At 34.5% G+C, this 61,868-nt stretch overlaps 2 protein-coding genes across 2 annotated transcripts; both read right to left on the bottom strand.

The window, feature by feature from the left end:
* Positions 1 to 7,080: 7,080 nt before the first annotated feature.
* On the bottom strand, positions 7,081 to 7,584 carry LOC150037265 (uncharacterized). Its single transcript, XM_090311945.1, has one exon. The coding sequence runs from the start codon at positions 7,582 to 7,584 to the stop codon at positions 7,081 to 7,083; it is 504 nt and encodes a 167-aa protein (XP_090168071.1).
* Positions 7,585 to 17,226: 9,642 nt separating this feature from the next.
* Positions 17,227 to 44,117, bottom strand: LOC120073241 (DNA polymerase delta subunit 1). Its single transcript, XM_039025966.2, has 30 exons — positions 43,742 to 44,117; positions 43,529 to 43,639; positions 42,661 to 42,767; positions 42,414 to 42,573; positions 41,685 to 41,880; positions 41,433 to 41,568; positions 41,108 to 41,245; positions 40,230 to 40,307; positions 39,965 to 40,056; positions 37,905 to 37,971; positions 30,368 to 30,439; positions 29,135 to 29,221; positions 26,190 to 26,309; positions 26,008 to 26,106; positions 25,269 to 25,376; positions 25,061 to 25,156; positions 24,853 to 24,918; positions 24,668 to 24,724; positions 24,446 to 24,533; positions 24,077 to 24,156; positions 23,100 to 23,213; positions 22,641 to 22,755; positions 22,386 to 22,558; positions 22,186 to 22,257; positions 20,145 to 20,219; positions 19,985 to 20,074; positions 19,735 to 19,895; positions 18,227 to 18,300; positions 18,048 to 18,135; positions 17,227 to 17,461 (listed from the first exon to the last, which is right to left on the bottom strand). Exons 1-30 carry the CDS (start codon positions 43,992 to 43,994, stop codon positions 17,374 to 17,376), a joined length of 3,261 nt encoding a protein of 1,086 aa, XP_038881894.1. The 5' UTR covers positions 43,995 to 44,117; the 3' UTR covers positions 17,227 to 17,373.
* Between the last annotated feature and the right edge of the window lie 17,751 nt (positions 44,118 to 61,868).

Below are 61,868 nucleotides of genomic sequence, written 5' to 3'. Positions count from 1 at the left end.
TACATCTAACTCCTTAAGTACCACTGATCCTTCTAATGAACAATTAGTCATAGTCCAACTATGACCAAACCCTTATCTGGCCAGGAGATGGTGAGGCGTCTCATTGTTCAACCCCCAAAATCAGCCTTTAAGGAACAATTTATCTTCTTACCCTAACTATAGGGAATGACTGAATTTCTTCTTGTGTAGCTGTGTTCCTGGCGCCCCAATCAGACAAATCCCCAAAATTGTAGGCTTATTGATTCAGTGAATCTAGCACTCTCACCTATACAATTCAAAGGATCGCCCTCATAGGCAGAAGTTCACATTCCATTCAAGATTAAGGTCAAGTCAACTATGGTCATCCTGATGAAATATAAGTCTCTTATAGCAAGGACGTTATTGATGGAACTCGTATTGAAGAAGATCCTTGAGCGGAAGCGGACCGTCCAAATTCCACAAGAATGATCCCCAATCAGTTTATCATATGCCAACAATTGTACTAGTGAACTCGTCATTCTGAAAAGTATTAGACAATTTTTATGAGTGAATTGCTTTTTAAACTCAATCAAGTTTTAGCAAAGTAATAATATACCCAAGATTATTTTTGCAATGATACTACAGCAAGATATTCTTGACTAAATACTATCTCTAGAATAACTCATATTATGATAGTTATTTAGCTACTATTTTTTGTCAGAAATTACTAACTCTTTAGTAATTTTGTAAGTGTAACCCTCTGTTTTTAGACCTCAGAAGTTGACCCCAACGATGCTCCCGAAGTTGGAAAGTCAAAGTTGAAACCGACTTTAGAAATCTTGTCCATTTCTGGAGTATGAGTTGTTCTGAATCTTATGTTAAAACCTCCGAGGGGATAGCCATCGTTAAATGACTAGCGAGGCTGACTTAAAGACGACAAGCAGATGCAACATAGGAATCTCATGGTTCAAACCAACAGAAGAGACTGTAGGATATGTTGACATATATCCTTCACCCACTTACTATGAACTACTTCCCCATTCGTTTGGTCTTGATCTCATGCCGAACACTTTCTGAATGGAGGTCTCTCCCAGGGTGACACGAAGTGTTGCACAGATCTCACGGTGGGAATTGTCTAGGGACATGAGAATTGAAATCAATATATCGTATATTTGATTTTCCATTGAACAGCTTCTCCTCATTCACCATGATCAATTTACAAAAACACTTTCTGAATGGAGGTCACTCCCAGGGTGACACGAAGTGTCGCATGAACCTTTCGGTGTGAACATCTTGAGAACATGAAAATTAAAATCAAAACATCACATTTGATTTTAAGGTGAACAATTTCCCCCATTTACCAAAATCTCAACTCATGTAAACACTTTTCCGAATGGAGGTCACTCCCAGGGTGACACGAAGTGCCACATAAATTTTGACCGTGAACTCTTAGGGACGTGAGAGCTAAAAATAATCATATCATATATATTTATTAATCTCCCACTGAAGCGTTCTAACATATATACGTTATTTATTTTCACTGAGGTGTTCTAATAGCATATCATATATGTTATTGAACTCCCACTGAAGTGTTCTAACGTTTAACGGGGTATACATTTTCTTAGGCTTGTTCCGGCTAATTAAACAACCTAAGTCTAGGTATTTATCTAAGTATAACGTTTATATTTGGATTTAACCTGCGATGTCTAGGTGATAAACCAGTTTTAAAATCTCACATCGCTCACGTATTGCTCATAAAACTGGTTAACAACGCTCAATAATTCGGCCATAATCCCCAAATAGGAGGTGTTCCATAGACTGTCAACTTAAATACCTTCAGCCTTTGATAGGATTATATATCAATTGAGTTTGTAACCTGAGTTTTAGAAGTTCAACGGCCTATTTTAAATATTAAAACGAGTGGTTAACCTACGGGAGCATGCAACTGTTCTTTGTTATGGATTTTAAATGTCTAGCCCAATTTTATAACAACTTACAAAATTTTAGACATGCTAAACATGCACAACATACATCAAAGGCATTCAATATTTAATATAACATTTATATTAAATAAAAGAAACCCTAAACATGCATACTATATATTATAACATTTATAACATACTTTCAATGCATGTAACATGCTTCCTATGGTGGGATTTTAAATCTACATGGCATACTGTATGCACATACAAGATTTATTTAATTATAACATACATCACATGTATAAATATTAAACACATACTGATATGGTTTTAGTTTTGGTATTTTCAAGCAAACAAAGCCTAATTATTACAAAAAAAAAATAAAAGAAATAAAAGAAAAAGCAAGAAACAGCTCCAAAACTCTTTCGGACCACTTGAACCACTCCAAACCAGACCCGAATAGCTTGAACCGAATGTGAATCATCTGAACCAGACCAGCCAAAACTCTTTTGAAGTTGAATCAGACTGGACAAGAAGAAAACCAATCGAACCGGCTCAAAACTCGCTCACTCGAACGTCAAACTGGTTTAAGAAAAACGTTGCTCGCTCGTTAGTTACATTGAAACTCGATCCTCGATGGTTGGTTGAAGATTGAAAACTCGATCCTCACTCCTCGATGATACTCGATCCTCGCTCGAATATGAGCAGCATTACAATGCTCAAGGGTAGCGTTGCAATGCTGCCTGGACAAAAGCTCACGATCAGTTTTCTGCAACTCGGCCTTCTTCACTTCTTTCTTTAATTACAACTTAATTTCAACTCTAATGACTCCAAATAAATTACAAACTCTTGAGCACACATATAAGCTCATTAAACAAGAGCCAATTATAAATTTAACTAAGGAATCAAAGAGAATTTAAATGTCAAATCTCAGAAAAACCATACCAGTGCACCATTTTCATATATCACATGAAAACACACCCACCACACTAAAATTAAATCAAATTGAATGCTTAAATGATGCTCTGATACCAATAGTAAGATTATATCAGCATACAGCGAAATCAACAAGGATCAATATGCATTCTAATTCATTAATTTTTGCTATAAAAAAAGCATGCTCATACAATAATAAGAGGGTTTCAAGACATACCTTTGCAGAACCTCTTGAAACTCGAATTCAGCTGTAAATCTTCTCCAAATCTTCTTATGAGTCACCTCAAGGCCTATTCTACTATCCTCTTGGAGCCTTGGATTGAGTCGTGAGACTCAAAATAAGCTTGAATGAAGCAAATTTGGAGAAGAAGCTCATTGATGCAACTTTAAGAACACCTTCTTCAACCTCTCAAGTTTTCAGTAAAACTCAACAAGTATATCATATTTACATGCCCAATTCTCAATTCAATCTTCCCTATTTATTGAAACACCATCATGCAAAGAAGATAGCTACATGAAGAGTATCTCATGCTTAGAAGATTGAATCAAGAATTTGGTGGGAATTGAATGAGCTACTTAAATAAGAAAGTGGATTTCTCCCACTTTTTTCATTTTCAACTTTTCCAATTTTCTAATTTTCAAATTGATTTCAAAATTGAAAAAACTTTATTAAGTTTACAAAATTAATTTCATAAATTAATTTTCTAATAAAATTAATAACAAATAATTAATTAAACAATTTAATTAATTTTATCAAATATTAAATTAATTTTAACAAAAATTCCACCATCATGAATCCCTATTCATGAATTTAATATTTAAATCATATTTAAATATTAATTGATTCTCCAATTCCATTTAATTCCAAAATTAAACGCGTAATTATCACACATATAATTACTAATTCCCTTAATTCTAATTTGAACGTTTCAAATTAACTTATCACGCTACTCTTAGGCTAATCTATTTACAAGCTAGTAGGGGGACCTCGTGGACCTACAGATCATGGGCTCTCACGATCCGAGATTAATTGGCTAAACTCTTTATACCAAATTAACCTCCATTCGTTAACTAATAGATCACTCCACTAAAGCCCATAGTTGCACTCTCCTCACTGTAGATATATTATGTCCGCTCAATATAATCATGATTAATAAGTTAACCCTTCACAGGTTGTTCATAATAACGATTGGATCAAATGTCTATTTTACCCTCGAGATTACCTCTTGTTCCTTAAGTCTCACTGATCCTCTAATGAAAAATTGGTTTGTGATCCGATCAACAAACCGAGTCCCACTCAAGCCAATGAAAGGGTGGGTCCCCATGACACTAAGTTTAGTCCTTATACACACAAAATATGTGGTACTAATATTTACAAAACAAACATCTAGTCTTCCTTTAGCTTTGAGTTTTTAAGTGGCAAAGCAGCAACAGAATTATCTTTTGCGGAGTTGATCGTTACTTGGGAGGGAAAAACATTTAAAAACAAGGTGAGCTACTAGCCCAGTGAGTGACTAAATAAAAACATAAATCTCATGCTTAAACTGAAAGCTAGAAAACTGAATATTGAAACTAAAAATTTGCCAAGCTAACGTGTACATAAAACTTCTAAAACCATCGTATCTGAAAACATAGCTAAAGTGATTCCCGATTGAAAGAGAACCCTTTTGCTCGATCTCTCAACGTTGTATATCCTTGTTTAAGAGAGAACTCTTTTGCTCAATTTCTCAAACATAAGTTTGGGCTGGGGTGAGAACCCTTTTGTTCAACACCTTTCAACCAATGCTAGGAAAGAACCCTCGTGGTTCAATCCTACTGAACTGATTAACTGTCATACGTGCACGTAAAGCAAACTGGATCATGACGTCAAGGATCATAACTGAAGCAAGATACCACCACTTATTACTGAACTGAGTGAATTATTATGATATCTTCTCTAAGTACTTCAGTATCAGAATCATAACATAACTGAAACCAGGTAGTACAGCTCAGATACCTTCTCCTTGTACTTCAGTATTGAGCTGAAAATACCTTATAGAAAAACATTTTCATAAACCAAGCTTACTGAAAACTTGATCTCATAAAACATAGTTTTCATAAGAATATCATTTGTTAACGCATGCTCAACATCATTAAAAGCACATATGCTTTAAAACATAATAAAAATACTTGTAACTTAAACATGACATAGAATCTTCTTTTGAGAACTACCATGATTCAACCATTGTACCAAAGCATACTTCATAAACTTTGTAACTAGCATGTGTTTATAAAATTTAGGAAAATATGTTGCTTGGAACCTCTTGTAAAATAACTAACATAAAAGTATTTGTCAATAAAGCATGGATTATTAAAACATTTATAAATCATTTATAGTCACTCACTCCTTGTATGGGCTCCTAATGGTTTGTAGGCTTTTCCTAGCTCCTCTTGGCCTGAAACAACATAATTCCTAGTTAGATTCCTTAGAATTCCCATCAAGATGCTTCAAATAGTTTGTTTACAAGCAAGACCTTCATCAACAGGATCATCACTAGCAATATTACTACTAGCAAGATCATCACTGGAGATCAACACTAGCGAGACCACACTAACGAGACCATCACCAGAGAAACCATCCTCATGAGTGAGACTACCCTCCTAAGCGAGACTATCCCTGAAAGTAGGTAGGACTGAGTTCCATCTTGCACTCTATGTCCCGAGGTATCTACCCATTCTTACCCTTGAAATGGAGGTTTATTGAGTCGCCACTGTTGAGCCACCCTCACGTATGCAAATCTAAGGATAATCCCGAATAAACAAGAGTTCATAGTTAGCTCAGGATTAAGGTCAAATTACCTAGGTCATCGCTTTGAAATAGTCAGTCTTAAACAGTAAACAGTGTTATAAAGTAAAAGTGACTAATTTCGTGGTCCGATCTTGTACAAACCCATTGCACAGGACACCTTCACTCCTCATGTCATAACATGTACAAATTTAGAGCACATAGTCTGTAGCACTTTACAACTCTTTGTAACAACTACGGAGTGGGTCGTATCCGATAGTGTTACCAGAATAAGACACTCAACCTTATTCATATACTATAGATCATTTTGACTATTTACTCGAACTTGATCCACTTTTATGTCACCATATAAAGTTCAAGTACTCATGTAATAGTCATAGATCTTTTATTTTATTGGATTTATTTCTAAAATGAAATAAGCAATTCATATATTTAATAACAACTTAGTGAATTTTCAGAATAAGTTTAGGACATAAAACCCAACACTTCAGGTGTTATTTCTTCTCGATCTTCAAATGCCTTTGTGTGCGTTGTGTGCTCATCTGTTGAAGGATTATTATTTTTTGGGTTCATCTTCTTCTCCTAGTGGTCTACCACTTTTCAATGTCATCACATGACAATGCTCCTTCCCATTATTACATCCAAGGGTTTCCATATTGCTAGGCAGCACTTCTTGCAGTCGATTCTTCAGCTCACTAGCAATCTGTCCTACTTGCATTTCCAAGTTCCTGATAGATGATGCCCGACTCTTCAACAATGCGTCATTCTGGGCCATGTACTCCTTCAAAAGATTTTCAAGCGGAGAAGTTGAACTCGACGCCTGACCACCTCTATTGAAGGATTGATGCTGAGGTTGCTGTGATGACTAGAATCCAGGCGGCGGTCCCTGCCTTTGCAATTGGTTTTCCCTCGAATGATGTTATTCCTGCTGGTAACCTCCCCAAGAAAAATTTGGATGGTTTCTCCATCTTGGGTTGTAAGTGTTCGAGAATGGGTTGTTCTTGATAGAACAAACTGATTGCGGATTCTGCGGGTAGTCATTATAGGAGTGAGGTTCTCTACAGCCCGCACAGCTAACCATGGGTTGTGTGAATGTGTCCATTTGATTCACCTTATGAGTTCGAGCTGCATTTGTCAATGATAAAGTTTGCAAAAGGTTTGTCATACCAGCCACATATGTAGAGAGTGTGGCTATTGCGTTTGAATCAATATTGTTTGCATTTTGAGAACGCCTCCTAGTGTTTGTTCTGGCATCATAAGTATCGGCTACTCATTCCATGTTTTGTTTGGCGATGTGATCTAGTATTTCCTTAGCTTCATTATAGGACATATCCATTATGCTGCCAGCTACGGCTACGTCAATTGCCATTTGAGAAGCTCGGTTCAACCCTCCATAAAAGGTTTCCATTTGAATAGTTAAAGGTAGTTTGTGGTTGAGACAGTTCTTGATTAATCCTTTGAAGTGTTCCCATGCGGCACTCAATTTTCAAAATCTCCTTGTTCAAAGTTCATAATTTCTCTTCGCCTCCTTGCGTTAGTAGTTATAGGGAAGTACTTCTGCATGAACTTCTCCACTGATTTCTCCCATGTTGTTATCTTGCCAGATTCCAAGGAACTTGTCCATTTGTTTACGTCATCGCAGAGAGAATAGGGAAATAAAGAGAGTCTGATGGCTTCCGAAGTGATTCCAGGAATCACAAATGAGTTGCACGTTTCTAGGAAGTGTTTCATGTGGGCATGAGAATCTTCACCACAAGCACCTCCAAACTGACCTGCGCTTTGAAATATCTGGAGCATTACGGACTTCATCTCAAATCTCGTTCCATCTGGCGTCGGGTATATGATCCCTGGCGAGCAGTCATACAGCACAGGTGACGCAAACTCCCGCATTGGACGCGTACTATTTTTTGCCATCAGGATTGGATTTACGGCAGCGTTGGCTAATTGTTGAGCTAAGTTCTGGTTTAGTTGATCATCCACCATTTGTTGTTGTCTTTTTTGTTGTTGTCTTAGTTGTTATTGCCTTAACCTTCGACGACGATCAATCAGTTTCTTCATCTAAAGGTCGTTTCCACTTCAGGGTCATATAAGAGCTTGGGAGTGTTTTCTTGCTCATAAAATGTTTACAAGCTTCGGCTTAACTTGTAATACTCCCCTAGCTGTAAGTTTTCTACAAATATACAAGCAAAATTCTGGTTAACCTTGTTGCTAAATCCTCGACAACAGCGCCAAAAACTTGTTCGTGGTTTCGTGATGTGTGCTAGGAGTGTATAATAAGCGAAAATGGAAGATAAGACTGGTGTGAATGAAGATGAATGGTGAATGACTTCTCTAGGTGAAAAGAATGGATGATGCACTACACTCACTGGATGATGCGTACAAGCTTACCTGAGTTAGATCCAAGTATAAATCTAATTCAGGTTTCTAGTAAGTCTAGGGTCAAACACAAGGATTTAGGTTAGATTAACGCAAGCCTTGCATTGCATTGATGTAGAGGGGTTCTAAACAAATGTTGAACAAGGTTATCTATACTACTTTAACTGCATGCGTACAAGAAGAAACAGGAGTTCAAGTGAAATATAGGGTTCAATGAAGGAATGGTGCTAAGTGATAAGTGAAAGCGTTGATCCAAGTAAAATGGACAAGACAGAGTGGGTAAGAATGAAGATGAAGGATGTATGTTTACAAGCAAGTGTATGTCAATGCGTTGAGTTTTTGTCTATCTAATCATTTAACATTTCTTAATGCAAATATCACATGTTCCTAGCTCTAGAGTGCACGCGTTGGATACAGAAAACAGTGAACCACAAGTATCTTTATCTCTAAAGTTACTGTGCATTCTGACTTGATGCGTTTCTAGCCATCCTATTCTTTCGAATAGTTTAGCTAAGATAACTTAACCCAAATGATCATAATGATAAAAGCTTTTAGAATTTTAGTAGACACAAAGTCACAAACGCATTTAACACGGTGGATTGTAAGTAGAGGCAAGTGAATGGATTAAATGCACGATTTTATAAAGATTGAAATTGTCTTTATAATAACACACTTAATCACATGAATGATGAATGGAAATAAAGTAAAAAGAAAAGAGTCAAGCCGCAGAATTCAATTTCTTATTCTCTTTGGCTTGATCTTAATGTGTGTACAACCAACTTGTTAAAGAAATGAAGAAAAGTTCTCTCTCGAGCTTGGTTCTCTTCAATTCTCCTTGATCAACAATGGTGATCTTCTTGCAGCAACAGCACTACTCTATTCTAAGCTCTCTATGTTATGCTATGCTATGCTCTTTATGCTATGTGTTTTATATACTTCATTTTCCGGTTTCAAGTCTTCTATTTATAGGCATTTTTCCTCATCAACTTGTGATATGATAGCATTAATTTCCATACCCTGGTCAGTCGCCTGCCATTTCAGTTGTTTTTCAAACGCCGACATTCAATACCCATACTTGCAAGTGGTGATTTGCCATTCGAATTAATGTACCTGCTATGCATTGAAGTTCTTCTAACGCATGCCTTTGAGTTAGTTGCGCCTACGACACTTAGTAAAATTTACTGAAATCCTGCGATAAAATGCGTTAGTGACGCAATTTTATCAAAAATAGTGTTTTTGTAAAGGTTAGTTATACCTGAAGGATTCCATGTGTTTTCCTTTAAGAAAGATGAAATTTTATCATTAAGAATCCTGATTGTTCCAACTTTCGAGGGACAATAACTTGTATTTCTACAAGTTATCAAAAATTTAGGTCAATTTTGAAATCATCCAATATGTAAAAACCCATACATTCACAATGCATCATGCACCCACCAAAACTCTCAACTAAAGTTCCAAAAATGAAATTTAGAGATTTGAGATGGCTCTGAAATCAATTGAAGGGATTGGAATTCCCCGCAACAAAAGTAATTGGACGCATTAATCTCTAAATTTTGTTTTACAGAACGCAGAAAATTCAAAGTGATAGAAACCATGAAAAAATACAAACCTAAGCATGTTTTCTACAGTGCAAATTAGAGAGGATCTTTGAAGACCAGTTCTTCACGTTCATTTCCAATTTCAGTCGTCTTCTCCAGATCTCACAAACTCAACGAACGGGAGTGAACACCACTAAGGGGTCTTCCCCGTTATTCTCAAGGACGAGAACTGTGCAAAGGTATGGGCTTGCACTCAATCTTGACATGAGAGAAGGGGAAGAGAATTGAGAGGGAAAAAAATCTTCTTTGTAAACAACATAGTGAGAAGGAGAAGAACCAGAGAGAGTAAGAGGGAGATAACTTTCTCTCTCCTCATTTGTTACGTGAAAGAATGAGAGATTAAGAGGTAAGGGAGTTGTAACTCCCAACCCTTTATTAAATTTGAAATAATTAAATTCAAATTCTTTAATATATTAACCACTTTAATATATATTTAAACTAGATGTTATATTACTTTTAACATATAATCTATAGTTAACATTATATCACATATAATATAAACTATCGTTTATTGTTCTCTCAAATAACCTACGGTATTAATATGAATCAAATTCATTTTAATTTTGACCTACAGTTTTTATATGAATCACATTCATATAAATAGTAATTGAATCATATTAAAATTATAACACCTTTCAATAAAATATATAAATTTAATATAAATCATATTCATATTAATTTTAACATATAATTCCTATATGAATCATATTCATATAATTAATATTTAAATCATATTCAAACATTTATTTCTCTCATAAAACTATATAAATTTAATATGAATCATTAAATTATAACATATTGTTTTTATATGAATCATTTTCATATAATTAATATTTGAATCATATTCAAATATTTATTTTTCTTATAAAATTAAATTTAAATTTAATATGAATCATTTTCACATTAAATTTTAACATATAGTTTTTATATGAATCATATTCATATAATTAATATTTGAATCATATTCAAATATTTATTTCTCTCATAAAAATGTATGAACATACATTACATTATATAATGTATCAATATACACCATTTAACTGTATCTTATGCAATTAATTTTCTTTAATTAATTTGAATAATTCAAATCACACCAAAATTAATTTGCTTCCCATCAGTCCTCATTGAGCTAATGAGGGTATTGGGTTTTTGCCCTAAAACTCGTAGATAGCGAATGTAATTAAATGACCATATTAATAAATAGTTATTAATATTTTTATCAATAAGTGTTATTGATGTTTTATTTAATTTTGTCTTATTAATCCTAAAGTCCAATAAACTAATATCCTAGACTGTCTTACGAGTCTTAAACTGCATGTAGAGATATATAGAGATCAATGTTCAAGATACAGCCTAAAGGGTCTATAGAATAGGGATAAGGTTGGGTACCTTATCCTATTAATACTATAGATACGGTTCACTTTGTATTTAATACAAACACAGTGATCCAATGCATTCATGTAGGAGATACGCGAGTGGGGGTATCTTGTGTAATGAGTTTGCACAAGACCGACCGTGAAATAGTAACCACTAGATATAACTCCATTGACAAGTTAGGTTTCTATTTCAATAGGATGAGCTAGGCAACTTAGTCTTACTCCTGGTATATTATGAACTCCTATTCACGAGGGATTGTCCTTTGATTTGTATGGGTAAGAGTGGTCAGTTCGCGGACTCAATAAGTCTACCATTTTGGGGATAAAATCGAGTGGATAGCTGGGAACATAATCATACAATATGGATATCACTCTTTCCCGATTTTAGGGTAAGTAGATGAGTGTTTCTTAAGTGGTGTTTCCAGGACTTGAACAAAAGGTCCTACCTCTCACTGGCCAGAAAGGGATTTTTGTTTAATGGTTGGACCATAAACAGGTTGTTCATTAGAAGAGCACGGGTACTTAAGGATGCAGAGGTAACCCATGGGTGAAATGGTAATTTGACCCAACTGGGTTACAAACACTCGTGAAGGACTAACTTGCTGCTATTGGTTAGAAACATATCTGCAATGAGAATAGTGCAATTGTGGGTATTTAGTGGAGTATACCCACAATTAACGAATATTGATTAATTTGGTTAATGAGTTTAGCTAGTTAATCTCACATCGTTGGAGCTCCTACTTTGCAGGTCTATTAGATCCCCTTCCTAGCTTGTAAAGGGTATTGAAGTAATTTGTCATTAAATTGAATTTGAAATGTTCAGATTCAGAATTGACTTTTTTAATATATGCTGATACATTTTAATATAAAGTTTAATTTTAGACTTTATTATTAATTTGGATATGATTCAAAATTAATACATGAGAGAACGAAATATTTGAAATGACTCCAAATATTAATTTAATATGAATAAGATTTATATTGAAAACTATAGGTTAAAAATAATGTGCATTGGATGCGCATTAAAACTATAAGTTAAATGAGAGAAATGTTTTTTAATATGATTCAAATAGGAATTTAAATTAAATATGTGATACTTAATTGGATGATTAATTAATTATTTAACTTAATTTAATTTAATTTAATTTTGAATTTAATTACATTGGTTAAATCAAAACTATATGTTAAATTTAATATACATTAGATGCACATTTAAACTATAAGTTATGTGAGAGAAAATCATTTAAATGATCATTTAATTAAATATGATTTAATTAATAATTTTAGTTTATTTAATTTAAATAAATTAACTCCCCATTCTCTCCCTCTCTCTCACCATCCTCTGTCTAACAAAAGAGTTTTGTTTTGCAGAGGGAGGAGAAGACTCAAGCATGTTTTTCTGCTTCTTAAAAAAAGAAAGAAAAATCATTCTGTGATATTTCCAAATCCCAAAAAAGAGAATTTCACACTTCTCCAGAGAAATTTTACAGAATTGTCAGAAAGTTTGCAAGGTAGGGTTTCTTCCCCTGTATAATTAGTCTTTTTGGGAATTGCATGCTTAATCGATGTTACCTTTTATTCCAATGCAAAATTATTTTGATTTTAAATGCCAATTTGAAAAACGAAATGGTTCTGTGTTTTGGCTTCCGTCGTGCCATAGGGTTTTTGACCTATACATTGAAGCTCAAATATTACAAGATTAATTGATTAAATTCTTTTAATCAAATTAATCAACAATCCTTAACTGCCGGTCACTTCACTAAAGACCGATAGCTAAACTCTTCGCTCTATAGATATATTTTTGTGTCCATTGAATGTAACAAATCAATAGCGCGTTGATCTTTCACAAATCGCTCATAAGTACAACTTGGTCAAATTATTGTTTTACCCCTATAGTTACACCTAACTCCTTAAGTATCACTGATCCCTCTAATGAACAATTAGTCATATTCAACTATGACCAAACCCCTTTCAAGCCAGGAGAGGGTGAGGCATCTCATTGTTCAAACCTCGAAGTCAACCCTTAATAGAGCATTTTATCTTCTTACCCTAACTATAGGAAAGGAGTGAATTCTTTCTTGTGTAGCTATGTTCCCAGCTCCCCAATCAGACGAATCTCCAAAATGGTAGACTTATTGAGTTAGCGAATCTGGTCTCTCTCACCCATACAAATCAAAGGATCGCTCTTGTAGGCAAGAATTCATAACTCACTTAGGATTAAAGTCAAGTCCCCTATGGTCATCTTGGTGAAATGTGAGTCTCTTCTAACAACGGTGTTATAAAGAGAGACTTAATATTTCGTGGTTTAGTCTTTATACAAACTCTTTTATATAAGATACCCCGCTCACATGTCTCCACAAGAATGATCAGAATCAGATTATTTATAGTACTTTACAACAAGTGTAATAACTACAAAGCGGACCGTATCAGTAGTGTTACCAAAATAAGACACCCAATCTTATCCATATACTACAGATCATTTAAGTTATCACTTAAACATGATCCACATGTATATCTCCACATACATATTTAAGTTACATCAGATAACATTGGATCTTGGGTTAATAGATTATTGCACATTTGAGGATTTCAAATATTAAATTAATATAAATTGGATTCATATTAAAACTAGAGTTAAAATTAATGCGTATTAAATGGACATTAAAACTACAGGTTATAAGAGAAATACAATTGAATATGATTTGCATGTAGGTAAGTAATATAAAATTAGTCAAACCATGGATTCAACTAACATAAAACCATGAGGCTTTAGGGCATACACCCCAACACAAACCCCTTGAGATTTGATAGTTTCATAAGTAGATCACATGGTTTGATAAAATCCTCATAAATAGTTCTTATCCCATCTATGAGCTATTTATGAAGATTTTATCAAAGCATAAAATAATTATATATAAAAAAAACTACGGACTTAGATTAACGACGACACAAAATTATGAAGAAGCTAGAATAACTCAAAAAAAAAAAAGTAGTGCATAGCAATTGAGAGCGTATATTGCCTTTGTAGAGAAACAGTACCATCTTGGACAAGCCCCCTATGCATAACCTAAAAAGTTGTGTCTATTTTTAATTGATAAAAAGTCATATAGTACTTCCTCATTTTCTTTCAATGATTATTTATGATGTTTTTATCAAATCATGGGACTAAATTCTGATTATAAATCACAATGACTAAGTTCTAATTTTCTCCGAATCGTAGGGACCAAAGTTACATTTAAATCATTAGTAAATAAAATTGTAATAATGTTATAAAGTATTGTCATTAGTTTATGCATATTAACCAAAAGGAAAATTGAATATTGTATGTAAACTAAGTGGTATCGAAGATTCAAAAGAATAAGGTTGCATAAAAAGACAAAACTAACCAAAAAATAATAATAATAAGAGAAATGGTCACGTGATAAGGGAGTTGACCTCAAGGCTCATGCCTCTAGGATGGTCGTGTTGTGCAATTCGGTCTCCCAATTATTGAGGACATCCAGTCTAATAATTTACATAGTTGCTTTTTCATTGAAAGAGAGCAGGTTACTTGTTCAGAATTGTTCTTTGCTTTTATTCTACTTTTAAAGATGGTTACAAAACATACTTTAAATTTTGTTGTTTTTAAATAGTAAACATTCTTTATAGATGAATTTACAAGTTTACTCTTTTTTTTTCTTCAACTTCTCCAACAATTGTGTAGGTTGAAGTATCGACCAAGTAATTGGTATCTTACGCACTTAGCTTTGCTCGAATGGACTTATAAATTTTGTTTGAAAACTTTTAAATTTGTCTAAAAAGTCACAAATAGAGTGTTTAGAACGTTTAATTAAGTTCTTAAATCTGGAATTAGAAAGACTTTAGGGTGCAAAATTGCTTTGTGTAGAGTTAGAAATATTAAAGAGAGCAAGAAAAAAAAATGACATTTTTTTTATAAATGTACAATAATGAAGATTGTTGAAGTTAATGAAGTTTGAATTATTCAACAACTTTATGAGGTCAATGGACCAAACACCACTCTACATGTTTAATTTCATGTCTAATAAATTTCTAATCTATTTGAAAGTTATAAAAATTATTTAATCTATTAGATATATTAAATTTACACATCTATTGTCAAATATATATATATATATAACACTCAAATTTCAAAATTATTTAGTAGGTCCATGATTTTTTTTAAAAAAAAAAATGTTAAATAAGAGCATGTTCGGATTGACTAAAGAAGAAAATGTCTTTTCAAAAGTCATTTTTATTTAAACTCTTTTGTTAAAAGCGGTTTATAATAAAAATTGTTTTAAAAACTATTTTGAGTAGTTGTCAAATATGTTTCCAAAATTAAACACTTGAAGAGTTAAACCAAACACACTCATAAATCAATAAATTAGTCACAATTTTAAATTCAATAATTTATTGAATGCAAAATTGAAACTTCAATTGCCTACACTTTTTCAAATGAACTATTCAATGATTTAATTAGACAAAGTTTGTGGACCAAATAAACACAAAATTGAAAGTTCATGGACTAAACTTGTAAATTAAACAACAAATAAACACAAAATTGAAAGTTCATGGACTAAACTTGTAAATTAAACAACAAATAAACACAAAATTGAAAATTCATGAACTAAACTTATAAATTAAACATCTTTTTTTTTTATGGAAAAATATCAAAACCTTAAACTAGGCAAAGGTATATCTACTTTTATATATTTTGTGTGCATGCGTGTGACTTTGTAGAGGTACGGATCCGAACATTTCATAAAAGGGGGAAAAAACCCAAAATCAACAAAAAATTAACTTTGTTTATACATACATACATATATATATCTATATAAACATTTTATAAAAAAAAGGTTGCTTTACGGGGGGAAAAAGACTTTAATTCAAAATTTAAAATTTTAAAAAATAAAACAAATAAAAACAGTAGTCAAAGACATGTATTTCCATTAGAACAAAAAAGAAGGAATAAGAAACCCAAGGACCATGCCTGAAAAATTGCAACGATAATACCTGATTGATAGGAATGAGTCTTTGTCTTGATGTAGAATGAAGCATCAATCTACACCTCTGTTTTTGACTCTTGGATTGAATTCAAAGATTTTGATTGACATTTTGCTTCCCAATTCTGCACTGAAAAAACCTAGTGCGAAGATGATAGCCAATAAATTAATTAGTGCTCTCTTATTGTTATCATTATTAGTGAGGAATCTGAATTTATTCTATTTTTCTGTTCATCTATTGACCTTCATCAATCATCCACATTTTCCTTGCAAGGATCCATTCTGTCACTATCACTACTATACCATCAACAAGGTAGGTATGTTCCACTCAAACTTTAGGGAAAATGAAAACTCTTCCAATTTTATCTGGCCTATCAACTCCATACAACAGTTTCAACTATCGACACGATGCAACAATTCTAAGTTGAATCAACAGTTATCGACACGGTACAACAGTTCAAAGTTGAACCAACATTTTGAATGACATCATAATTCCTAACAAAGGACAATTAGCAACCACTTTGAAAGGATGTTGTCATAGCTCAATCATATTGATTTAAGATTCTTCGACTCGGAAAATTACAACACATTGTTGCTTCTCATTAGCTACCTCAACTCCATCCACACATCGTAGCATTCACCAATATATCATGGACAATCACCGTCTCAAATCAAGCCACTTTGCTCAATTTTGATTCACACAATAAACTCTCTTGGCTCTTAACATATGACTGTCTTTAATAGTGTTACTCCTTCAAAAGAGTTTCAACTCCATCACTCTTACAATGACACAGGACCACTCAAACACTTGCTCTATAAATGGAAGCTTTCTTTTGAGGTTAGACTTCTTCACTAGACTGTCACTACCTTTTTGCCACTAACATCTAGCTTGACCGTTTGAATAATTATGTTAGTTGAACATTTCAAACGATCTTTTCATCCAGTAGATCACTGGGCTTTTTTTTTTTTTTTAATTGTCTGCTCTTTAATCATTTTCTTTGGATGATTTCTTAAAAGAATCAATGACACACAAGATTCATAGCAAAGCCAAAAACCTCATTCCTTCAATGGTAATTTACTAATTTTCTATTAACTCCTAGGTGGTAAGAAGAAACCTCCCCACTCTCCCAACAATTGGGGTTCTACTCGGGCTCTCTATGGCCGAGTAGAACTTAGAAACTACGCCTGAGGATGGGCACTATGGCGCAAGAGAACCACGAGCTCTGAAGAACGAATGACTAGCAAAATCACAACAGTGACAAGAACCAGGAGTTCATACACAAATTATGTAACAATAAATTGCCTTAAAATGTATAATAACTATAATTTACAGGAGGGAGGCTTCTAGAAACAACAAATTTCTAGTCGATATCTAAGTCATGAACTTGATGAAAAACAAAACAAAACCTTTCAACGATATTAGAAATTCCAACGTTCCAAATGCTGTTTAGCTTCAGCCATGTCTTTTTGTGCCTTCTTCCTTCGATAAAATATCGGACAGTCTCGACTGTAAACCAAAATATTGCACTCGTGAAACTATGAAACAGAGGTACAAAAACAACCAGGTAAAAAAAGGGTATGAAAACAAAATTTGAATTAAGAAAATATAAAATCTGCATGCATGCTAATAATACTATCAAAAAGTAATTCGCATTTATTATTTATAAAAATATATATCATTTTTATCCCAAAATAAAATTCAAAGTAAATGAGTTGATACATTGATATGCTTAAAAAAAAAAATTGATGTATTTCACACTAAAAATTCATTATTTTGTCGTACATGTGTATTTTTAGTCTATTTAACACGTGTTCTATGCATGTCTAACACATTTGTTGCACTAACAAGAGTACAATACATGTCCAACTAGTGTCGGAATGTCCACATGTCAGACGTGGTCATACTTCCAAACTAAAATGTCTTCACTTCTTAGTCTATCCCTTACAAGTAAATAAAACAATTAACTAATTAATTCTAAAATGTTAATTAATCTAAGTCAACAAACTAAACAAATATTAAACTTAAATATACTAACTATCTAACAATTCTCCAATCAAATAAGAATCATGTCAAGAAGATAAAACAATAATACCTCGTACAGAGGACATCTTGGTGAAGAGACCCTTGGCATTCTTGGCACTGTGTCCAAAGCCTCCCAAAAACCATCTCCAAATCAGACACTGGAATGATTGTCGAACATAAATCAAATTTTATACAGGTGAGAATTCAATAGCTTAGACATTTCGAGTAAATGCTTAGAAAGAAGATTACCATTTGCAATTGCTTTGCAGTAAAGTTCCGCTTCTCTTCCTTTGCAGTGTGAGCAGAGAGTTTTGTCTGCCTTGCTGGAGTACAGTCAAGAACAGTACGGAATTTATTGAAAAAATATTGTTAAGCTGACTTTCAGATATAACATTTCAGGTAATATTCACCAAACGTGAATTGTATTCCTAGGTAAAACGATGCAACAAACCAGTCCTAGTCTGAAACAATTTGTTTCATTTTTCTGAAACGTAGCGCAAAATGGAAACAAAAATCAGTCTATCAAATTCAGCTTTATTGCTTCAGTGGTTTTTATTTCACGTTGCTGGGACTCTTCTATTTTTTTATATTTCTGATTTATATTGGTTTTTATTTTGTTCTTGTTCTTGGCAATTCTTTGAAGTTTGGTGTTTGGTGTTTGCTGTTTGGCATGTGACCTTTTTGTTCTTTTGTTTCTTTCAGCTTGTCCTCTCCTTGTATTTTGAGTATTAGTCTCTTCTCTTTTTTCATTTACAAAATTCAGTATCCTTATCAATTAACAATTATTATTCTTATTTAATATATATAATATATCCAGTGATCCAAACCTGTACGGAGAATTTTGGGCATTTAACTGACCCTAGAAAAGTTTCTTATTTTCCCATAATTCACCATTATCATATAAGCTTTGCATAGATAAACAGCGTAACCCTCTAGTATCACTAGTTGGAGGTATAAGTCAGCTCGTTGCAGCACATTCTAATTAGGTATTCTGGTCAGGCATAAAAGTAAGAAACAAAATATCCTTGTCAGATTGAATGCCTAAACCAAACTTAGGTCTATGATTCAAGGGTACCCAAACTTTAATGCATCAAACTAAAATAGAAGTACTCTAGTCATCTGGCATTTTTGAAGATTACTAAAACTAGACAAAAGCTTCAAGCTCCATAGATCAACCTAATTTGGCAATTTAACATGCCAAAGAAGATAAAAGTTTTTCTTTAGAGTCTTGCTCACAAAAGTTTGAACACTCGTGATAGATTGCAAAGGAAAATGCAAAATTGGAACCTCCCCCTCGGTGTGTCTTTTGTGCTTAAGAGGAGAGGAGAATCTGGAGCACCTCTTTCTAAGATGCCCCTTTGCTCAGAGAGGTTGGAATCAAAGTTTTATGGCTTTTGGTCTTCGTTCGTGTATGTCACTGGGTGCTGAGGATTGGCTGTTAAAAGTATTAATTTGTTAAATGGGTGGAGCCTTAGCAGAAAGGCTAGTGCTTTGTGGAGAACTTCTGGGAGCTTTGGAAGGAAAGGATTAGGAGAACCTTCGAAGATAAGTCCTATTCTTTTGATTGTACAAATTACTCACTTGTTCTGGAGAAAATTCACACCCACACACAATGAGCAATTTAGGTCTACAAATACTATAGGTACACAATCCACTTTAGCAAGATACTGAGCTTGCTACAGCGAACATTAGAAGAAAAGGAAAATATGCCTTCAAACTAGCAAAACTAAGATGGATAACAAAGCTGTTAAAATTACCTTAGCAGAGCCTTGCAGCCAATGCAGGTAAGCTGTTTCTTAGCAAATTTCATTATGCCACCATTTGACGGAGTAGAAATAAAAATTGATCTCGTGTGACTTCCATGTAGAAGTTCCTTGCTAGCGTTTTTCAAGATGGGCTCAAAAATTCGTAGAAGAGGCTGCAACTTAGACATACTCTTTTATTGGCTATGTAACTCAAGAAAACAGAAAACAAGAAATTACAGTGTAAATCATAAAGAAATCCAACCTTGCTAATCTGATTCTCGAGATAGTACTGAGGGTCTATAGGTATGCTATTCTCTAGAACATAAATGGGATCCTCTGACCTCTCATATGCCTGATAGTCATACAATATTAATCTTCATACAAGTTGAGCATTGGAGGGGATGAAATATCAAATAGATTACCTTGGCACCTTTTGCTGCTTTAATGATCACATAAGGGACACGATCGCCAACATTTGGAGCAGTGGCAGCATCTCGCTATTAAGGATAAAAAGAAGTAAGATAATCTTGTTTTAAGAACAGTCACCCATTGCAGCAACTACATAAATCACAAACATTTTTTCTTACTGACAGCGGTCATGCAATCAAGTCACGAAATAAGAAAACATACCACAAAAAGCAAGATAAAATGTTTAGAAAGGAGACGTATTTCTTTCATTTTATAAATGCTTCTTGTGCGACTTAATGGTATATTTCCAGAATTCTTGGAAACACATGGATGGATGTGTGGAAATACTAAGCTAAGGAGCACTAACAGGAGTCTTGAATCTATTAGAATAACAATGCTATTTATTGATTAGGATGCCAAAATGAAATAGGGATGGTCTAGCAGCCTTGTTTCAAAATTTGAAAATCTTCTCCATGGTCTCGACAAAGGCCTAAGCGAAATAGGGATTTCCCCATCTTCAAAGAAAATTTCCTCAATCATTGCCAATGAGCTCCACTCTTTGGAAGCTTCAAAGGTCTTTCCAGTTATTATTAAGAACAGTTCTTGTAGCAGATTTTTCGACTGATTATGGGTTTCATTTTCAATATTTCTTTGTGGTGTTCAGCAGCTTTGAAGATTGTGGGTGGTCTCTCTTGTTGGAATCTTCATTGTTCTCTCTTCCATTCTTTTTATCCCTCCGATAATGAATTTGGTGCTGTTTTTTGGCAGATAGCTTACCCTATTATTTTGGCATTCTCATTTGCAGCAAATCTACTAATGGATGAATTTCTCTTTGAGACCAAGTTCTTGTAGGTAAACATACAAACCCCTGCAATAGGGGGGAAGTAAGGTCATCGGTCAGGTATTTGTGGAGTGTGGAAGTGTTAGAAATGTCTAAGCAACCACAGGTTAAAAATAGGGATAAGTCGGAAAAAATTGCTTGAGTTTAATCAAGATGAATGCATCCAAGTTATTTGAATTACTTTGAAGTATATTCATTGTGCTACATTTTTCCTATTCTATGAACATTAGGATTGGGAGTGGCAAGAGGTATAAATTCTTACTAACTTTAGCCTTAAGTGACATGCTATTAAAGATGAGTTCAAGAACATTTGTATGGGAAAATGATGAGGGTACTATGGATGTGTCAACCTAGTTGAGATATCCAAGTGCACCTACTGATCTAAAGATACTAAGCTTTCACGTATCCTTTGCTTATACGAGGGATAGCCTCTTTTCATTTCATCAAAAAAAAAACAGAGAGTACGTTACACGCATGACATAAATGAGGGAATCACAAATGAGAATTCCTTGAAAGGTCCAATTATCTTTCAAAACAATTGCAGGGGAGAGATCCTCCAACTCCTCCAAAGAGACCTTCACGACCTCGGGACCATCTCCGAAGTACCTTTTTATCCTCGATTTTTGTTCACGTGACTCTTAGGTTCAAGGCCGCCAATACCGTGGGATTAGATATAGACTCTCATTCAACTAAATGCAAACCACTCATCCTCGAAAGAAAATCTCAGCAACCTTAATCCTCTTGACAAATAGAACGGCAACTAAAGAATAGATCAATAATAGAAAAATAATTACTAGTAAAAATAGGAGTGATGTATGTCTTAAGCCAAGTGCCACAATAATAGAATCAGAAAACTGAGAATCTCTCACTGTAAACCCAATGGATCGCTACATGGGCGAACGAATTGTAAAAAGTTCTCTTCATTATTACCCATGCCAAGATGGAACCAATATTGTTGGAAATGGGAAAATTTCCATTATTGTATTTATTATATTTTTTTCCTTTGTTCTAATTCCCTTCTTTGTATTTGCTCCCTTTTTTTTCTCTCCCCAATTGTTACTGTTAGTTTATTGCCTTTTTTTAGTATTCCTCTCTTCAAATTAAGAGTTTTGCCTTTGGACAGAAAATAAGAAGATAAACTGAAGTGTGGGAATTTGATACCAAATATAGAGTCAAGAAGCTAGGGAAAATAAACTACAATGAAACGCCACAACCTTACGCATGCGCTCAGCAAGTTCAACATGAGCTGCCTTCACTTCATAATCATCTCCAGTTTTTGTTAGTCCCTGTGGATCAAATAATTTAGTGCACTACAAAGCCTTCCGATTTATATCCTAGAAGCAAAAGCATGCAATAAGCGTACTCCCTGACAGCTAGTGGAATGAAATAAAAATATTTGACATATATCTCCAACCTTAGTGATGACCAAGAGTGACAAATCCACACGGTTCATAAGCAGATCTGAAATCGTGTTCTTCACATATTGAACTGCCCCTGGGACATCTCTATCGATAAGAATTTTGTGCAAGCACTCATTTACAAGGTTTTTCACCAATAAGCAATTATCTCTTCGAACTGTCTCAATGCCTGTAGATGTCAAATGGAATATTTGAAATGGAGAAAATAAATTGAATCATGGACAAAGACGTTTTAGGTTCTCCATCATTACCTTTGGTATCCATCTTGTCAAACTTGTTTGGATTAGTCCAAAATAGACCAGCGTATCTCTTCTTACTAATCAACAGATATGGATAATATACCTTCTCAAACTCTAACTTGATAGGCTACAATCCATGGACAAACACATCAAGAAAATTGAGAATGCCATGGAGGAAACATCAGCTAAGAACGCACACGAAAATTTATAAGAAAAGATTACATATCTTATACTTTTAAATATTGCAACTTCCTAGAAAAGTATTAAAAATAAACTGACAACTAGCTACACATTCAATAAACTGTTGACTTCAGATTTGAAAGCAAAACTATACAGTTAATTTATTCATATATTATACCCAAATAAAGATATATAAATGAATAGAAAAGCTCCTGCAGAGCATTTAGCAGCGTACCAACAAAAAAATAAAAGAGAGGAAAAAAAAATTCATAATAACGCCAGTTAACTTACTTTTATGAAAGTACCACTGATATAGTCAGCTGCTTCCCTTCCCAAGATCATTGCTGCTTCTACACTGGGCACACCGAATTGTACCATAACGGAATCTGTATCACCATAGATTACCTAAAACCATAAAATACTGACTTCCGTAAGATCATCAATGAGATATGGATTGATGCAACAAAAGAATCAAATTATCAATGATTTAACAATTCAAGTCTGTCCCCTTAACCATCCGGACATATCGACATTTTTTTAGATCAATGATCGAACGATAAGCAAGAAACCAAAGGAACTTCAAAATCTTAAGTTAAGAGATTAATCAGGAAAAAGGGTAGCTAGTCGTACCCCTGATTCTTTGGGGTTGACTAGAACGGTCTGATCTATTATAATATTTGCATCCATTGTCAAATATGTGTTGTTAGTTCTGTAATTGTCTAAATCAAAATGGAAAAATTATCCCCTTAACTTCTTTCTGTTTGTATTATATCTATCTCTTCGTTCTTTGATGTGCTCCTAGAAGTGTAATCAGATAGATTCCCTCGTTTTATACAACCCACTTAAAGATGCAGCAAATGATCATTGAATTAATAAAAGGCAAGACCAAGTTTCTCTGGAAATTTGGGCATAAATAAACTTGGAAACAGGAGCTACATAAATTATATTATTTCCAAAATTACCATCACAGAAAGTTTAACTTACCTCGTCATATTGAAGAATTTAGTTTGTGCTTTTTTTGTGGTTGATGTGGTAGGAAAGGAAACAAATGAGTTTTGGAGCCAAGGAAATGGCCCATGTGAACTTTGTGATAATGTTCTTTACCTTGCTCTAACGTGGTGTACATAGGATTCTCTTTTTGCACTAATAGTTTTGCTTCTCTTTTGTCCAATTGGAGAAGTTTATTGTAACTCCTTTAGGTGATCTTTCTTTTACCCCATTTTGTTTAAATTTCATACATCAATGAAATTGCAAACAAATAAACTTACCTCAGCATTGTGCTCATATCCCCCAAGCGTTGTAAATTTATCTTCCACAAGCTTCTTTGTGTGTTCAATCATTTGTCGACCTTTAAGATAGCCAATTCAATCATATGAACAAATCGAATATAAAGAATTTTTTTTTTTTTCTATCCGTGAGTGTCTAGGCCAGCTTACGCGCATCTCGACTAATCTCACGGGACAACCCATCTAATCCTACAACATTTGAGTGTCAAGAGGACCTGTAGGATATTAAATCCTAGGTAAGAGGTCACCATGGAGTGAACCCATGACCTCTTAGCCCTTTATCAAAGTCATTGCCCCAATATAAAGAATTTAATTAAGGATGAAAACATTAAATTATATTTTTAAGTATACCATAGCTTGTAACACTCGATGATATCTCTATACATGGCAACTGACCAACAGTAGCTCCTGTAAACCCATACACAGAATTTGCACTTATCTGAAAAGGTGGCAGGCAACACGTTGGTACAAAACTTAAAAAATAAAATTAATTAATTAATTAAAAAGGGGTATACATATATATACACGAAACTGGGTCATTATTCAGCAAACTAACAAAAATGTGAAATGTACCTTCAGAGCTAGCTGTCGACCATCCAACACAGCCTTCTCAAAAGGATCCTTCGCTTCCTACACAAAGGTAACAGGGAAGAAACGAAGTAAATGAGTGACAAAACCAGTAGTATAAAAATGAAGTTGGCACGGCACACTGATTGTGTGACACAACAGGGCAAGGTTGAAAAGAGCAACACAATAACCTTCAAATCTGCCTTTGCTCTTTTCCGAGCAGTCAATAGTTCTTCTAATATTTCAGGAAGTATCCCCTGAAGTATATCAAAGTTATATGGTACATTAGTTAGAAACATAATATTTACTGCAAAATGTGTATGCTTTAATCAGGTTGATTGAAAACATATTAAAGAATCAGTCATATTTCATTAGAATTGAAATTATTCACCCGCTGACCTTCTGTAAATTTGGCTTGACAAATATCTCACCAGATGGGGTTTTGTTGAAATGTTCAGGGGGCAAGTTTAGCTTGCGAGCATCTTCTGGAGTCACCTTCAAGAGAATGTTCAAAGTTGAAAGGCTTCCCCCAAATTTATTGAGAATAATTTCCCAGCATGAAAGGAAAGGCACATTCTATAAGCCAAAAATATGTAAGAGGCGTCACCAGAGTGCAATAACATAAATTATATGCCATCATGATGGATGGATATAGAGATGCAAAATCCAGCGTAGCAATGGGCTTTTCATAGAACCCCGCCCTTGCTTCCAAAACCTGCAATACAAGTTAATCAGATAACGTTGTGTGTTACAAAAATAATTGTGTAAAGCATTCCACGAAGAAGCTATAAACTGTATATTTTCAAATGGGGATACTACATTATTTGAACAAAAATCCACCTGACCCAAATCAAATTTATGACTTCTCAACAAATCAACGGTTGATGAGCTGCTGTATTGAAGCTTCAATGAGCTGTAAGATAGCATTTTTCAAATGGGCTTCTTTTGAATTGTCAGCTGTGTTTTTGTTACAAAGTCTCCAACTTCATTGTCTTTTAATATCATATTATAACCCAAGGGATGGCATGTGCATCCACTAACATTTTTCCTTTAATTGACACTGAATATAGACTAGGATGCCTATCAAAATTATACTCTTAGGAGTTCAATCTCATCAGAGAGAAGAGTTTAAGAGAACCAAACCAATTGCACCAGTGAACAAAATTAATCAAACATTTCAACTCGAAGGCATGTATAAATTGATACTCAGGTCAGGACCGACACTAAAGACTTGTGTCATGATAGAGAGCCGACACCACTATCATTTACTACTTAAAAGCATCAATAAGAATAAAATAAAATGTTGAGAACACCAAGGAAATTATATAGGATTTTGAAGAACTTACAGTAGCACCCTCATAGGTTCCTTGATCAGATCCTGCATGTTTAGCATTTGGAATAACGAGGTTTTTCTGTTTTGCCTTCCTAAGGAGTTGCGAGAGTACCTGGGAAAAAAATCCTAAAGTTGACAACAATTCTGTGTTGGGTCAACAGGAGTGACTACAAAATTAAAAGACGGTAGGATTACCTTAATGCTTTGCCCTCTTGAAAGAAGAAAAGAAATAGGAACACCAGTTACTCGAGCCATCTCCACGTAATTGTAAATGAACATCAGTTTATCTAAAAGCCGTTGTGGAAGATACGCATCCTGAATCCCCACACCCCAAAAATATAAAACCAATAGAATTTTAAGAAAGTTCGACATTACCAAAGATTATAAAGAAAAGATGGGAAACAACAACCTCAATTGAATTCCAAAGCTAAGAAAATGCAAGGTCTATTAATATCAATTGGTGGCTGTAAGAATATTCATTTCTATATTTCACCATGGGATTCTAAAACCTAGCATGTGAAGATCAACAAAGTTTTTTTTAGAGGGAAAAAAAAAAGAAGCTGAGGGAAGATACTGCGTTTATCATCTAGAAAACAAGCATGTATCTAGCTTCATGAAAGGCTTAGGCATACCAGATCAAGGTTTCCATCAAATCACAACCTACCAGGATTTTCAAAATATAAATGCATCCAAGAGAGTGGATTACGAAAAGGCGAAGAAGATCCATCACATCTATCGCCTCTCTATCAAAAAGAAGGCGATGAAAACCCAACAAAATTGTTAAAAAGGTATCATAGGAAGGTAAAATTGAAGCCACATAATGCAACCTCTTACCAAGACATGACATAAATGTGGGTAAAACTCATAAAAAGACTTGTCACCCACCCAAGAATCTTCCTAAAAGTAAACAATCCAGCCTTCCCCAACAAAACATCAAATAAATGACGAAAAAGAAGGATTAAAGAGTGCTCGAAGATCATCCAAAAGGTCTTGGATCATGATCGACCAGAAGGCTGGGCAGGTTTTACAATAAGTCTCAAGCTGCGCAAGGTAAAAGATGAAGTTAAATCTTGGTTTGTGGAATATGAACTAGAAAGGAAAAGAAAAGAGAGAGATTTATTATCTAAATTGACCTTTTTTTATTCGAAAGCCGAGAGAGAAGACCTTTCAATTGTTGAGATGGATATTAGACTAGCCATCAAGGGAGATCTTATGAATTTATACCTTCTGGAGGAGAGGAACTTAATTAAAAAAATACAAGTTGAATTGGTTAAAGTTGGATGATTAAAATACCAGCTTTTTCCATAGAATTCTTTCAGCAAAAAAAGAGGAAGAATATGATTACTGAATTAGTTTTAAGCAATGGGTCAACCTTTCAATCTTATCGGGAGATTGAATCAGAAATTTTAAGCTATTTTGCTTCTTTGTATTTGAAAATTTCAGGTTCTCGAGCCATTCCTTCTGATATGACTTGGAATTGTGTGTCGGCGTTCAAAATTCAGCTTTAATTGCCTCTTTTCAAAGTGAGGCGATCCTTCGGGCAATTAAACCTCTTGGAAAAAACAAAGCTCCTGGGCCAAATGATTTTACAGTAGAGTTTTTCATTGAATTCTGGTAGAATTTCAAGGCTGTCTTTCAGAAGTTGTTTGAGGAATTTCACTCTAATGGAAAGCTGAATGCTTGCATCAAGGAGTAATTCCCAAGAAGGTTGACTCATCACAAGTCAAAGATTTTAGACCTATAAGTCTAACTACCTCCACTTACAAGATTATCATCCACCAAGGCCACCATCAATTAGAGATTTGGAGATTTGGAAGCTATCGTAATTGTTCATCCACTTTGCAACACAAGTTGCAAAACAAACTTTTATCACCCTCGATTTGTCCTCTTTGCTTAGCCAATGGGGAAGATATGCAGCATCTGTTTTTTGATTGTTCCTTCTCAAGAAATTGCGGGTGTATTTTCTTGCTAATTTCCTGCTTCAGTGTGCAATGGGCTTTTGGGAATTCAATTAGAGACAACATTTTCCATTTGTTGGTTGGTCCTTCTCTTGCCTTTAGAACTCAGATATTATGGTCAAATGCAATTAAAGCTTTGGTATCTGAGATTTCCATGATAAGTATAAAGATTGGCCTGACAGATGGGGTCAGACCGCTTATTAGCTTCTACTTGGAGTTCACAATCCAAGCATTTTGAAGATTATTCCATCCAGGGAATTTGTCTTAATTGAAATGCGTTTTATTCTCTATATAATCAAGTGATTTAGTTTTTTTTTGTAATCTCTGAATAATTGTATCTCGTATTGGAAATGATGAGGGTGATATGGGGGTATCAACATAGTTGAGATGTCTAGGTGCACCTCCAGATCCTCGACTTTTAATTTTCTTGGTTTGATATTTTGTCTCCTTGTATTCTAAGCTATTGACCTTTTCATTATATCAATGAAAAGTTCCGTTTCCGTTTCAAAAGAAAGTTACGAAAAAGAAGGGAGCTAGAAGCAATAGCTTTCCCAATGTTTTTACTAGGGCTCTTAGCACCACCATCTGCAATAGCACCACCATCTGCAACCCACACAAAAATGTACAGGTCTTACTCACGCACAATAAATATGAACCACAAAGCATTTGGCTCCAAGAAGGACCACCAAAACCACATTACCAGAGAGCCTAATTACATAATCTCAAGCCCTCGATCCATATACCGCCTAACTCTACTAGCTTAACAACCACCTCCCACTTAACTAAATAGGACCCTCCCTCCTCATCTATCCCTTCCCACAAAAAAGTTCTCAATCACTCTCTTAATAAACTTACTTACCGGAACTGAAATTCTTAATCGAGATAAAATATAACTAAGAAACTCACTCAACCTAATCACGAGTAAGTCTTTCTCCCTTAGAGAAGAAAGCCTTTTTCCAGGTAGGAATGCAACCTCAAAATGCAAGAGACCGGCCTCCATGCACACTGAATAAGGTGGACTAAAAGAAACTTTTCTTCTAAGTTCTCACAAATGTCAACACCAGTTTGCAGGATTAATTTCAAATTGTAAAATGGATGGCATCAAAGTAAGAATAATAGTAAGTAAATGAAGTACAGAATAAGATGGGAAAATCTGAAAGGCAAATGAGTTGAGGTAAGCACCTTTAAACAATAAACAGCAAGCCGTCTCCGTGTTTCCGCATTGCCATTTTGAAGATCTGATATTATTGAATGGTGAACATCCTCTTTCTGCAGCAACCATGCATATGAATACAAGCTGATATTAAGGTTATATAGGTAATTTACAGTAAAAAGCTAGTGTAGCGTGCAGGTATAGCAAAGAAGAAATTTAACACTAACTTGGTCTAGCAAATAATTATATGGCCTAATAAAAAAAATAAAGGCATCAACAGAACAGCATCTTAAAACCTCAGTGCTCTCTATAATAATAAACTGGTTCCAAATCAATCCAAATATTACAGCAGGTAATCAAAGGGCAAATTATAAACCATGAAAACCACAATATAAGAGAATTAGAATTAAATACAAGAAGACTTGCAGAGCGGAAAGGCAAGTGCACAAGAAACAGCATGCATATTGGGATGGTTGGACCAATTGATGATGCAAACCCAACAAGTTAGCAGAAGTCACACATTTGGATGAGCTAATTTCTTGTTCATCGATAACAAGAATAGAAATACAAAAACTAACTTGCTTTTTCTCTTTTTCCTTCCAATGAGATCCAATAAATTTGGAGGGAAAATAGTTCTTTCCTGTCCTCATTTACCACGTAAAGCATCTCAAAAGTCCCAATACCAAGATTTCTTAGCTTCCCAACAACCTCAGTCGAACCCCTTTAAAAAACCTGAATGCCCTGATACCTATACAAGTGTGAAGGTAAATGGCAAAAATGTACTGGATACTTTGAGGTGCTCAACTTCAGGAATAGGAGCATAAATTCCCTACTCCACATTGCTGGCTTAAAAAACGCCATGATAATAAAGTAATTTCTTATTTTGTGGTGCTCTATCAGAACTAAGGTGAAGAAATTTCCTGTCCCATATCGCTGATTTCAAAAACATGATGAAGCTGATAAAAATTGTCCAGTGATTGAACAATAAAAAAATGATGGGAGCTTGATAATTCATTATTCCTAACAAATTAAAATATAAATACGTCATAACTATTAGGCTCTTGGTAAACTAAACGGAATCCTCTTTTTTAAAAAAAGAAATGTATTCTTTTTATTTGTGTAAACTACAAAATAGAAAACAATTATCCAAATCCAACTAACATTTACACAGTGACAGAATTCATACATATTAATTGTCAGGAGAAACAAACTATACTGTGGATTCAAATCACAAGGTCTAAGGGAGGACTTCTGAGTATCACCTGTTCAGAAAGGAAATGTGAAGAGACAGAATTCAACGAGTACGAACTTAATTTATAATCTCGTTGCATAACCTGCAAGAAAAGAGAACAAAAACTTAATATAAATTAAGCCGTGATGAACTCGTAACAACTTTATCTTTAACATATTAAAAGGCTTAAATAATTTTATGACCAATTTAAACCCTCTCTAATAAGGTTATTCCAAATGTCCATTCATAAAATCACGTATTACCTTCAATACATGTAATACATTCAAGATGTTAGTTCAATTATCTTTTATAGTTAAATGTTAAAAGAATGTATAGAACTTTTCAGACGTCAAGAAAAATATTTTAGTAACTAACTACTTCGAAAACGGTTTCAAACATTCAAATTTACTTTTATTTTAAATAAGAAACAGATGATGTATTAACAGCAACCAAAGGAAATAAAACCTAGGGTCGGGGGGAAGGGGGAACCCTCACCCAAAGGGAGATAATCTTTTTATTTAAAAAATAAATAAAAACCATCGAAGATCATCGAAATATAACAATTACAAAAGAATTTGATACACCTATGGCACCGGCACAAAGTGGTAAATCACCACAAAGAGAATTGAATTCCACAAACTTATCTTCAAAAAGCCTTTTGTTCCTTTCAAGCCAACAACCCCAAAGAAAAGCTCTCACGGCATATCCCCAACGATTTCAATGTTACTACACTAATTATTCGGATATCGAAAATAGTTAACACTTTTATTTTCTTTATGAATAATCATGCTTTCATTGAGGAGAAAATGAAAGAATACAAAGACAAACCACAAGAAACACCCACAAAATGGGTCTCCAAACAAGCACAAAAATAGATTTCAATTTACATTACAGCATTTTATTAATGATCTCTTCTTGTTTAGTAAATAAGCATTCATTTCAATTACAAATGATAAAGTAAATTTAAAACATTATTTTCTATTGCTTTTAAATCAAATGGCAAAATTAAGTCTAAATATTAATTTACCATTCAAACTTCACATTAACAATTAAATATTTTTATATTATGCCTATTTTAATATAATGAAGTAAATAAAATTAGTATGCATTAGTTAATCCAAAAACATTGGTACATAAAAAAAAATTAGATTTATAGTTATTTTCTAAATTAAATAATTTAATCTAAAACAAAGAGAACAAAAAAGGGCATGAACGTTAATATTCATTTTTTTTAAATGGAGAAGGAAGAAAGAGAGAGAGGTGGCTGCTACCGATTGATCTACCCTTAAGGGAGTAAACAGGCAAGTAGCTACTACCAATTAAACTCGTTTTATGATTAAAAATGGCAAGAGTAAAAGTAATTCTGCTACATTTCTACTACTCGAAAAAAGTTTGTAATAATTTGTTGCTAGACTAAAAAAAATGTCAACACTATAATCGACTTAGTAGTTAGTTAACTTATTTGAATTTTTCTTGTCACACCAAGGAATATATTAACACACATGATCAAAAGCTTGTCAAGACCTAAAACACTGTTTTTTTACATATGACTTAGAATAATATATTCAATTAGTTCCCATTCAGTAGGAACATACATTTACAGAATATTAAATGGTCAGGAAACAAAATCAGTACACTTAATTAATGCATTAAAAGATATCGGTCAACTATTTCAAATATATGCAGCTTCTATACAGGCAATTTAGTTATTCATATTTAATCAAATCTCATTTAGAAACTTATTATGCTTCAAAATAAAATTAAATTAACCAGCGTTTCATAGTCATAGTTTTACTCTTTCCTTGTTAATTGGAAACATCTTTTGTATACCCTTTAATATGGGCTCATTTTGTATATATTTGGATACTTTATTTGATCAATAAAATTGCTTCTTATAAAATATGTTGAATATAGAAAGTCTTCTCCTTTCCCCTCTCTTTGGAATATTATTTTGTAATTAGTATTCATTCCTTTCCTGTAATATTTTCTCCTTATTTCCATTCTTATTACCGTTGATTATCTTTGCCATATTTGGCTCTCATCCATGTATATATTAGGACAATATCCATTTGTGGAGATATGAGAAAAATTCAGAGTATTCAAATTATTATCAACATAGTATCAGAGCATCTCTGTGAATTTTCATCCAAAATCCTAGTAAAGAAATACAGAGCATTGAAACTTCAATCAATATACCGATTCGTTTGAAGTTGTGCATCAGAAAAACTCTATCTATGAACAGGAGCTTCACGTCCGAAGCAAATCCGTGAGGAATCATCCAAATAGAAGAAAATTGAAGTCAAGCCTCATGTCAGAAGCAAATCGCAGCCGATCGAAACCTTCTAAAGCAGATCGGCCAAGAATCGTGGAGTGAAGTCGCGGCTAAGCAACAAAAAGCAAGGGTTTCTCATCGTGGGACAATCGGGTCATGTGTATCCAACCGGGTCGGACATATCTAGGTCGTGGGTTGAATCTGTGCCGCTGCTGAATCGGGTCATAGGGCCAACCGAGTCGCACCATTGCTGAATCAGGTTCACAGGTCTAGGTCGTTTCTTATTTCCAGGTCTGGGCACATCATTTTTCCTTATTTCCGGGTCTGGGAACATCATTTTTTCCATTTCCAGGCCTAGGCATTCCGTATTCATTTTTCTATTATTTCGGATCATTTTTCACCCAGCTTCGGGTCTGTGAGAACGTATTTTTCTGTTTTTTCTTTGTTACAAAGAATATTTGGGTAAGTGGTAAATATCTTCCTCTACAAAATTAAACATTCTAATATGACATCTATGAATACTAACAGTACTGAAGGGACCATTCTTCCAATTACTAATCAAAAATTAAATGGAAGGAATTATCTCCCTTGATCACAATCTGTTATGATGTTTATATGTGGAAAAGAAAAGGAAGATTATCTATCAAGCGAAAATCTCATCCCATACCAAGTTGATCCAAAATACAAGATATGGTATGTCATGGCTAATCAACTCCATGACGACAGAAATTGGTGAAGGATTTCTACTCTTCTCGACTGCAAGCGACATCTGGGAAGCAACTTGTGAAACCTATTCCGACCAAGAAAATACAGCGGAATCATTTGAAATTGAAGGCAAAATTCACGAGATACGGCAAGGGGATATGCAAGTTACTCATTATTTCACCCAACCGTCTCAGCTTTGGCAACAACTTGATGTATTTGAAAGCCACAAATGGGAATGCACTATAGATGGAGCTACATACAAAAAGATAGTTGAGAAGAAACGAGTGTTCAAATTTCTTCTCGACCTTAATAAAGAATTAGATGAGGTACATGGTAGAATCTTAGCTATTAAACACTTACCTAACATCAGATAAGTTTTTGCAAAAGTAAGAAGAGAAGAAAGTAGGAAGAAACTAATGCTAGGAGTGTCTGCAAGCTTTGAAACTGAAGGATCGGCTTTAATTGCTCGTAATCTTGGTAATGAGGTATGTATAAATACTCGTGATAACCGCTACAATCAAAATCATAACTACACAGGAACTGATAATCGGCAACTGAAACCAAGACCATGGTGTGAGCATTGTAGAAAACCAGAACACACTAAAGAAGTGTGTTGGGATATTCATAGCAAACCTTCATATTGGAAGTCAAACAAGGGAACAGGCGATAGACCTGGAAAGGCCTACCAAACAAGTGCAACAACTGAAGGTAACATTACCCTGCTAATAATGTGTTTACTAAGGAGCAATTGGATCTTCTCCAAAAACTCTTTGGTCAATCAAATTTACTCAAAAAGCATCAGAAACAAGTGTGACTACAGTTACACAATCAGGTAACTTCCTCTATGCCCTTGATGCAACTAAAGAAAATTGTAGTACTTGGATTATTGATTCTGGAGCTTCAGATCACATGACAGGCGCTATCTCACTTTTAACTAATTATGTCTATTGTAACAGTCAAACTACTGTAAAAATTGTTGATGGTACCTATTCTAAAGTAATGGGAAATGGCAATGACTTTATCTCTAAAGACTTTATGTTAGAAAACTAACACTTACAAAAAGGTTCATTGCCACTTTCCACTCACATAATTACATACTTCAGGATTTGAATTCAGGAAAGACGATTGGCAATGCTAAGAATCTTCGAGTCTCTACATACAAAATGCTTCCAATTCTCATGTCAAGGAGTTAGGACTTAGCAAATCTACTTTTGTTGTTTCTAAGGACAATTATGATAGTACAATAATGTTATGGCATAATCACTTAGGACATCCCAATTTTCTCTATTTGAAACAAATTTTTCCAGATATTTTTAATAAAAGTTCTCAAGTTTTTCAACGTGAGTCTTGTGAAATGGCAAAGTTGGCTCGAACTTCATATCCGGTAAGCGCTTATAAACCCTCTCATCCTTTTTCTATAATGCATAGTGATGTTTTGGACCTAGTAGAGTTCAGAATATAACGATGATTTGTTTCTTTTATTGATGATCACACAAAACTTACTTGGGTCTTTTTGATGAAAGAAAAATTTGAGGTTACTTTCATATTTAAAAATATGTATGCCATGATTCTCAATCTCTTTAACACAAAAATTCAAATCTTTCACACTAATAATGCTAAGGATTATTTTAACACTTCCTTGGGGAACTTTCTAAAAGAAAAAGGTAGTGCCCACCTAAGTACATGCCCTAACACTCCTCAGCAAAATGGAATTGCAGAGAGGAAAAATAGACATCTCTTAGAAGTTTCTAGAGCTTTAATGCTTTTCGTTAACCCCATCCCATCGTTTTGGGGAGAAGCTGTTCTGACCGCCACATACCTTATTAATCGAATGCCCTCTCGAACATTAGGCTTCAAAACTCCCTTACAAAAACTTAAGTAAGTATTCCTACATAATAGATTATTCTCTCAAGTTCCCTTAAAGATATTTGGTTGTACAGTTTTTGTTCAAGATCATCGACTGGGAGTAAACTAGATCCTAAGGCAATCAAATGTATATTTCTAGGTTATGCTCCAAGCCAAAAAGGATACAAATGCTATTCACCTACCACGTTAAAATTTTATACCTCCATGAATATAACCTTCTTTGAAACACAACCTTGTTTTCAAAAGCAAGACATCATTGAACCTTCCATTCTTGTTGAACAAAGGAACCCCAATAACAACCTTCATTGAAGAAAATGCTTCCTTCCTACATGAAACTAATATTTTCAACCAAAGCACACTCGAACGTAGGAAAGATCCCATAGTCTATAATGTAACTGATATTTCCAACCAAAACACACTCGAACGTAAGAAAGATCCCATAGTATATACTCGAAGGAAAACAAGCGCCCTTGGACATAAACGGGTACTTAGTCAAAATCTGACAGAAATACACGAAAATCATGTCCCTAACTCCACGACGGAAACCCTTACGACAAACCTCGATCTTCTTATTGCAAACTGTTAAAAAGAGAATAGGGAAGAGAAAAACAACAGGATTACGTGGAAACCCTAGTACAGGGAGAAAAACTACGATATAAAGTCTTTTCTTATTAAAACTGATACACTAAATACACAGGGACTCACTGTATAAATAGACAGTAGGAAGCCCTAGGGGTCTTACACAATTACATAAATGCCCCTAGGTTAAAAACCCTATTTCCAACACAAACGGAAAGGAGTAAAAACTTGTACGATGCATCCTATTCAAAATTATCTTTCTTATAAACATCTCTCTCCCAAGTTTAAAGCATTCACAACTACCCTATCCAACATATGCACTCCTAACAACGTCTATGAAGCTCTTAAAGATCCCAATTGGAAGCAAGTTGTATTAGACGAAATAAATGCCTTGGAAAAGAATAACACATGGGAAATAACAAACCTACCCCAGGGGAAAACACGGTAGGGTGTAAATGGATCTTCACCATCAAATATAAAGCTAATGGAGAAATCGATAGGCCCAAAGCTAGACTGGTTGTCGAAAGATTCACCCAGTCCCACGACATTGACTACCAAGAAACATTTGCCCCGGTGGCAAAATTAAATACTATCAGTGTCCTTTCTGTAGCAGTAAATAATGATTGGATACTTCACCAATTAGATATAAAGAACGTCTTCCTTAATAGAGACTTAGAAGAAGAAGTTTATATGGACATACCCACCGATATAGAATCAACTAAAACCATAAATAAGGTATGCAAACTCAAGAAATCTCTTTATGGCTTAAAACAATCCCCTAGAGCCTAGTGTGAAAAGTTCTCCAAAGTAGTAAAGAATAACAGATACTTGCAATGTCAATCTGACCATACCCTCTTTATCAAACATCCTTGCAAAGGTAAAGTAGCAATCATCATCGTTTATGTAGATGACAGTATCCTTACAGGAGACCATGAAGAAGAAATAAGAAAAGTAAAACTACTCTTAGCTAAGGAATTCGAAGTAAAAGACTTAGGCAACCTTAAATACTTCCTAGGAATGGAAGTGACCCACTCAAAGAAAGGTTTGAGTATTTCTCAAAGAAAACATGTCCTTGATCTCTTAAAGGAAACTGGTAAGCTTGGATGTAAGCCCGCTAATACTCCTATTGACACGAATCATCACGTAAGCAAAGAAAACAAAATGGTTAACAAAGATTAGTATCAAAGACTAGTTGGAAAACTAATTTACCTAACTCATACCAGACCTGATATTTGTTTTACAGTAAGCTTTGTAAATTACTTTATGAATAGTCCAACTGAAGAAAACATGCAAGCAGTTTATAGAATACTCAGGTACTTGAAAGGAACTCCAGGAGAAGGACTGTACTTCAAGAAATCTAAGAAAAGAAACATTGAAGTATTCACAGATGCTGATTGGGCAAACTCAAAAATAGACAGAAGATCAACAACTGGATATTGTACCTTTGTTTGGGGAAACCTAGTCACTTGGCAGAGCAAGAAACAAGCAGTCGTATCTAGGAGTAGTGATGAAGTTGAACTAGGGGCACTAGCTCAAGGAATATGTGAAGGAATCTGGCTCAAAAGCATCCTATCAGAACTTAAAATCACATCAGAAGAACCAATGGAGGTACATTGTGACAATCAAGCTACTATAAGTATTGCCAAAGACCTGGTCCATCATGATCGCATAAAGCATGTGGATATTGATCGATACTTTATTAAAGAGAAAATAGAAAACAAAAGTGTCTCCTTTTACTACATACCCACCAAGATGCAGATTGCTGACATTCTCACAAAAGCTCTATTCAAGAACACTTTTGAAGTCTTAAAGACCAAGCTGGCCTTAATCAACATATACAAATCCAGCTTGAGGGGGAGTGTTGAATACAGAAAGTCTTCTCCTTTCCCCTCTCTTTGGAATATTATTTTTTAATTAGTATTCATTCCTTTCCAGTCATATTTTTTTCTTATTTCCATTCATATTGCCGTTGATTATTTTTGCCATATTTGGCTCTCATCGGTGTATATATTAGGACAATACCCATTTGTGGAGATATGAGAAAAATTCAGATTATTCAAATTATCAACAAAATAAAATAAAATAAGATTTAAAACTCTGCATGCATTGTCCGTGCTAATTATTTAATGTATATAAAAGATAAAACCTGAAGTAAATCAAATTGAACTCTTCCTTCCACCGTTATTTCTTTACTCTCCCTTGTTCCAAGCTGTCTGAGACATTCATCAATAACAAAATTCATTTCTCACCAAGAAAACGAATGTTGATATAAAACATAACAGAAAAAAAAAACCATTAGAACCATTAGTAGATCTTATCTGTCTACCCTTTATCGGCAAAAGTGCAAAGCTTCTTATTTTATAAGATAATGTAATTGAATCTTTAGTGGTAAGCAAACAGTACCAATCCAAATAGTATAATAATTGTAGCATGTCGAATTAAAAACAAGAATGCCACAGGAACTTGTCATTAACGTCAAGAAACCTTCACCATTACAAGCTAAAAAGAATGAAGGTTCGAAATATTGGGAATAAAATTGAAAATTTGTATACACATTTTGGATGCAATTATATATTTGGCCTAAATTTCAGGTATAAAATTTTTAACATCACCAAAGATTTACATTACATAGTATTGAATGTTTATGTTAGTAAAAATTAAAAAACAATGTCTTACTTTCAAGTCCCTGAACTTTCAAGTTTTTCGTGCCTACATAGACTTTAAAAGTGTATGATAAGTCCCATAAATTTTAAAGTATTTAATAGATCCATGAACTTTAAATTGTGTGTCTAATAGGTCCTTGACACATTCGACTTTTTTATAAAATTAATGGATCTATTAGATATGAAATTGAATTTTGTGTCTAATTGAGCCTTAAAGTTTATTTTTGTGTAAAATAGATGTGAGCTTTAAAAATGTTTAATAGGTCAAGAATCTATACATAAAATTGAAATTTCAAGGACCTGTTAGACACTAAATTAAAAGCTTAGATATCCATTATGAACTTTTTAAAATTCCGAGACCTATTAGACACAAACTTCAAAGTTCAAGGACTAGAATTGCAATTTAAGTTACTTTTAAAACAAAAGATAATGTAACAAGAAAATGGATAAATTACAAATTAAGTCATTGAACTTCCATGATTGTATGTGTATTTATATAGTCTTTCAACTTCAAAAATTTTAATTATGTCCCTAAATTTTCAATTTTGATTATAATAAGTGGTTTTGGTTAACAACATTACTTGGGCTCATTAGACTAACAAATTACGGGGTGACACAAGGAGCATGGCATCTTAATAAAATAATGGCAAGCAGGACAAAAATAAAATCAATATAAAATATATTCCACTTAATTGCAATGGAAATCTTTTAGCTCACCTTACCATCTCCTCTGTATCCTATCATGTCAAATCATCCTTGGTTAGTCCAATCATGTCATATCTTTTTTCTTTTTTTTCTTATAAGAAACAATCATATCATAAGAACATTTAAGTAACCGTAGTAACAGCAGTGATGTATTAAACTCAAGATCAGAAGTTCACGAAGATTATTGAAACCTTCTTTTAATTCAAGGATTAAACAAACACAAAAATCAAATACTAAATTTGTAATATAACAAAAAGAAAAATCAATGGGAAATTCATTCGCCATAAATTTTCCACAGGGTATCCTGACCCATCTTCACCCCCTTCTAACAAGAGATTCTGTAGAATAGTGCCACAAACTATTCCAGAGACAGGAGTTATTATAGAATCTTTGTTGATAGTTTTACTGATGGGACTAGTGCCACAAACTTCAACTGCTTCATTGTTCTTAGAAATGAAACACCATAAAAGATTCCTTCAAGCATGAATTAACGCTATCATTCCCAACGAAATTTTTGGATGTCTCATCATATTAGCCATATGTCCATCGAGACCAGGATGCTTACACAAGCCCGTCTCCTTGATAGCATACAAAATAATTATTTCTTAATTGACAACATTTTATAGTCACTTGTTTTTCAGTAAATTTGAACTTTAAACAGGTTATTCCATGGAAGTTTTATTTATGAAGAGTAAAGGTTTTTGTTATTCTTCTGGCATAGTTTGCTCTCTTTCGTAATTTCATCTCATCAATGAAATGGAGTACATGTTTCTCATCAGAAAGAAAATAATAAATAAAGAAAAAAGTATGTATACCTTGAAGAAAAAATTATGTATACCTTGAAGAAAAAGTAGTATCTTTGACACGAACTTTACTATTCCTGATGCGACCAAATACTGGAAATTCTGGTATTTTCAGTGTCTCGGCTCTCTGCATCCAGAAAATTGGGACAGTGAATTAGTCTGAATTTAATCAATAGACATAAGTGATAGTAACAAATGACAACTACAACATATAACATTTTCTTAATCACGATGAACTCTTTATCCCAAAAAAAAAGGAATACGAAGAACTATATAAACCAAATGCATTAGTATAATCACCTCGATTAGATATGGCAAATCAAATTTGCAGATGTTATATCCAATTATTATATCAGGGTCTACTTCACGAATTAGATCCTGCAACAAATATATTCCCATAACAGTTAAACTTATTCCCAAAACAGTTAAAAATATTCTCGTCATTCGTGTAAATGACAATTTACACGCTCATCAGAAGTCCATTAGTCACTATGGTATATAACTACAGCATCATAAGTAGATCATCTTTTTTATGTCCCCTTCCCTTGATCCTCAGAAGAAACACTGCCAAGTTTATAAATTGCAAAAGACATTAAGATATCCGTGCATTTTCACATTTGTCAATGGTTACTTGAGCACATGAGCACACATTCTTTATCTACTAATTATTCTTTTCTTTAAATGTATAACCAAACAAATCGTTAATTTCATCCTAAGCTAAAAAGTTATCTTTTGGCATTAGCTAAATCACAGGGTCTTGACTACTCATTGGTATATTGATTAAAGAGCCAACCTTCCTTTTATTTTTATACTCTTTATAAGAAACAAAGATGAATATTCATCAAAAGAACTAAATAAGCACTAAGGGCAAGAGTTAGAGATTATCCGTTATCCCTCAAATAGTTAATTCAACAAATGAAACTAATTTAAAGCTAATCTTCCTTTTATAAGAAACTAATTTAATTCGACAAAAGAAATTATGCATGTGCTCAAACCTTATGCATAAGTCTAGAACTAAGCCTCACGTCTTCAAAAAAGTTCTTCAGACTCTAAGAAATATCATATGTAGTTATTTTGTGAATGCAGGATTCACCTGAGGTTTTTTCAGAAAGGATGCCGATCATTTTAACAACTACAAAATGCAATTATGAAAGAATATGATCTAAATATAATAATACCCTCCAAGCCAGCAATACTTCACGTTCTGTATCAAATGATAAGACATCAACACCCGCAATAGGAGAGCAAGAGTTGAGGGTCATGACATTGCGAGTGAACGGTTGGTCCTCTCCCTGCAAAGTAACTAGGTTTGCCACCTAGATGTTGGTAGATTCATTCAGAAAGAGTAAACAAAATTGCCTTTTTTTTAGCAAGAAACGAGAGTAAGCCATTCAGAAAAAGGCCACGGCCCAAACCATGAAAGAGAACAAAATTCAAAACCGAAAATCCAATAAATGGATTTTAGTACACAAAATGACAATAAAATGAAATAAGGAGTTAAACCTGAATCACAGGATCCTGGGTAGGCTCAGGAAAATGGCCTTTACGCCCTGCACACTCAATATCAAAACTCAATATCCGAAATGGAGCCATTTTAGAAAATTCCCCTTCTGGGGCATGGCTGATCAAGTCTGAATATCTATGATGAGTATTAAGGAAAAGTGCCAATATTAAAAGGCCTGCCTAAAGGTAGAACTTAAATAAAAGTTTTAAGAAATAGATACAGAGATGAAGACCTCTAGAACAAGAGGATACAGGCAGTCAAACTCCAATTGGCAATATGATAAATTTCTAACAGTTTTTTTAGATTTTCCCACAGGAACCTCAATCCAGTTTCCACCAACAACATTGCAGTCAATCATAAAGCGGAGGGCAAAAAGCACATTGCTTTCATATGTCATGAAGCTTTTCATACCAAGGCCATCAATTTGTATGCCTCTATCAAGAATACCTGGAAAAAAATTGTTGACATGTTGCAAATGAGATAAAGCATGAACTCAGACTTCTCATATGGATTTTTCTTTTGGGAAAAAAAAAGGTTAACAAAATTTTCATTGGTGAAATGAAAGATTACATCAGAGTAGCATCATACAAGAACTTTTTTCTTTATAAGAAGCAATATTATATTAAGAAGAATCACAGAGCACTTCTCATGTGGATGTTATGAGAAAATATCATTTTTAAAATATATATATACATGACATTTCATTGATATAATGAAAAGAGTCTATTGCTCAAAATACAAAAAAAATATCATTTGAGATAATTTGTGAGTAGTTATTTTTAAAAGAACAGAGAAACAAGCACAGGGAATGGAAAATGTAACTTATTAAACAGCATATATAAAAAGATAAATAGTGAAGGCTATAAAAAACTTACACCACCCAATGAGAAACTACTCCAAAAAAATATATATACACACAAACACACATATATATGAGAATCCGATCTTTTATTGAGAAAAATGAAAGACGAGATAATTACCACGGCAGCTGGTGACCATTGTTGGCAGTGCAACAACGATTTTAAGAAATGGATGAGAAGTCTGCTGCTGGTAGTACATAATACTTCTCTTTTGCACCAATTCAATGCGCCGCACAAAGTTAGGTGCTTTACTGTTCCTATTTACCTCCTTCATTCTAGCCTAAGACATCATACCCAATTCAACAACAACAGATGTTTAGAACTTTCAATTTTACTAGTTTTAACAGATAAAGGATAGAAGGCATACCTCAAGAATTCGGTGGAAGATAGAGATATCATCAGGACCCATGCCTGGAGGACAACTGATATAGAAGTATGGTTCAAATCCATGAACATGGCAGCATACACTATGTCCTGATATATATCAAACGGAATGGAATATCATATGAATAGAAGCGGAGTTTACAGAAACAAGTAAAACTTGCAACAATAAACCTCAGACAAGACTTCTAATGGAAAGAATCAGAGATAGTATTTCCTTATAAATGATTGTTAGGTGGTGTTGCCTTAAAAGTTTGTATATTTATTCTGTTGTTATATTAGAATTCTTTTCCCTAGAAAATTGTCCGTCTCGTTCTTTCTTTGTAACTTTTTCTTATCAATGATCCATCCCTTGCCAGCACTTGAGTAGACAATACCTTAGTCATGCATGCACCAAATGGAGTGTGGCCTAACATCTGGGAAATCACTCTTGCAGTGCGTCTAGAGATAATGTAAGTGTGACCTCAATCTCATTTGAAATTTTGTTTGAAAAACTTACTCAGAGTCAATCCTACCTTAAATACCAATTGGCCCATCAGAATGCTTGCAATTCAAAACTAATAGCATCCACTGAAACGAGTATGGAAATTCAAATGGGGAAAAATGAAACCAAGGCAGACATGAGTCAAGGAATGCACCACAGATATATTCCAGCAGAATTCTACCTATAAACCTGATCCGTCAAAAACCAACGATGGTAGTAATCCTCATATTATATGGCAATTCTGTTTAAAGTAGCGACACTTTTGCACAAGCTGAACTATAAGACATCTAGCTAATGATTACCACTTTCTTTGGGACAAAATTGCTCATTGGAATAACAGATAAATTTAAATTCATAGAAGGATGCAAACCTTCCCTCGTAACCCCGAAAATTCTAAGAATAGCGGCAGGCCCAGACAAATTCGGCAACAGTTCTCTGTGACTTTCCCCGATCACGTAATCAATTTCCAATTGCTGAAACACTGAAACGCCGGACGAACAAACACGCGCGCGCGCGCGTTAAAGTTCCAATTCCAACTAACAAGAAAACCATAGAATGTAGTAAGCAGCAAATTTCGACTCACCGATGCTCTTCGACTGGGACAGGTAATCCTGGGAAAGAGGTGGACGAGCCCACTTGGAAAGCCGGGTAGCGAGGGCCTGACGCTCCTCGATGTCGCGGAGGATGAGAGTGTCCTCATCGAGAAGATTCTCGTCGAGGAAGACATCTTCGTCGACGAAATCTTCCTCTTGAGAAAGTGCCTGGTGCTTGGCCGCTGGAGCCGGCGATGGGTGCTGCGGCGGCGGTCGACCTTTCCGAGCGCTGCCGTTGTTCATTGCTCTGGTTTTTTGGGTAGGGAGAGGGTTCAGCAATGGAAGTGGAAGTACAAGCGAAGAGAGGGAAACGTGGAAGAAGAGTAGGGTTCCCGCCACTTTTGAAGACAGCTTTCAGATATTAATTTTCGGATATTATTATTATTTATAAATTTATAGTTTAATGTTTTCTTTGTACAATTTATTTATGCTATATTAAAAGGGGCAATAAGGGTGCGTTTTTATCTTCTTTTTGCCTTACATCTCTTAAAATTTGTATTTTATCTTCGTTCAATATTTTATATTCTAAAAACAATATTACACTTCTTGAATTGTTGGCATTACTTATTCCTTTACAAAATTGCACCACTTTATAAGAACTCCTTCATTCACATTATAATTACAAAATTTTCAATAATAAATACGAACTTTTCTATTTTTATCTGACCTCATCTCTTCGTTTTCAAAATATTGTTGAAAGAATTTTAGAATCAAGTTTTCGTCCTCCATTTCATGATGACCTCGATCCTCCCTCGTATCACAGTTGCATTGTTAATTTTTTTAACAGGTATCTATTGTCAACAATACTCAAGGCTCTCACAATGAAGTCTTCTCTTAATGAAGGCGAGTTTTTTTTTTTTTTTTTTGGAAAGAGAGTGAATAAGGGAGGATGTTTAGTAAAAAAAGATTTAAAAAAATAAAATACATGACTTAATTAATATCAATAAGTGGTAGAAAATAATAAGAGAAGTAATAGAAATTTGTTAGGGTGGATTTGCTTTGAGATTTACTTCGTCATTGAGATATGATATCAATGTTTATATATATAAATGGTTGGAATAAATATATAGGTTGTGAATCTCTAAAAGATATGTATTTGGTTGGGTAGTTTTCTAAATCTTTCATGAATTTGTTCTTATTTCTTTCCCAATATTTTTTATTCTCTTTGTTTTTTTATTATTGGTTCAGTGGCATCTACACATTTGGCCACATCGATCTCCTCTCTTCCACCGTCATGGTCCGTATAAAATTAATTAATGCAAAAGAAAAGGAGTTGCAATTTCAAATTTTAGGTAAGTATATGTATAATTTTTTTTCCATTTAATTTTACATTCATTTTTATGTGAAAATTATTAATGATTACTATTTTTTCCATTCCTCCATTTTGAAACATTAAGAAAAATTACATCTTTATAAAAAACACACTATTCCAACAAATTAAACATCTCTTTCACAATCTTCATCCTCGTGGTTCGAATTCCCCACTCTCTTCTGCAAATAAGGTAACGAACAATTTCTACAATTTTTTTTGTCTTTTTATATTAATTTTAAGGAGACGACTCATAGAAATTACAATAAGTTTTTTTTTTCAAATTGCTAAATGAGTTTCTCCAAATTGACCAATTATTTAATATATGGAGTAGAATTTAGGTTGAAAAATAATGAGCAACAATAAATAAGAATTGAGTCCTTTGAGAATAAATGAAAATGAGTTTGAATGGAGAAAATAGGATAAATAAGAGAGGTGAAAACAAAGAATAAGATTCAAGAGGGAGTGTCAGCAACACTGTAGAAGACCTGAAACAGATGCCACAATTTTATTCATTAATGTATGTTTTGTTATTTGTGATAAATTACATGAAACTTTTTAATTCTCAAGTTGTCAAATGGATATTTTCCTAATTGGTAAATTATTTAGTCTATTTAAAAAAAAAATCTTTGGTAGCATACAACTATATTGAGTATCTTCCTTTTCAACCATAAGAAAGATTCATAAATTTGTCTCATTCTTAGATTATATTGTCAATGTTGAGCATGTAGTCTTTGTTAGTTCGTGTTGTTTCATTATTTTTAGCTAGATCTTTGATTTTATTTATAGTTTATTAAAATCTTAAATATCTTATTTATATGTTTGAGCCAAAATGTTTGTTTGGTTTTCATGTGATTGAATTTAACCTTTGTTATTCATCAGGTTAGGAGAACTACCCATGACAACAATAGAGAATAACTTAATCAAATTCGATAGATTCAAAAGATCTAAAATAAAAGTATAAGTATACATCATACATATCTCTAACTTTTTTATCTTAATTTATTATCAAAATTGTTCTTATAATAAGAGTTCTATTATTTTTGTAGGAATAAAATAAATTCAATTGAATCACTACCAAAAAAAAAAAAAAACCTCATTTCCAACGCTAAAAATCATCGAAAATTGGTCAAAAACACGTCGGAATATCTATTCCCAACGACAAACTAGTCGTCGGGAGTTTGGTCAGGAGATACCCAACTCCCGACGTGAAAACATATACCTCAAGAGTTATAGTAACTCCTGACGCTACATATACTATGTCGAGAGTTATTAGAACTCCCGACGCAGTATATGAAGTGTTAGGAGTTACTGGAACTCCTAATGCTAGCATCGTCAGGAGATAGTCACTTAAGAAAAAATACTCTTCGTGGACGGCACCACTCGAAAGGACTTCGGGATCGACCGGTTCAGCTTTCCGTCGCCATCGTGATTTAGTTCTACAATCTTCAAGAACAAATATTTTCCTAAAACTCCCAGGCAACTCAGCGATGGGTAGTGATGGGACTGACCAAGGGTTCAATTCGCCAGAAATGGAGCTCAACGAAGACCCCAAAAAATACCAATAGAATCAGCAGCAGCAGCTTTCATTGGCGAGGTCTACTTGTAGTAGCACCTCAGAGATGAGCAAGGGCTTGGGATTGTCTCTCTCCTGCTCTGAAATCCTAGTGAATCGAGCGCGCAGACAAACGGAAGTGATCATTTAACAAAATATCCTCATAATTTAAAGAAATAAAGTGAAAGATAAAAACCTCCACTAAACGAACGAGCACGCAGATGAACGGAAGTTGGGTTGGTCGGACGGACGAACAGACGCGCAGACGAATCGAAGTTGGGTTGGCCGGATGGATGAACGAGCGCACGGACGATGAACGAACGAAGGATGAAGATTTGGGGAAGTGGCAGACGATTTTTCGCTGTTGTGCTAGGGTTTAGAAGGGAGAAAATGAGCAGATTAAGGGAAGAAGACGAGAGACTGGAATTTAAATGGGAACTCTCGACGCTCTCCCATAGACCGTCGGGAGTTCTTGTCGACTTTTGTGGCATTGGGAGTTCTTTAGAACTCCCGACGAGTCAAAAGTAGGTGTCGAGAGTCCTAAAGAACTCCCACGTTTAACTATGCTCATCGGGAGTTAGTATGAACTCCCAATGACCTTACTTCGTCAGGAGATGGTCTCTCTCCGGACGACCGATATTCCGACGATTGTTTTAGGCGTCGGGAGAGTCCTTTTTTCTTGTAGTGATACAAACATACTAGCAAAATCAGCAATCATAAAAAATTATGTTAAAGTGTTTCAAATATCTAAAAAAACGTACAATTCATTTTATATTATTGTGAATTAGCCTAAAATGAGATACATATAGTCTTGATCATTGATTACTTTATTTTAATTCTCATGTTAGATATTTGTTATTTAAACTTAATAAAATTTAAGTTCATTTGTTATTAACATCTCATAAACAAAATTGATGTTCTACAAATTTTTAGCCACGTGCACCGCACGTGTTTTATAACTAGTAATTGGAAAATTGTTTCAAATGGAATGCTTTACAAAAACATAGCAAAATTTCATAATCTAACAATGATAAATATTTTTTTGTCAATATCTATCAATGTCACTGATCGAAGTCTATCAATGTCTATCATTATTAGATGAAATATTTAAAACTTCCCACTAGAAGAATTTTGGACTTTAATGTCGGTTTTAAACCGACAATAAAGGGCTTTAATAACATTGTCTTTAATGTCGGTTGCAACCGACATTAAAGCCCTTTTAATGAAATTTGCAACCGACATTAAAGCCCTTTAACGTCAGTTCCAACCGACAATAAAGTCCATAATCTGTCCGTTTTTTTTAAATTTCGTTGTCGAATCCAGTTTTTTGGTCAAAAAGTATAACATGACACATCATCATCGAACACTGCGGCTATGACATATTATTTATGTATGGATTGCAAACCTATTACATTTAATCTACAAATTCTGCTATAAAATTATAATTTAAAAGGTCGTACAATAATTCAGCCATTGAAAACACAAATTACAAGTAATACAAACATTATGAGTTTACTATCCCTATCCAATTGGTAAGTATGGATCCCTTCATAATTCTTCTTGAATAGACCCCCTCAGCTTCAACAGTATCTGGTTATAGGCATCTTTGTCTGACCATTGTTGTTCAAAGGATCACAAACAAAAAAGGTTTAAGACAAAGGATTGAAAATGAAAATGTGATCAGAATTCATATTCAACTAATCGTGTTTATTGGAAATGTGTATAATGGTACATTCAAGGAAAAATTATTTACTAGAGTTCCCCAAGAAAAGAGCATAAAGAGGTTGTGATACCAAATCTTTACTCCTTTGTTGCACCTGCAAAACAAGAAAACTCAATAGTTGAATAAATGAGAGAATCTTCTTTTTAAAACTGCGAGTCATCAACTAAAACTTATTAAAACTGTGAGTCAAACATTCTTTTAGTGTATTTAATTAGCATAATGCACATATTCTCAAGCCAATCAATCGTTTAGTTCCTGCATCTATCGCCTAGCTCCGCGGCCCATCGTGTAGCTCAATCGTTTAATAAATGATCTCGTGCATAGGCTATCATTTAGCTACCACGCCCATCGTTTAGCACTGACACCTTATCGTCTAATGCATTCACCAATCACTTAACGTCATCGCCTATCGCTTAGCATTTCGCCTATCGTGTAATGCGTCTGCTCTTCGTCTCATGCCCATCGTGTAGTCTATCGCTTAGCGCCCACGTATCTACTATACGATCGTCCAGCGCCCGCACATATCTACATGATCGTCTAGTGCATCGCTTAGCTCTGCACATCTACTATATGATCGTCCAGCGCCCGCTACACGATCGCATACCTCATCGTTAGTGCTACCCATTTGCTACACGATCATCTACCCAACGCCTTGCGCTCAACATTTCGCTTTCATTACTCTTGCTCACGCATACCCAACGCAGGAGCAACTTTTGGCAACGCCTTTTGCCAATACTTCAACAAATGTATCATATACAACAAAACCATTAATCAAATCGAATTTCAAAGGCCATAGACACATAAAAAGGCCCAAATCTAGGAGCAGAAAGACATCTTGAAGTGAAACCGCAACTGGCTTTCATTGAGACATTTACACAAACAGTTGAGAGGCGTAACATAAGAACAAAAATTGTTGTGAGTTTAGGAAAGAAAAGAGAATAAGAGCATACTGATCTGGATGAACGACGAATGACAAACTTCAGATCTTCAGATCGAACGACGAATGGCGGCACATGGATCCGAGCGATTTCAGATCTGGACTTTAGATCCGAGCAATTGGGTGCGGCCGACGACGGACGAATGAGAAGATCTACACCACAGACGATTGGGTGCGACTTCAAATCCGAGCCAGATCTACACCACGACAGACTCTTCACCCATGATCGACGGATGAATGGTAGACTCTTCACCCAGATCTACACCACGACGGACGAGAATCTACACCACAGACGACTGGGTTTGGAAGAGAGAAGTGAGAAAGAAGAGGGTCTGAAGAGGGAAGTGTGAGAATGAGAGGAAAAAGAAAATAGGGAGAGAGTGAAAAGGGAAAAATTAAGCGGGTCTTTAATGTTGATTTAAAACCGACATTAAAGGTACCCCTACAATGTCGGTTTAAAACTGATACTAAAGATCTGCTTTTTGAAAGGAAAAAAGAAAAAAAAACAAAACCGACGTTATACATCCGATTTCACTTTTTTCAACCGACATTAAAGCCCGAAATTCTTGTAGTGTCCCCTTGCTTTGACATTCATCGGACCATAGAGATCTGAATATACCAGCTCTAGAGGTTATTTAGCCCTATGGCCTTTTCCAGTAAAGGGTCTTTTAGTCATTTTGCCTTTAAGGCATAACTCACACATATGTAAATAATTTTCTTCTAACTCGCTTAGAAGTCCATTATTCATTAACCTCTCAATTCTATTGAAATTGACTTGTCATAATCTCAGGTGCCAAAGTTGGGCATTTTCTTTAGGAGAAATTTTAAGTATTTTATGATGAGTAACCGCAGTTTTAAACATTTCAGTGTTATGGAGGGATTTAGTTGCTAATGGCCTTAGCACATATAAATTATTTTCCAGTTCAGCTGAACAAATATTGACATCATTCTTTGAAATAAACACTTTATTTACAGAGAAATTTATACAATACGATTGTTCAAGTAAGCACTTAGCCATGCAAGAGTTGGCATTTTCTACTCACAGATGTTGGATCTTTCTACTCGCTTGGTCAAAGTTTGACTCTCAAAGTCAAAGGAAAAAATTGACTTTTTGACTTTCAAAAATCAAAAGTCAACAATTTGACTTCCATTACGTTTTTGACCTAGTCAACAATTTGACTTTTAATGCAAGATTGACCAATTCTATTTAATTTCAAAATATAATTATAATTATCAATTTTAAAATTAAATTAATATTAAATAATTAATTATAATTTAATTAATTTAATTTGATATTAAATCCAACAATAATCCCAATGAACATGAATCTCTATTCATAATCTTGATATTTAAATCTTATTTGAATATCTCATATTTTCTCTCTCTTTATGTTTAATTCATAATTAAACATTAGGTTAAATATATCGTATGTATTAACCGTTTTGCTCAAAAACTCGAATTTGAACACTTCAAATTCGTTCGTCACACTGTTCTAAGGTTTAGTTCGATATGAGCTAGTAGGGGGACCTCATGGACCTACAGATCACGGGCTCCAAAGATCCGCGATTAACCGACTAAACTCTTTAACCTAATTAACCACCATTCATTAACTACCAAGCCACTCCACTAAAGCCCAGTAGTTGCATTCCCCTCACTATAGATATATTATGTCCACTCGATATAACCATGATTAGTAAGTTAACCCTTCATAGATTGTTCGTAATAACGGTTGGGTCAAAAGCTGTTTTACCCCCGAAATTACATCTTGCTCCTTTAATCCCACTGATCCTCTAATGAACAATTAATCTGTGATTCAATCACTAAACCGAGTCTCTCTCGAGCCAATGAGAGGGTGGGGCCTATTATACAAGACTCGGAGTCAACACTTAAGGGAATAACCTCTCTACTATCCCAAAAAATGGGTATGAGTAAATTCCGTCTTGCACCCTATGTCCCCAACTATCTACCCGGTCTTACTCCTGAAATGGAAGGTTTATTGAGTCGGCGCTGTTGAGCCAACCCTCACCCATGCAAATCTAAGGATAATCACAACTAAACAGGAATTCATAGTTAGCTCAGGATTAATGTCAAGTTACTCAGGTCATCGCTTTGAAATAATTAGTCTTAAACAGTAAACATCGTTTATAAAGTAAGAGTGACTTAATTCTTGGTCCGATCTTATACAAACTCATTGCATAGGACACCCCCGCTCCTAATGTCAATACATGAATGAATCAGGATCACTTCGTTTGTAGCACTTTACAACAAATTGTAACAACTATAAAGTCGACCACATTCGATAGTGTTATCAGAATAAGGAACCCAACTTTATTCATATACTATAGACTGTTTTGGCTATTTACTGAACTTGATCTACTCGTATGTCTCCACATAAAGTTCATGTATTCAAATAATAACCATGGATCTTTAGTTTATTGGATTTAGACTTTACAGGTGCAATTCACATATTCAACAATAATTTTATGGAATAAACATCAATAACATCTTTATTGATAATAGAATATGTTTAACATTACAAATTCTAAGTTTTAGGACATACAACCCAACACCCCTTTCTACCTTTCTTCTTCTTTCACTTTTTGGTGCTGGAAGAAGAAGGCACAGACTTTGTCCCAGAGGTCGAACCTCTGTGGAACTTTTTAAAAGATGAAGCAACATTTGCTTCACCCTTTTGTTCTTTGTTTTTCATCAAGGACTGGAAGGTTTGTAGCTCGTTGAGCAAGGTGGTCAGGTTGTAGTAAATCCTGTTCATAATAGAATTGTTACGGAACTGTAGGGAACTTTCAGGTAACGGTTCCATAGCGAAGCTAACTTTCAAGTGACGGACCGATAGTTTATGGTCTCACTTGAAAGTATAATAAGCTAATTATATTTGAATAGGTACATTTTGAAAAATCCTGAACAATTATTGTGCTGGGATGTTTACGAAAAGTTGTAAAAATATGTATTTGGGAAGGACTAGCATGTTATACTACCCTCTCTCCAAATTAATTCGAGTATACTGCATTTTTATCTTGAATTTATGTACTATATGCATGCTAATAAAGAGTTTTTTTTTTTAATATACTTTTATAAAAAGAAAAAAAAGAAAGAAAAATCAAGAATATATGAAAAAATACAAGTGAATACAAGAAAACGAAGCCCACCTATTGGACAATGCTCTAATAAAGTAAAATGAAACCTAAGGTAATAAGAGTTCAATAGTTTATTAATCAACAATATGAATTGTACAGTAGAGTATGAGGTTTAAATACACATTATACATACTAAATATAGATCTTAGATTTCTCATAAAATCTCTCTAACAACCTAATTTACACAATATACGTTCACACCCTCCATCAAACTCAAGATGACAAAGTAGAAACCAATTTGAGTTTGTTAAGCAACTGGTGGAAGCGTCCAGATGACAACGCTTTGGTGAAAATATTAGTTGGTTGCTCAATAGAGGTAATGGTCTGTAAAAGAAGAGTTTTACTCAAGATATGATGATGGAAAAAGTGGAAATCATTCTCAATATGTTTGATACGTTCATGAAAGACATCATTGTGAGCAATCTGGATGGCACTGCGATTGTCACAGTGAAGGATATCATAGACTGCTGAGGGACCCCTATATCAGTAAGAAGCTAGCGGAGCCATAATAATCTAACGTAGTATCAGTCAGAGCGTGATATTCAAATCCAATACCAAAACGATAGATAACACTTTATTTCTTACTCTGCCAAGAAATGAGAGAGTCACCTAGGTAGAAACAATAACCCGAGGTAGAATGCCTATCAGTAGGATCACAGGTCCAATCAATATCAAAGTAGCCGGATAACACCAGGGATGATCATGAAGAGAACTGAAGGCCATGCTCCATAGTACTTTTGACATGGCGAAGAAACTGGAGGACAACAGTAAAATGAATTATTCAAGAAGCAGTCATGAACTGACTAACAATATGAATAACATGTGCGATGTATGGACGGGTTACTGTCAGATAAGTAAGATGGCCAACAAGTTGATGATAGAGACTGACGTCTTCAAGTAGAACCCCATCAAATGGAGTCAAGTGAACATTGGGATTGAGTGGTGTTAGTGTCGTGGCAAAGTCAGTGATGCCTGAGCGGGCCAATAGATCATAGGCATATTTTGCTTGAGATAACAAATAACCAACAGAGTGTATTAACACTTCGAGACCAAGAAAGTAACTGAATGAACCAAAATCTTTCATCTCAAAGTGTTCTTCAAGATAACATTGTAGATCAAAAATAGCCTAAGTTCATCCTTAATAATAATCATATCATCAACACACAAAAGAATGAGAACAATACCATGAGACTTCTCGCGCATAAAGACTGTCATGTCATGTGGACTGGAAGTATACCTAAGATGAATGATGGTAGAAATGAAAGTCGCAAACCAAGCTCGCGGAGCCTGCTTCAAACCATACAATTCACGACAAATGAGGCACACTTTTTGAGGTGGAGGAGAAATTCTTGGTAATGGTTGCATGTATACTTCCTCAGCTAATACCTCATTAAAAAAGGCATTATTGACATCCATCAGAAGAAGAGGCCTCTGTTTGGCAACATCAACTGCTAAGAGACTCCGAATAGAAGTCATTCGTGCCACAAGAGCAGCGTCTCTTCATAATTGATGTCATACTCTTGCGAATATCCTTTCGTCACAAGTCGAGCCTTATATTGTTCGATAGAACCATTAGAGTGAGTCTTGATCTTATAGACCCACTTGCAACCAATGGGTCTTTTACAAGAGGCAGATTAACAAAGTCCCATATGTGCATCTTTTCTAAAGCCTGAAGTTCTTCATTCATTTCTTGCTGCCACAGAGGGTTAGTACTTGCCTCATGAAAAGAGGTAGATTCAACCAAGGGAACTCTAGTGGAAAAATAATGAAAATCACGGAGATGAGTGAGAGGTGCACTTACCCAAGTGGAGAGACGAATAAGAGAAGCAGGGTCATGAAAAGGTTTAGATTCAACAATTGAAACAGAAGGCTGAATAGGATCAGTAGAGACTAGTCTAGATTGTTCAAGCTCAGTATCATGAATGGACTAAAATGAAGGAAATAGATCAACATAAGCATTAGTAAGAAAGGTATGATAACTCAAGAGAGAAGTATGAAAGGACGAGAGGCTAGAGAACATAGTATGCTCCCAAAAAGTGACATGGCGAGAAATGCGTAATCTGCTAGAAAGAGGATTCCAACAACGAAAACTTTATATTCGATTCCGTAGTCAAAGAAGCAACAAAGACGTGCACCCAATTCCAATTGTAAGACCTACTTTTTAGGTTCATAGCATTTGGTTGTATTTGGCATATTCATTACTCAAGTTTGAAATATTTTGGTGTAAGACAAGTTGGAAATAAAGAAAATTGGAAAACATATAATTGGTAGAAATTAATTTGCATTAAAAAATAAATTCATGGTTTTTTTAAAAAAGAAAGAAATAAGAGAGGTCTAAATTCAAGAGAGGGAGAAGAAATGAGGAAAAGAAAAAGATACGAGAAAGAAGAAGAGAAAATAATAATAATATGGGTTAGTAGAAAAAAAAAGAAGATATTTTTTATAGGGTCGCACGTGGACCACATGAAAGAGAGAGAGAAAAAAAAGGGAAAGGGAAATTTTTAAGAAGACCTCAAACCTATTTCTCTTTCTTCTTCTTCTTCTTCCCCATTTGTGAACACCATAAGCCACCCAACCTTCATGATTTCCCCTTCATCTTTTTCTTCAATTTTTGTGACTCCAAACAGTAGACCCATAAGTTCTGACTCGATTTTTTCGTTCGAAGAGACCCAGACCACGAGCTCGAGCAACACATGATTCTACCTATTCCATCAGCTTCAACCCATAAGTTTGGTTGTTGGCTCATGCTCGAACGCCCTTGAACCTACGATATCCACTTCGTTTCAGGTTAGATGCATATGCCAACGACTTAGACTTTGAATCTAAATGCCCACGGCTTGAATGGCTCCAAATAAGATTAACTATAGCTTAGGGAGGTTATAAAGCTTCGAGCATTTTCGAACACAAGTTAGCAAAGATCCAAGGATTTTTTAGTAAGTATTATGTGGTAAAGCTGTTGGGGTTGATGTCCTAAAGTCTCGTGTTCTATAGTTTGTAAATAGTTTGTACGAACGCTTATGTTGTTAATATATGATATTTACTTCACATCTTGTATTTTGCTCGGTTACTTATTTCTTTTTGCTTTACCACGAACCAATAAACATAAAATCTCTGGTTATCTGTATGTGACTCAAGCATGTATGTGGTGACATACAAGTGGATCATGTTTTGAGTGATAACCAAAATAGTCTGTAGTATATGGGTATAGGAGGGAAACCTTATCCTGGTAACGCTACGAATGTGGCCCCCTTTGTGGAATGGTCACAAGTGTTATGACTTATCACAGATGGTCTGATCCTGATCATTCATGTTGGAGACATGCGAACAGGGACGTCCCATACAAAGAGTTCGTATAAAACCCGACCATGAAGTGTTAATGTCTCGTTATATAACACCATTCATGACAGAGACTTCACTTCACTTGGATGACCATAGGTAATATGACCTCAATCCTGAGTGAGTTGGGAACTCCTGTCAGTGATTGAGGGCGGTTCTTTGATTTGTATGGGTGCGAGTTTCCAGGTTGTCGATTTAAACCTACCATTTTGAGGATTCGTCTAATTTGGGAGTTAGGAACTTAGCTACACAAGATGGAATTCACTCCTTCCCCAAGGCAGGGATAAGTATTCGGGGCTTGAACGATGTGGCGCCACACACCTTCTCTTGGCTCGAGAGGTGTTCACACATAGTTGGACTATGTTGTATTGTTCATTAGAGGAATCAATGGTACTTAAGGAGTGAGATGTAACTACAAAGGCAAAACGATAATTTGGCCCAGCTGTACTTACGAGCATCTGTGAAGGGTCATTGTACTCATGATTGGTTATATCCGATGGACACAGAAATATATCTGTGGTAAGAAGAGTTCAACTGTTGGTCTTTAGTGTAATGTCTGACAGTTAACGGATGGTGGATCTCGTGGTTAAAGAGTTTAATCAGCTATTCACGGACCATTGAAGCTTCGAACCATAGGTCCATTAGGTCCCCTGGGTAGCTTGGATAAAATCGAGAACCAGTATTTGGGTTAATTTGAAATGTTCAAATTAACAAGAGGGAGTTCGATTATATATGATATAATTGGACTGGTTAATTGTAGATGATATAATTGGCTAAATATATGAAATGTATTATTTTGGAGGAAAGTAGATATAAATATGATTTATATCAAGTAGAGGAGAAAATACTATAGTAGATATGTGATATCAAACTATAGGATAAAAATATAATATGATTATACTTATTTATTAATTAATTGGTTAATTATATGATAATTAATCCAAAAATCACGTTTGGACGTGAGTTAGTGGAAAACTATCGGTTATTGTAACCGATGAATAAAAATGAAATTGTTTCATTTTGAATGTGAAATCAATCGCCCGTCGATCAGATCGTCCAAAAAGAAATCAAGCAGGTGTTGGAGAAAAGAAAACGATTGCTTATGTTTTTTCAAGAGTCTATACGATAGCACTCTCCGCCTAAACGATCGTCTACCTCGCACCTAAACGATCGCACGTTATTTCCTACACGATCGGATAGCTTCTCTAAACAATCGTATAGTGTGTCGATTTTACTAAATGATCGTCTTCCTCGTGCCTAAATGATCACACACCGTCACCTACACGATCACATAGCTTCTCTAAACAATCGTACAGTGTGTCGATTTTGCTAAACGATCGTATACCTTTTCCTAAACGATCGTTCAGTAAATCCTACACGATCGTGTAGCTTCTCCTAAAAGATAAGCAGTCTGCTATGCGATAGCGTCTTTTTCTCTCCCACTTGCTTATCGTCTACACGATTCGTGTTTCCTCCTTCCTCTACCAAATTCACCAAAGACCACCCTTTGGGTTTTCACTCCGAGAATACCCGGAGCTCTTTAGTGGTGGTGTCGTCCCCACAACGTTCGTATTCACGGTTGTTCGTGCTGCTACTGCTGGGCGTTGGTAGATCACGTGAAGGATTCCACTGCGTTGAGTTCCAAAGTGTCGAACAACTGGTATGGAACTCTTTCCCTTGTTATTAGCATGTCGATAATTAGTGTTTGTTTGCATAACTGTTTGTATGAATGTATATTGTTATATTTCGGTCACGATGAGATCAAAGTGATCCGAACATGCTCATAAAATTCTTAGATATGAGATCCTTCAAAAGCTTGTTTAGATCATTTTACTTTAGACAAAAGTACTTTAGATTAGCTTTAACCAGTGAAACTATTTTATTGTATATGGCTATGGGCCAATCAACATGCTTTGGAAGGCGACGAGTGATGAAAAAGTGGTGTCTGATTTTGAAAGTGGTTTGGAGAAGCCTTAGGAAAAAGTTGACAATCGGTAAGGTCATTTTCTTAAGAGAACATGGAAACAGATTATTATCTATCTCACGGGTCTAGCTTTCCTTGCGATTTCATGGAAGTTCTAGTGTGTTTAAGTTGTGGTTCTTGATTTGTGGAGGTTATGAATGTTGTTGGTTGGAAAAATCTAGATTAAAAGTAGCTTTAAAGAGAAATAGATAATAGAATGGAATATGGAAATATGTTATGGAATGAAAATGTTTTTGTGGGTTTAAGGAGAAAGAAAGAGATAAACATTGGAATGAAGGAATACATTAATTTATCATTTAAGGTACATTAAAGTTAAAAAAAAAAAAAAAAAAGAAAGAAAAAAAGGTCCATTGGAGGGAGAATGAAGACTGAAGCACAGTGGACTTAAGAATTATTGAAAATTGATTAAAATTAAAGTTGGGTGTCAAGTAAGTAATGCTACGTTTTAATTAGTGTTTCAAATCTTGACACCTTGGTTAATTATCATTTCAAGCCAATTGGGAATCAAAATAGCCTATGACCCAGAGTTTCTCATTAACATTACAGCGAGTGGTTATTTTATTATATTGTTTATTATTTAACTAAATTATGAAATTTCATCGAACCTATGATTACTTGTGATGTTAGAGGATTTTCTTTGAATTCCAAAAGATTTCTATGCGATTTCAAGTGATGTCATGTTTAGTTGAGATTATGACTTTTTGAAATATTTGAGATATATATCACGATTACTTGAGAATTTATAAGTGTTCTACGTTTATAGAGAAAATGTTTAAGATTGTGAGATAATATTTCAAGAGAAAATGATTTCCAATATAATTTGAGATGGGCGAGAAATTTGTTTTATAAATTTTATGATCGTTCAAAATTTAGAGATTTATTTTATTAAATAATATTATATGGAGATCGTGAAATGTTTGAGAGAAAATGCGCTCTTTGTAAGGCTATGGAGTTTTTGAATGATCTGTTCTAGAAATAGTGAATTTTAGAGCGTTTGAGAAGGGAGAGTTCTATGTTGAAAGTATTTTTCAAACCACTAGATTATGTACCCATGGTGATTTCTCTATATACTTACATGGATGTGTTTCCGTAGTGTATGTATGATAAAAAGAGAGGTCTTTGGAGCCCACTTCAGCACATACATAGGCTTTGGACCATGTGTTGGCCTGCTTTGCCCTTTGGGACTACTCTGCGTGCACGCATGACAGAGATTGCTCTACTATGCATCTTGGGAGTATTCAGTGTACAGTATGACAGAGATCATGTTGTTATGTACTTGGAGACTACTCAGGACATAATATGATGAGATTTACTCGGCTATGTGTTGGGAGATTTCTTGATGCGTGTTGAGTTTACTTTATGCTAGTATGACAAAGATTTGGATATACATTTGATGATGACTTTTACCTGCTTATGATTATATTTTCGAGAGCTACTTTTACAAAATCTCTATATGTTTTTAATTGCCTTTAGTTTTGAAATTTCTCACGATTCACATTGTTTTACAAAGTCTTGAATTCCATTTGAGAATATGAAATTTATCATTAGTAACTTTGTAAGTATTCTTCTTAATAACTCACCACTCACCGGGCTTTGTAGTTCATTCTTTTCTTAAATTTTCCAGCCAAGTAGCAATTGAAGTTTCGACAGGCCTAGAGGAGTTCAAGATCAGCATCAAATGTATTTAAATTACATAGTAACTTCATGTTACTATAGTATTTATGTTTATGTTTTATATAAAAGAAAGTGGCTAACATGATTTAAACAACATTATATCATTTTGGTTTTATGTTGGTTTGTAACTGAAAGTTTATACATTTTCATTAGTTTTGGTTTTGTCAGGGTTGATGGCTTTTGAGCTGATTTCTGTATAAGATATCATTGGTAGTAGTGTTGGATTTTTGAAATATTATATTGGTAGTGTTTATAGAGTTTATTTTCATATGTGGTTTATCCAATTTTCAGGAAAAACTCTGTCAAAATTTTTATAGGGTTTTGATTTGATGAAGTTTATTTCTAATAACTTTTACAATAAATATTTGTGAGCCGCTCATTTTGCAAAATGTTTTTAGAGTTTGACAATGATTTCATAGTTTAATTGAAATCCATTGTCGTCAAGTCACGTTTTAGGTTTGGTAGGGTAATTTAGGGCGGGGTATGACAATAATTTAATATGTTCATGCGGATAAAGAATAACAAGACATGCACAACCAAAGACCTTAAGATTAGAGTAGTTAGGAGGAGTACCATATACGTTCAAACAAAGATATGTTTTGAAGGACAAAAGAAGGGAGACAATTGATTGTGTAGATAGAGGTAAAAGCAACCTCACCCCAAAATTTCTCTGGCCAAAAGGCAGAAAGAAATTGGGCCCGTACAGAGTCTAGAACGTGGAAATGTTTTTGTTTCACTCGCTCATTCAGTTGAGAGGTATAAGGACAAGAGCATTGAATGAGAGTGCCTTGTTGGGTAAGAAAATAAAGAAGACTGGAGTCCTTTGATAGCTCCCAAAAAGAGCTATAATTCCTAGCTTAACTCAAGTTCGTCAGTATATTTTTAATGTTAATTGTCCTATTTTGTAGGTATCGAGCAACCAAGAGGTAAAACTGAGCATTTGGAGTCAAATGGGTCTAATTTGAAGCAATTTAGAGGTAATTTAAGCATCCAAGTTTCAAAGAAGTAAAAATAACCAAATTGCTCCAAACATGAACGTCGTAACGCTCATCAATCCTTTAGCCCAATGCTAGCCTAACATTGAAAGGCAAAATGTGTGGAAGCAGAGCATCATCGTAACACTGACCCTAGCGTTGCAACGCTAGGGGTTTTAACGGAGTCTCCATCCATTCGTGCATGCGCCTTTTGCTTAATCCAGCGTCGCACTGCCTATCCAACGCTCGAGGGCCAGCTACGTAACAGTGTTGCAATGCTGACCCTATTATTGCAACGCTCCAACTTTTTTTTCGTTTTTAAGTCAAGTAATGTTGAATTTTATGAAGGCCGAGGAGAGGCCTAGTTTTCTTCTTCCTCCCTATCTTTTAAGCATCTTTAGGTAGGTTTTATTCATTTTATTTTGGATTGTAAGATTAGATTGGATCATTTCTTTGATTTGTCTATGGATTATTAAGATAATTTCTATCTAGTTTCTTAGATTAAGGATTCTTTGTAATTTCTTGAGTTCTCTGTCCTTGACTAAGAATTGCATTTTGAATTTATGTTCTCTTTGAATCAATTTTAATTTCTTAAGCATGTTTGTGTTGATGACTTTTTACTCATGAGCATGATAGGCTATGATTCTTAGTTTTGTCACAATCTTGCATGAGTATGTTGTTTAAAATTTATTCTTGCATATGAATGTCTAGCTAAGATCACCTAAGTAGCAATAGTTAATTAGGCATTTAATGGCGATTCCTAGAATGTATTAATAGCTAGGTTCAAAGATAAAATTGATTAATTTAACATGGCTTTCTTAACAATTAATCGACACAAATGAATTCTAAATCGTAATGCATGTGTTTTTAGTTCTATATGGCCATTATCGAACCAAATAGAATTTAGAAGTACATAGATTAGTTAGGGTATTGGCCTTTCCGACTTTAATTAATAAGTAGGATGCTTTCTTAGTTAGATTCTTACTAATTATTTAAATCGAATCGAGCGAGTAGTTGTACATGCATAATTCGATTGTGTAATTAATTGGCAGAAATCAATGATTGAATTTGCATCGAATGTCTATCTTGATTTGAGAACTAGATAAATCAATCCCTGTTTACATTTATCCATCGCATTTTAGTTTCTCGCATGTTTTTCCATTCTATCAAACCAACCCAAACCCCGTTTTTACTGATTTCCACAATTAAATTTAGCTTAGAAGAGATTTAATTCTTGCCCTCTCTGTGGTTCGACCTCATGCTTGCCACTTGTACTACCTAGTAGTATAAATAATGGTTTGGTGATTTATAAGTATTCTTTTGATCGGCTTCTGGATTTTATTAACGATGTAAAATTTCCAGCCCGGACATCTTTATGCTCCAAGGCATTATCTATGCGAAGGATTTTAGTAGTACGAAAGAAGTGGATTTGAACAATATTAGCAAAATCAATATACATTTGAGATAAGG

Source organism: Benincasa hispida, chromosome 3, assembly GCF_027475165.1.
Source record: "Benincasa hispida cultivar pf3 chromosome 3, pf3_genome.v1.1, whole genome shotgun sequence".
In the NCBI taxonomy this organism is placed as follows: domain Eukaryota; kingdom Viridiplantae; phylum Streptophyta; class Magnoliopsida; order Cucurbitales; family Cucurbitaceae; genus Benincasa; species Benincasa hispida.
The sequence above is the reverse complement of the archived record's forward strand: the minus strand, read 5'-3'. Positions and strand labels throughout refer to the sequence as shown.

Bases quoted from the DNA above. Each gene is read 5' to 3' on its own strand.
- LOC150037265 (XM_090311945.1), bottom strand. From the start codon at position 7,584: ATGGTGGATGATCAACTAAACCAGAACTTAGCTCAACAATTAGCCAAC.
- LOC120073241 (XM_039025966.2), bottom strand. From the start codon at position 43,994: ATGAACAACGGCAGCGCTCGGAAAGGTCGACCGCCGCCGCAGCACCCA. The intron at 22,559-22,640 runs GTAATGATGGAG...TGACATCTACAG, and splicing joins TGACAAGATGGATACCAAAG to GCATTGAGACAGTTCGAAGA. The intron at 22,258-22,385 runs GTTGGAGATATA...TTTGATCCACAG, and splicing joins CACTCTTGGTCATCACTAAG to GGACTAACAAAAACTGGAGA.